Raw genomic sequence first — 72,089 nt, 5'->3', positions numbered from 1 at the left:
GATTCTCCACACCTCCGAGTTAGGGATTACACCAACCCTCGATCTCCAAGAGGTTAGGGTAGATCTCTGCTTTTCTTTATGTTTTAATGAGTTTTAAGTAAGTTTTATAGAGTTTGATGGTTGAGTTTGGGTAGAAATGCATGTTTAAGGTTTATGTGGGTTTTATACCCAATGTATGTTATGTGATGTTTGTGTTGAGGAGTTTATGTTAGTTTATGCTCCTTTATGCTTGTGGGAGTGAGTATGCATGATTGGGAGAGAGTATGTGAGGATTTGGGTATATTTGAGTTGGTTTTTGGCTTGGCAGAATCGGACCTGTCGTCCAGAGGGGACCAGGTTCGGCCGCCGAAAGGAGTTTCGGCCGCCGAACCTGCATGGGAGGCAGTCTTTAGGCTGCCGAACGTGCCCCCGAAGGAGGGACTTTCGTTTCTGTCCAAGGGATTCGGCCGCCGAACTTACCCGAGTTTCGTCTCTGGAAGGGACTTTCGGCCGCCGAAGGTGCCGCCGAAAGTGCCCTGTCCAGCCGTTTCTTGGGCGTTTTCCATGCATGTTTAAGTGATGTTTAGAGGGGTTTTTGGGGGTATGTTTATAAGTTGTTTAGAGTATGTTTGGCACCTCATTCGAGTCCACCTGTCTAGGATCGGACCCGAGGGATCGAGGAGGCCATCAGTGTTAGCAGTTTCAGAGTCGGTTCAGCGTCTGCCAGAGGTGAGTAGAACTAACTTAATCTTTTATTTTATAAAATCAAATGCCTAAAGCATGTTCATGCATCATGTTTATATATGTAATAGGATGATTGCACTAGTTTCACGAATGTGACGCATTGCATTATTTGATGTTGATTCAAGAGGTTCGGACCAAGGCGACTTCAATAGCCCATATCTGTCATTGAGTCTTGGGTGAGTCTTTTGAGAGCCGGACAAGTACATATAGGAAAGTCCTTGTGAGCTCTCTGTGGACTAGGCACCCTGTCATGTATGTGAAAGTCCTGTGTGAGCTCCTTTGGGGGAGCCGGGCACCGACAGAGGGATTTTTGAGGTCATGTCTGATCCTTGAGAGTAAAGGATGCTAGCAAAGGAAGAAACTCTCAAAAACAGTCCGTGGGGAATATTTATTTGCATGAACCCCGAGACGGACCCAGTTATGTGATTTCTCTGTGATATGACGCATTTCATGAAAGCATGTAATTAATGAACTGTTTTCTATGTTTCTACTCACTGGGCTTTTTAGCTCACCCCTCTCCCCTAACCCCAGTGTTTGCAGGTTTAAGTCAGAGTTCAGAGGCAGCAGGGTAAAGTCAAGTCGTATGTATATGTAATAGTTTATGTTGCAGTCTAGTAGTTCTAGAAGTGGACATGTAATATAAGTTGATGTAATGTAATTTGAGATAATGTATGTAACTGATAGTAGAGTTTATGTTTATGGATTAGAGTGTGCTTGGCCCTATAGACTGGTTAATCCCTGTTGATGCATGGTTATGTAATGTTTTTATGTTGAGTTGAGAACCAGGCTTGTTGTATGTAATGTTGACCCAGCTAGAGCATTTGATGAGGGCTCTAGCATGGGAAAGTTGATGTTCACAGTTATGTTGTAGCATACGGATCAAGCTTGGTGTATGTTCAGTTTTACAGGTTTTATGTTAAAATTTTTGATCATGTGTGGGATTTGACCAGGTGATAGTATGTATGTTTGGCTTGCTACGGGTCCCGGCGGCCTTAAGCCGATCTGGATCCTAGCGCCGAACAGTTTGGAGCCGTTACGGCAGGGTATCGGTTTCCGGGCTGTTACAAGAAGCCTGCTGGAATGCTTAACCCGCTACCTATTCCAGAGTGGAAATGGGAGAATATAGCTATGGACTTCGTGGTGGGGTTACCGGCGACGTCCAACAGATTGGACTCCATATGGGTGATTGTGGACAAACTCACCAAATCTGCTCACTTCATCCCTGTCAGGAGTGGCTATTCTGTGGACAAGTTGGCGCAGGTGTATGTTGATGAGATCGTCAGGCTGCATGGGGTTCCTGTTTCAATAATGTCCGATAGAGGACCCCAGTTCACCTCCAGGTTTTGGCGGAGTCTGCAGGATACCATGGGTACCAGGTTGGATTTTAGCACTGCTTTCCATCCACAGACGGACGGACAATCAGAGAGGACCATCCAGACAATAGAGGATATGCTCAAAATGTGTGTGCTGGATTTTGGCAGTTCTTGGAGGCAGCATCTACCCTTGGTGGAGTTTGCCTACAATAACAGCCATCATGCTAGCATCGGGATGGCTCCATATGAAGCTTTGTATGGAAGGAAGTGCAGATCACCTGTTTGCTGGGAAGAAGTTGGAGAAAAGGCCTTGGAAGGGCCTGATCTAGTAGAGATCACCAGCAGAGTGGTGCCCATAATCAGAGAAAGGATCAAGACTACTGCAAGCAGGCAGAAGAGTTATGCAGACATTCGCAGAAGGCAAGTAGAGTTTCAGGAGGGGGATTTGGTATTGCTCAAGGTGTCTCCAATGAAAGGGGTGATTCGGTTTGGGAAGAAAGGTAAACTAGCTCCACAGTACATCGGACCCTTTGAGATCTTGCAGAAGATTGGGAATGTATCGTACAAGCTGGACTTGCCTGCTTCAATGGAAAGGATCCATCCGGTTTTCCATGTTTCTATGTTGAGAAAGTTCGTGTCAGATCCGAGCAAGGTTCTTAGTGAGCCTAATGTGGAGATCCAAGAGGATCTCACCTATGTTGAGCAGCCAGTACGGATCCTAGACACTCAGATCAGAAAGCTAAGAAACAAGAAAATCCCAATGGTGAAAGTCCTTTGGAATCACCACAACATCGAAGAGTGTACCTGGGAGACACGGGAGTCCATGCTCCAGCAATATCCTCATCTCTTCTAAGGTGAGTTTTATGTGCTTGGTATGTATGTTATGTGTATGCCATGCTTGTGTTTGTTTAGTGAACATTCGGGGACGAATGTTCTTAAAGGGGGAAGAATGTAATACCCGGCTAGACTCCGGTATCAGAATTCTTACCGTCTGGTGGGATCTCGGATGTCGGAAACCTCTAGAAGGGGAAAACCATGTTTTTATAAAATGTTTTAATGTATTTTATGATTTTAAGTAAAAAGGAAGTTGAATTTTAAATGAAAATAGCCTTGGAGGAAGATGCAGGTTCGGCCGCCAAACCTCAAGTTTGACCGCCGAACATGCATGTGTTTCGGGTGTGCCTTAGGCCCCCGAAGGCATAAGTGAGGGAAACCAGGTTCGGCCGCCGAACATGGCATGCATGCGGAGGCACGTTCGGCTTCCGAATGTGGCCTGGCTAGCCATCTATAAAGGGGTCCCTTAGCCGAAATGGGCGAGCTTTTCTCCCCATTTTCGGCCAAGGTGAGCTCTCCGCCGTCCCTCACCAATTTTTAAGTTCTTCCTTCAGATCTTTCAAGATTTTCATGAGTTTTCACTTTGTTTTGAGCATTTGAGCAAGTTTTGAAGCTTGGAAGACATAGGAGCTCTTTTCCTTTGGTTTTCAAGTTTAGGTCGTCTTTCTCTCGATCTTCAAGAGGTAAGAGCCGATCTTGAGCTCATTGCATGTTTTAAACAAGTTTTAAGCTGATTCATGGGGTAGAAATGTATGTTTGAGTTAGTTGAGCTTTGTTAGGTTTTATGTGTTTTATGGACAATGTAGGTTGCTGAGATGCTTGTGATGTGTTGTAGTTGGGGTTTAGGATAGTTTGAAGCCCCTAGGAGCTTATGTATGTATCTATGCATGTTTTGGATGAGTTGTATGCTTGATTGAGTGGAATGGGAGGCTATTGTGCATGAAGAGCCGAGTTTCTGCCCTTTTGGCAGAAACCAGGTTCGGCAGCCGAAGGACTTTCGGCCGCCAAACCTGACTGGGAGGCAAGCCTTTCGGCTGCCGAACCCTACCCCCAAAAGAGGACTTTCGTCTCTGGAGGGCACTTTCAGCCGCCGAAGGTGCTGCCAAACCTGCCTGACTTTCGGCTCTGGAGGGACTTTCGGCTGCCGAACCTGCCGCCGGAAGTGCCCTGTTCAGCCTTCCTTTGCATGTTTTCTATGATTGTTTTAAGGTGTTTTAAGGGGTTTTTGGGGAGTATTTTAGAGTCTTGATCATAGATGTTTGGTCCCTCATTTGAGTCCACCTGTGTAGGTTCGGACCCGAGGAACCGAGGACCCCAGCAGTGAGTCGATCGCTTCAGAGTCAGTAGAGCTTCAGCCAGAGGTGAGTGGAATAAACTCTTTATGTTTTTAAGTAAATAAATTAATTCTTAGCATGATTCACGCATCATGAATGTCATGAGATATATTAGGTTGTTTGCATTAGAATTCACAAATATGTTGCATTGCATAATATGTTGATGATGCGGATGAATGTTGAATGATCCTTTAGTCCTCGTATGTTACGAAATGATGATGATACGGTACGGAAGACCAGTGAGGCCCATTCTACGCCCCTGGCACAGTCGAAATGTGTTATGTTATGTTATGTTATGTTATGTAAGAGAAAGACCAGTAAGGCCCATTCTACGCCCCTGGCATAGTTGGACTATGTAGAGGATTATTGGTGACAAATTCATCCTTGATGTGATACGATTGTGATGTGATGCATTCCATGTTATCATATGTTTTAAATGTTTTATTATTCTGCTCACTGGGCTTTATAGCTCACCCCTCTCCCTTAACCCCCAGGTTTGCAGGTACAGGGTAGACCAGGAGGTCAACAAGAGTAGTGAAGTCTTGGTTATGTAATAGATAGTGTGGACATGAATAATGTTGAGATGTTATGTTAAGTACAGTATAGAAATGTAATGTAATGATGTTCATGGATGTTAGAGGTGTGCTTGACCATAGAATGTTGTTATCCCTTTTAATACATGATCTTAGATGTTTTATGATGTTTATGTAAACCAACTCAACACATGTTATGTCACCTATTGGGGCATTGATGAGATCCCAAACAGGGGTCAATGTTTATGGTTGTGTTTATGTATAGTGCATGCACAGGTTGAGTTTGGTGTATGAGAGAATGAATGAATGAAAAGAAAAGTTTTAAATTTTTATGTTGGTGATCATGTATGGGATTAAACAGGTTCACAGGATGTATGTTTGGCTTGCTACGGGTCCCGGCAGTCTTAAGCCGATCTGGATCCTAGCGCCGGTAGCGGTCCGATTTCCGGGTCGTTACATTCATATTATGAATCATCTCAAAAGCCACCATAACTGTAACGACCCGAAAACCGGACCGCTACCGGCGCTAGGATTCAGATCGACTTAAGGTCACCAGAACCCGTAGCAACCCTAACATACATCCTGTATACCTGCTAAAATCCCATACATGATCAACATTTTCATAAAAACTTTAAACTTTTCATACACTAAGCTTGACCTATGCATGCACAAAAACTGTATACATAAAAAAAACCCCATACTAGAGCCCTCATCAAATGCTCTAGTTGGGTCAACATTTCATACATCAAGCTTGGTTCAACATATATCATCATTAAAAATATTTCATAAAGATCATGTATCAAAAGGGATTAACCATACATTAGGGCCAAGCACAATACTAATCCTCATTACATTACGGTACAATACCTTACATTATATTACATGTCATTTCATGTCCACTACTAATCTATTACGTATACAACGTCTTTACCCTTGCTGACTTCTTATGCTATCTCTGACCCTGCAACCTGGGGGTTGGGGGAAAGGGGTGAGCTACTAAAGCCCAGTGAGCAGAACAGTAAAAATAATTTAATAAAACACATGCTTTCATGAAATGCGTCACAACACAAACAATTCACATCACTGATGGACTTGTCACCAGCAACCCTCTACATAATCCAATGTGCCCGGCCCTCGACGGAGCTCCCCAGGACTTCCTTTTAAACATAACAAAATGTCAGGACGCGTGGAATGGGCAGCCCTGGACTTTCTTACATAGTTCCAGGACGCGTGGCATGGGCAGCCCTGGACTTGCTTATATTGTGCCAGGACGCGTGGCATGGGCAGCCTTGGACTTGCTTATCATACCATATCATATCATACCGAGGGCTAGTGGGTCATCCAATATCCATCCACATCAACCTCATATTATGCAATGCATCATATTCGTGAATTCTAATGCAAAAGGTGCTTCTGCAAGAGCCCAATGTTCGGCGGCCGAACCTGGCTTTTCCCTCCTTGGTCTTTTCTTTCAAAACTCAATTTCTTTCTTCATTAAAACCATAAAAACATATAAAAATATTTTAGAAAACCTTTATTTTACCCTTTAGAAGACTCCGACATCTGAGAATTCTGGATTCCAACGGAGATTCCGTCGGAAGGTAGGAATTCCGACGCTGGGGTCTAGCCGGGTATTACAATAACATTATTAGTAATCAACCTACTTGACACAAAACTAGATTGATTTTCAGAAATAATAGTAGGTAGGACTCTCTTAAATCTATTGGCCAAATCTTTAGCAACAACTTTATATAAAACATTACACAATGCAATAACATGATACTCCTTAACAGATTCTAGGTTCTCCACTTTAGGAATTAACACAATCAAAGTTTCAGTGAGAGAAAGAGGGAAAGTACCTTGTTGTAGCCAAAGTCAGCAACCATCCGAAATATCATTGCCAATTAAGTACCAAAACTTTTGATAGAAGGCAGGATTTAAGCCATCCGGACCCAGCACTTTATTGGGATGCATCTAAAAAAGAGTATTTCTGAACTCCTCATTTAAAAAAGGTGCACACAGTAAATCATTATCCTCCCTACTAATCCCATTTGGAATAAGATCTAGTACCTGATCATAACACACAGTACCACCAGCAAAAATGGATTGAAAATATTGAAGAATATGATCTTTCACCTCTTGTTCATCTTTGAACCACTCACCCATATCTTTTAATCTTGTAATACGGTTCATCCTTCTCCTAACCTTGATTTGCAAATTGAAAAACTTCATGTTGCAGTCTCCATCTCTAAACCAGAAACACTTAGCTTGTTGTTTTAATCTAGCATCTTCTTTTACAAGCAACTAATTCCACTCTTCCTTCAACATAACATGGGAAAAATTGTTGGGCCCATCATCTAACAAATCTGAATAGTCTTTTTCTTTTGCCAGAATTCTTTGTTCCTATATCTACCCCACTCAGAAACGTCTTTTATCAAATTGTCACGTTTTAACAGTAAATTATGTGGAGCAGCATGACACCACGAGCTCCTCATAACATCAACCAGTCCCTCATCGTAAAACCGTGCATTTTCAAATCTAAATCGTCTATTGCCACAATTTTCTTTAGGAGCCATATCAATAACCATTAACTTGTGATCCAATCTAGGAACGGGAACAACTGAATAAACTACCATTGAAAAATTCCTTTCCTAATCTTTTGTTGCTACGCTCTATCTAGTTTTCATGAAATAAATTATTTGACTCTGCCTCTTTCCTACGTAAAGAATGAACCCACAGTAGGAATTTGAGCTAAGTTACTATCTTCAAGAGCTTGCTTAAAACCCTGCATCAGGTATATAGGTTGCGATACACCTCCATCCTTCTCATCTCTATGACACAAATCATTAAAATTCCCAGAGCAAAGCTAGGGAAGGAAGCTTCTACAAGACAAAGCACAAATAAAATTCCAAGATTGTCGACGATGTTGTCTTTCCGAGAAGCCATAGTAACCAGTGAATCTCCACTGAAAACTACCTTCAATAATAGTACAATCAACAAAATTAAAAGAGTAACCATCCACAGTAACCAAAGCTTAATGTCGCCACATCAATGCAAGGCCACCTCGCAGTCCTTGTCTATTAACTGAGAAGCAACCATCAAACTGTAAAAACTATGAAAGAATTCCATGCTAGAACTAAGAGATTTTGTTTTCATCAAAAATAAAATGTCTGGCTTATAAGAAGTAACCAATTCCCTCAAAGCATTTACTGTCCAGGGATTACCGAGTCTCCAACAGTTCCAACATATGACAATCATTATTTTCAACTATCTCGTGACTTAATGGGATGAGTCGTTCCTTGGTGTCCAGGCAAAGTAGTATTTGCTAGGGTGTTGTTAGAGGCATCCTGTTTTGTTGAAGGAAAATCACTACCAATATTGTTTTTTATATTTCGGGGCCTTTTCTTACCCTCATCAGAAATGCAGGCTTCAGTCTCCTCATGAAGCCCAATTGAGCTATTTTAGCACACTGAATTCCTATCTGTTTTCATAAAGGCTGCTTCTAACTCTTTATTCACATGATGTTGACTTGTGCCAAAATAGGAAAATAACATATTATAAGTAGCTAAATTAGGAGCTTGATTCCTGTTCATCACGTTCATTCTCGCCATAGATCCAATGGAATCAAACTTTCCATAATCTCGCAACCAAAGACTCGTCGGTCTGTTATTTCGGCGAATAGTTGCTAGGAGAAAATCACCCATCCAAATTGAATGTCTTCCTTCTTCATTCTAATCTTAAGTCACAAAAAGCATCAACGTGCCCTAATTTTCCACACAAATAGCAAAAGATGGTCAATTTCTCGTACTGAAAACTCACCATAAAAGCATTATTGTCATCACCAACAAATTTCTATTGGTGTTTCAAAGGTAATATGATATCCAGACTAACTTTCACTCTCATAGGATAATTTTTCATAGCCGAAACAATCCTTGTATCATACTCTTTAAAAGCTCCAACAAAATTCCCAGCCAGTTTCGCCATTGATTCATTATAATAGCCAGGGGGAAGATCTTTAACCCATATTCAAAAATCAAAATGAGTTAGTGGAATATGGAGCGGATTTTCATTGCCTTGTATCTCCTTCCACACCAACAAGAATATGTTAAACAACCAAGGACCTCCACCTACAATCCGTTCAAAATCAACACTATTAAAGAAATAGAACAGATATCGTTTAGCCTCCAATTTCATAATAGCAACTCCCCCAATAGGGTGCCAAAGATCAGCCAAAGAAAATTTTATATTCTGAAAATTGATAGAATTGTATGTAAGGAACATCCCTACTATACAGAAATCGAAGGTGACCATGGGAACATCCCTAGAGTTTTTTACAGGGACAACCTCCTCTTCCTCATCATTAATAGAAAGGTGTTTGAGATTCTCTTCCATGGAGAAAAGAGAAGATGAAATCTAGGTTACGAAAGCATCGACTATAGAGGGACAATAGAGAGGAAAAAAACTATAGAGAGAGAGAACAAGTTAAATTCATACTTTTCTTCAATTTTTAATAACTAGTAATTTCACATTATTAACTTAGATAACCAGAATTTAAGAGATTACTTAAACACACTTAACTCATTTAAAACCCTTAATTTAACAATTATCTAATGAATCCTTGAATTTTGTTACAGGTTATAGAAAGTAAATATGTTAATATAGAAAGTAAATATTGACAGATAGGAAGTAAATATTGATAGATGTGTCAATTGTTTAATCTTAGGAGTTGTATGATCATAGACTTGATTTTCCTTCCTGTTTAGATACAGTCTCTCATGTATAAATAGGTTGTAATCTCTATTATAAAATGCAACAAAGATTATCTTTCTACATGGTATCAAAGCCTCACACATAGAGATTTAAAATTTTTTTTGGAGACTTAGGATTCTGTTCATTTGGATTACCCATATAGGGTAACATTTGGATCTCACCACCCCCCTAGGAAGGATGCTGGAGCGCCGGTAAAGCTTCCCTGAAGAGTCGACGGGTGTTCAGTCGGTGAGTGGGCCTCACGCGCCGCCACAATAACCTACCGCAGTTCCACGCGCCGGCACGTGAAGGCACATCCCTGCTCCGGTCACCATCGTCGGAGTCGCCGCACCGTCCCCTTGTCATATCTGAGGTTCATTTGACTGCCTTCAGGTATTAGGTGGAGGTGTTTTGGTACTATTCATATTCATTCACTGTTCACCGGATACTGTTTACTTCTGATTCTGTGTTTATTTTTATTGCTTTGGGTTGGTTGTTCTTATAGGTGAAGTTAAAACCACTATAACTGATATGATTCCTATGATGACTAAAATCACGGAACACAAATTAAATGGATCTAATTTCTTAGATTGGAGTAAGACTATCCGTATTTATTTACGAAGTATTGAAATGGATGATCATCTTACCAAGGATCCTCCAACTGATGAAACTCATAGAGATTGGATGAGAGATGATGCTCGATTGTTTCTGCAGATCCGAAATTCTATTCATAGTGAGGTGATTAGTCTTATTAATCACTGTGAATTTGTTAAATTGTTAATGGAGTATTTGAAATTTCTGTTTTCTGGCAAAGGTAATATTTTTCGTATTTATGATGTGTGTAAGGCGTTTTACCGAGCTGAGAAAAATTATAGAACTTTGACATTCTATTTTGTGGATTTTAAAAGAGTTTATAAAATCTTAATGTATTGATTCCTTTTAGTGCAGATGTGAAAACTCAACAAGCTCAACAAGAGAAAATGGTTGTTATGAGCTTTCTTGCAAGTCTCCCTCCAAAGTTTGAGACAACTAAATCTCATATTTTTTCTGACTCTGAAATATCATCCTTACATGATGTGTTCACTAGGGTATTGGGTACAGAGTCTCCAATTCTTTTACACCCCACTAGTGCCCTTGTTAGCCGCAATGACAATGGTAGACAGAATAACAAAGGTGGGCAAATGGGAGGTTTTAATGGTGGTAAAGGATCTCAACGTTCTGGGAAAATATATTCTACTTCTGACTCAGGAAGAATCATTTGTTATTACTGCTGCGAATCTAGACATACTAAGAAGACATGTCAGAAACTACAGAATAAGAATCAACGCACACAAATGGCACATATGGTAGTTGAGGCCTCTTCATATCAGAGAATTTTGATATTTTCATATGAATATGCACAATTCACCCAATTTCCAGCATCTCTGAAATCCTCTAACTCCTCTATTACTGCAATTGTCGAGTCAAGTAACTCTATTAGATATCTTGTGTCTTTATCCTCCAAATGGATTATTGATTCTAGTGCTACCGATCATATGTCAGGTAATTCTACCCTTTTGTCCAATCTTAAGTCTCATGCATCGTCTTCTTATGTTACTCTTGCTTATGGCACTAAATCTTCTGTCATGGATTATGGTCATGTCAACTTAACCCCTTCTCTTTCTGTATCCTCTGTGTTATGTCTCCCTAAGTTCACGTTTAATTTGCTTTCCGTTAATAAACTCACTCATGCATTAAATTGATGTGTCTCATTCTTTCCTAATCACTGTGTTTTTCAGGATCTTTCGACGAAGCAGATTATTAGTAGAAGGCGTGAGTCAGAGGGTCTTTACGTTTTGGATCAGCAACTATCTAGATCTCTTGCATGTTCCACGCGTTTAACACCTTTTGATGTTTATTGTCGTTTGGGGCATCCTCCTCTCTCGGCTTTGCAGAAGTTATACCCACAATTTCATTCTTTGTCTATTTTAGATTGTGAGTCTTGTCAATTTGCCAAATATCATCGTTTACCTACAGTGTCTAGAATCAATAAACGGGCTTCATCCCCCTTTGAGTTAGTACATTCAGATATTTAGGGTCCTTATCTTATTGTGTCTAAGTCTGGCTTTAAGTACTTTGTTACTTTTGTTGATGATTTCTCTCGTACTACTTGGTTATTTTTAATGAAGAGTCATTTATAATTATTTTCTATCTTTTGTGCATTTTATGCTGAAATCCAAACCCAATTTAATATTTCCATTTGTATATTGTAAAATGATAATGCTAAAGAGTATCTCTCTGGAGAATTTTAATCTTATTTGTTACAAAAAAGGATTCTTCATTAGTCCTCTTGTGTTGACACTCCTTCACGAAATGGAGTTGCCGAAATAAAAAATCGACATCTTCTTGAAGTAGCTAGAGCTCTCTTATTCCAAATGAAAGTACCTAAATATTTTTGGGCTGATGCTGTATCCACTGCTTGTTTTTTTATCAATCGCATGCCTTCATCCATCCTTCATGGTGACATCCCTTATAACATATTGTTTCCCATTAAATCTTTGTTTTCTATTGAGCCGCGTATCTTTGGTTGTACTTATTTTGTTCGTGATGTTCGTCCATAGGTTACTAAATTGAATTCCAAATCACTCAAGTGTGTCTTCCTTGGCTACTCTCGATGTCAGAAAGGGTATCATTATTTTTCTCCTTATCTGAATCGATATATTGTGTCTGTAGATGTAACATTCTTTGAGTTCACTCTGTTTTTTCTACCACTATCTGTTTATAACACCCAAGGGGAGGAAGATGACCTCTTTTTATACACTGTTCACTCTGTCTCCTCAAACTACTCCTACACCTTCTGCTCATGTGCCAGGTCCCTTTCCCATCTTTCATGTGTATTCTAGACGCTTAGAGGACTCTGACTCTGCTCTGGTACCCGCTTCTTTGTCGACAAATCCTGCTCCTATTGATCCTTCACTGTCTGATTTGGATTTGCCCATTGCTCTTTGCAAAGGTAAACGTGCTTGTACTTATCTTGTTTCATCTTGTGTCTCTTATGATTAATTATCCTCTTCTTTTCGTTGTTTTACCACTGCTTTAGATTTTATTTCAGTTTTCAAAACTGTTATTGAGATTTTGTCCCTTCCTAGTTTGCGTGCTGCAATGGAAGAGGAAATGATGGCCCTTGACATTAATGGTACTTGGAAAATTGATGTCCTTGCCCCCAGAAAAGTGGGATATTGGGTGCAAATGGATGTTTGTAGTGAAAGTAAACCTTGATGGATCTATTGCTTGCCTCAAGACTCGTTTAGTGACCAAAGATTATGCATAAACTTATGGAATTGACTATTATGATACATTCTCTCCAGTTGCCAAGCTCGCATCTGTTTAATTTTTTATTTCCTTGGCAACTACACATGATTAGCCTTTGCATTAACTGGATATTAAAAATTTTTTATTTCATGGTCACCTTCAGGAGGAGGTTTATATTAAGCAACCACCTGGTTTTTTTCGCTCAGGGGGAGTCAAGCAAGGTTTATAGACTTCAAAAATCCCTTTATGGCTTAAAACAGAGTCCTCGGGCATTGTTTGGCAGGTTTAGTGAGGTAGTCCAACAGTTTGAAATGAAGATGAGTAAGTGTGATCACTCAGTGTTTTATAGAAATTATGATAGTGGAGTAATTCTGCTTATAGTATATGTGGATGATATCATTATCACAGAAAGTAACATTGCTGGCATCACATCCCTAAAAGAATTTTTCTTAAAACACAGTTTCATACAAAAGATTTGGATTCCTTGAAATATTTCTTGGGAATCGAAGTTATGTAGTGTAAGAAAGACATCTTCTTATCTCAAAGAAAATATGTTCTTGATTTGTTGGAAGAAATAGGAAAATTGGGTGCTAAGCCATATAGTGCCCCAATGACCCCTAACCTTCAACTTACCACAAAAGACAGTGAGCCATTTGCAGATCCTGAAAGGTATAGAAGATTAGTTGGCAAGCTGAATTATTTGACGGTGACTCATCCTAATATTGCATATTCAGTGAGTGTGGTAAGTCAATTTATGTCCTCCCCTAATGTTGCCCAGTGGGATACTTTAGGATAGATTCTTTGTTACCTTAAAGGGGACCTAGGATGAGGCCTATTCTATGGTAACCATGGGCACTCAAATATTGAATATTTTTCTGATGCTGATTGGGCAGGCTCGAAGGTTGATAGGAGGTCAACTACTGGATATTGTGTTGTTGTGGGAGATAACCTGGTCTCATGGAAAAGTAAGAAGCAAAATATGGTCTCCTATTCTAGTGTCGAATCTGAATATCGAGCCATGACACAAGCCGTTTGTGAAGTCTTGTGGGTACGTCAACTATTGGAAGAAGTTGGGTTCACAAATTCGGTGCCTGCTAAGTTGTGGTGTGATAATCAAGCAGCTATCCACATTGCCTCCAATCCAGTATTTCATGAGAGGACTAAACACATCGAGATTGATTGTCATTTTGTTTGTGAAAAGGTCCAACAAAAGATAATATCAACAGGACATATCTGAACTGAAGAACAATTAGGAGATATTTTCACTAATCTCTAAATGAGACTCGAGTTGATTATATATGTAACAAGTTGGGCATGATTAACATCTATGCTCCAACTTGAAGATGAGTGTTATAGGTTATAAGAAGTAAATATGTTAATATATGAAGTAAATATTGATAGATGTGTCAATTATTTAATCTTAGGGATTATATGATCGTAAGCTTAATTTTCCTTCCTGTTTAGAAACAATCTCTCATGTATAAATAGGTTGTAATCTCTATTGTAAAATATAATAAATATTTTCTTTCTACAAATTTAAACAACGAAAACTCTAAACTAATAAATGGATTCAATAAATGGATTCAACAGGAAAAATGGATACTTTCCCGGCTAATTTTCCTCGGTGCTAGCCCATTCCATTATTGATGAATAGTTTTCCCTTACAAATGCAAATGACATCAAAATCAACGACGAAGATGACTCCTTATCATCTTCATCAAACTCCTCATCTTTCTCCATTCCATTCCATTCCACTCATTCTAAAACTATTGCATGGTTTTTGTTGATATGGAACTACACCATTTTTCCCATATTGGGCACTTTATAATTTTATGCTTTCAATTTCTCTTTCATGTTCCTTGTCCCCTTTGTCTTCAATGTTTGTATTCTCGAATCGGAAAGTGAACAGTGCATGGGTATTGTTTATATCCTTAAACAGCCAGTTGTAGATGTCCCATAGACCTGTGTAGTACTTCAACCTTCTCATCTCCTCTAAATTTTCACTTTAAACACTTTATTTGCAAAACCCTCTTGTTATCAATCCTAAAACACAATCTTTCATCATTACTCACTGTGCAATCTATTAAAATATTATTGTTTTTGCCTCTAAATATGGTCTTCGTGGAGTATGCCCTATTGCCATAAACAAGTTTTAATTATAGCTAGAACAAATATTTAAAAATATATTTTATTATTTAAAATTGAAAAGATAAGTTATAATCAAGAATAAATTATATAAAGTATTAAACTTTTATATTCAATAGGTCAAATATGATTTATGCACAAGAAGTTTAATAGTAACAATAAGAATTTTAAAAATTTTAGAAAATAAATTCAGATTTTGAAAATGGTAAGTTTTTTCATATTTTTCATTGACCCTAATGTCCAAGATACCAAAAGATATGAAAAATAAAAAAAAATCATTTTTTACACTTTAAAATTCTTATTGAGATATTTTTATATAAATTTATTGATATATTTTATTTTTTAAATTAAAATTAAACAGTAAAAAAAAATTATTTTAAAAATATTTTCCAAGCCTTAATTACACTTTATTATGTCTTCTTTAAAATATAAAGCATTCACTCCTCAAAATACAAAGACAATGGATGTCGTTAATTATTTTTAAATTAATTTCACATACTCAATGACCCTAAAACACCCTTTTTTCAATGAATAAGAATTATTCTTCCGTTAAATAAAGAAAAATAAAAAAAAGAGGTGCAACTTTGTGGGGTCATTAGAGCAACTATGACAAGGAAATTTATGGTCAATCTTGGTAGTTAAGTGTAAGAAGAAGTGTTATATGGGACTTGAGAGATGCAATGTCTACTCAATATAAGGGGAATGGTTTGGGAGACTTTTACCAATCAAATTATCAACTGAAGCACATCATTATATGAAAGGATTCATTAACCTTATCTTAGTCTTGGTTGATCAAACATCTTTTTGGTATGCTATATCTATGGTTATTTGACCCCATTACTAGCATATTCCCCACCAACCAAAAATATTCTTGCTAAATATTTGCTATAAAATAATTGTAATTATGATTTAAAGGAGAAGCAAATTATAAAATTTTTTATTTATTTAAAAATATATATATATATATATATATATATATATAATATTTTGTAATTTCACTCATTTTTACTTCAAAATCTATAATTCAATTTGTGTTACAATAGTACCTATAGTATCATGCTATTAGCAAATAGTGGCAATTTTCTAATACCATAAAAAAATGCTGATATGGCAATTAAATTATAATTATTAATTAAAAAATAAAAACATAAAAAATATATTATAATTTCACTCATTTTCATTTTAAAATCTGTGATTTAGTTTGTATTAAATTAGTGCCTCATGATATGATTTCCATATTAATATTTCTGATGCTATCTAAAGATTACCATTTTTTTGCTAGCGGCACGATACTATATATACTACTTTGACATAAATTGAACCATAAACCTTAAAATGAAAAATCGATAAAATCACAGCATACTTTTTTGCATTTTCTTCAAATAAAAGATTTTCTTTTCATTTTTTTCAAAATGTAAAGTAAATAAGCACTAAAAAAAAGCTTTAATTGTTATGGAAAACTTCTGTCTCTACTGATAAATATTTCGCCATTGAAAGTATCAGTGACAGATATGAAATAGTAAGAATCCTTCATTGATACCCTCATCGGTAATATATTTGATGTGGTCAAAATAGAGTTAATACTGCCATTGGTCAACCTACAAGAAAGAGAATGTGAGATAGTTGGCGCCTACGGATGCTACTCTGACACTCTAGTCAGTAAACTGAAGAGAATGGTGAATGTAATGTAATGCTTAGAATTTAAGAGTAGTGTAAGAATTGTGTATCTTTGTCTATGCAATCATCAGCTTTTATACTTGTAAGAGATGGAATTAACTATAGTATTTCCTGAAAATTCAGCTGGTATCGACTAATTGACAAGAGATCCCATGATTATAGGTGTAATAGGGATCTGCTAGATTATACCTGCTAACGGTAATTTTATATGAAGACTCAATCTCTTTAGGGGAGTGCGAGTGAAGAACCGGGTGCTACAACGTCAGATTCTTCTTTTCCATAAGTGGATTGCATATCAGTTTATTGGATTCTTGCCACATGGCCTTGTCTTATGATGATAACTCATGGCTTATTTTGGGTGATTCTTGTATTACATTAGGGGTCCCTCCGCTGGTCTTCAATTCTTTAGATTTGAAGGTGACATTTGTCTTCACGATCTGGGGCACGTGACTCACTTAGATTGGCCTTTTTTTGCTCACATTGCTTCGCCTACTCCTACCCCTAAATGATGACTATCTTGTTCTATGAGTCACATTTAAAACTTATCGTTGAAACCATCATATAAAAACCCTACTTCTCCTCTAGATACCACTTTTGCTTACAACTGACTTCTGTATTTTGGAAAAGATTCAACCATTCCTCTTTTTTGTTTATAGACTCCCCTACTCAAGGTAACTCCTATTCGCTTTTTCTCTCATATCAATGAATAGAAACACTTTTTCCTTTTCCTTTGGTGGAAGTTTTGCCTCAAGCTCTTCCTTCAATGGCCCTATTCATCCTCCGGCTCCCATCGTTCCGCTGAGGGCAGTCCATGAAAGTGAAAGCAGCCTAATCAGTGACATCCCTTCCATACTAAGTAAGAAAGATATAGAACGTCCTCACAACAAATACCGCATCACTTGAGAAATCTTCCGCGTCTTCACTTCATCTCCGAGCGTTCGCATAGATGACCAAATCCTTGTAGAGGATACCATTATGGTGTATGAAGAACACCTGAAGGTGGGTCTTCGGTTAACCATGGACCTATTTTTTACTAAAGTCCTCCGCTTTCACAAGCTATCGGTCATCCAATTGCATCCCAATAGCTAGAGGATTTTAGTGGCGTTCCAGTTTGTCTACTTTAACAACAATATTGAGCCTACCATAGCACTCTTTTCTCAACTGTACCAATTGGGTACGCGAAAGAATGAAGAATTCTGGTTGTTTAGTGGGAAGAAATACCAGACACTCTTTCACCGGATATTCTCATCCTTGAAGCGTTGGAAGAAAAGTTTTTTTCCTTCGTCACAGAGTGTCTAGGGGTTTGGTCCTTTCCATACTAACTAGAATGCATATGTGGAGCTGAGAAAAGATGGGTCCAGCCGCAAAGCGACGAGGAAGAGGCTTTGGAATTTCTCTAGAGGATTACTTCGACCCAGAGGGTGGACATCATTGTGGTGGTGAGGAATGCCATCTTATCTTGGACGAGCCATTCTCAAGTGGAATAGGCTCAAGCTCCTCACCCGCCTAGTCTTCATAGCCCCTCTGGAAAACACTTCCCATGCTTCAGAGCAAGGTACTTTTTCTTTTCAACTTTCTTTATTTTTAGAACTGCCTTACTTATCATGTTTTGTTCTATATAAATATGGCTAGAAAGAAGAACAAGTTTGCCTAGACAGCTCGCGCTGCGCACAAGGGCAAAGCTATTATTGGAGCATCTAGTCCACCTCCCAAATGAGCTCGTCGGGCAGAGGAGATAATCATACTTCCTCCTCCCTCTCCTCCACCTGCAACCAAGGAAACAGCCCCCTCTCAGCCCGAGTCTTCTTATAGGGATACTCTTACAGCAGTCCCTATTCATGATGCTGGTGTTAAAGCATCATGGCCTCGAGTCATTCAGCATCTAGCACTGGCTCTAACTCAGACTACCTCCCTTCTTCAAGAGCTCTACCTATCTGTCCTCATTGCAAAGAATGCCCTAAGGCTTAGAGACCGTCATTACCTAAATGTTGTAGAGACCGATGATCTCTACGAAAACATGATCCACTTCATGATGGAGAGTGCTCTCGATGCATACTGTAATACACGGCTAGATTCTGATATCGGAATCCCTATCTTCCAGCGGAATCTCCGTTGGAATCTGGAATTCTGAAGATGCCAAAGGCTTCTAGAAGGATAAAATGTGTTTTCCAAAATGTTTTTACTGATTTCATGGTTTTAAATGGAAAAAGAATTGAGTTTTGAAAAGAAAAGACCAAGGAGACATTTGCCAGGTTCGGCCGCCGAAAGCCAGGTTCGGCCGCCGAACATGGGAAGGTTTTGGGAGCGCTTTTAGCCTCCGAAAGCTTTGTTTGAACGAGCCAAGGTTCGGCCGCCGAACATGCATGAGTTTAGGGGGCACGTTAGGCTGCCGAAGGTCTTTGACCAGGCCACCTATAAAGAGCCCTCAGATCGGAAATGGGCGAGTTTTCTCCCCATTCTCGAGCTCAGGTGACTTTTTGTCCTCCCTTGGCCATTTTCATGTTTTTCTTCACTTCCTTCATGTCTTTATGAGTTTCTTGGTTGCTTTGAAGAGTTTTCAAGTTTAGATCTAAGTTTTGGGAGCTTGGAGACCCAAGGAGTAGTTTCCTCCCATCTCCAAGTTAGGGATCACACCAACTCTCGAGCTCCAAGAGGTAAGTGTAGATCTTTGCTTTCCTTTATGTTTTAATGAAGTTTTAAGAGGTTTTAATGGTTGAGTATGGATAGATATGCATGTTTAGGTTTAGGTGGGTTTTATGCCCAATGTATGCTTATGCTTGTTTATGTATATTTATGTGAAGTTATGTTGAAGGTTTAAGCTAGTCATTACATGTGGGAGTGAGTATGCATGATGGGGAGAGAGTATGTGAGGATTTGGATTGTTTTAGAACAAATGCATAAGGTTGAGGGTTTATGTTACCCTTTATGCAAATGTGTGTTTATGTATAATGAATGTGTTGTTGTTGGGGTTTAGGATAGTTTGAGGCCCCTATGTGCTTGGTTGCGTGTTGTAGAATAGTTAATGCATGTTTTTGAGAGGTTAGGTGCTTGTTTTGGGGTGTTTGGAAGGTTTGGGAGGCTTGTATGCATGAGAGGCTGAGTTCTGGATGAACTCAGGTTCGGCCGCCGAAGGTAGTTTCGGCCGCCGAACCTGCCTGTGGATGCATGGTTTGGCCGCCTAACCTTGCCCCCGAAAGTTGAGTTTTGGCTTGAAAGCAGACTTTCGGCCGCCGAAGGAAGGTTTGGCCGCCGAAAGTGCCTGACTTTCATCTCTGGAGTGGGACTTTCGGCCGTCGAAAGTGCCCGAGTTTCATCTCTGGAGAGAGGGTTCGGCCGCCAAAGGTGCCGCCGAAAGTGCCCTGTCCAGCCTTTTCATGGTTATTTTCTATGCATGTTTAAGTGATGTTTAGAGGGGGTTTTTGGGTAGTTGTTATGAGTTGTTTAGAGTGTGTTTGGCACCTCATTCGAGTCCACCTGTGTAGGATTGGACCTGAGGGACCGAGGAGGCCATCAGTGTTAGCAGTTGCAGAGTCAGTCCAGCGTTTGCCAGAGGTGAGTAGAACTAAACTAAATCTTTTACTTTAAGAAATCAAATGCCTAAAGCATGTTCATGCATCATGTTTATATGTAATAGGTTGATTGCACTAGTCACACGAATATGATGCATTGCATTATTTACTGTTGATGTGGATGGACCAAGGCGACCCCAATAGCCCTATTTATGATATGTTAATGAAGTCCTGAGGAGCCCCACCGAGGGCCGGGCATAATGAAGTCCTGAGGAGCCCGAAGGGCCGGGCATAATGAAGTCCTGAGGAGCCCGAAGGGCCGGGCACCATGATATGTTACAGACAGAGAGAGTTTTGGTGGTCATGTCCATCCGTTATGGAAATGATTGTACTGTGACGCATTTCATAAAAGCATGTAATTAATGAACTGTTTTTCTATTTCTACTCACTGGGCTTTTTAGCTCACCCCTCTCCCCTAACCCCAGTTTTTCAGGTCAGAGGTAGTCCAGGAAGACGTCAAGGGTAAAAGTCTTGTTAATGTAATAGATTAGTACTTTTAGTGTGGACATGTATTGTAAACTGATTTAATGTATTGTAAGATAATGTGATGTAATGCAAGTAAAGTAGAGATTGGTTTATGGATTAGCACTGTGCTTGGCCCTAAGACTTGGTTAGTCCCTTTTTGGTACATGATGTATGTTATGTCAGATGTTGAGTTGAGTTGAACCAAACTAGTGGCATGTATTGTTTACCACGCTAGAGTTTTTGATGAAGACCCTAGTGGAGGTCTTATATTTGTGGTTTGATGCATGCACAGGTTAGGTTCTAGTTCTTTGGATGTAATCCCAGCTTGATGTATGTTATGTTGACCCAGCTAGATTTTTTGAGGGCTCTAGTAGGGGGTTCTTTATGTTTCCAGTTATGTTGCATACAGGTCAAGCTCGGTATTTACATCAGATGTTTAAGTCTTTATGATTAAAGTTTGGATCATGTATGGGATTTGACCAGGTGATACGAGGCATGTTTGGCTTGCTATGGGTCCCGGCGGCCTTAAACCGATCTGGATCCTAGCGCCGGTAGCGGTTCGGGCCGTTACAGAGGGGTATCGATTTTCGGGTCGTTATAGAGTGGTATCAGAGCTTTGGGCCTCATCAGTACGGTGTGTTGAGCAAAGATGCTCAAGGATTAGGGATATCCCACATCGGAACGAGGTTGGTTTAGAGGTTATAGAAGGGCAAGCACAATAGGAAAAATCATGTCCACTAGGATAGGATGTAGAGTCTTGTCTTGTATGAATGATGATGTGAAATGCCATGAATGATATGCTCTGTATGTGATGAATGTATGTTGCAGGTTCATGTGTTTTCATATGAACCGTATGATGCTCATGATTGTTTGTTTGCTTGTGTGTTGTTCTTCAAAGGAGCCAGAATGCGAGGTGCTCGTCGATCTGTGGAATCGACTGGAGTTCCATCTGAGAGGGAAGGTTTGGACACCTTTCCCCCTGCTCTGCCAAGAGCGCAGTCGTGGGGAGTCAGCAGATGGGAAACATCAAGGGACCCTGGAAGGTCTTTTGATGCAAGCAGAGAAGGAATGGCTCCAAGAAGGATGTCAGCTAGTGTGAGGGAAGTAGAGATGGAGGTTCAGAGAAGGTGTAACGACCCGAAAATTTGGACCGCTACCGGCGCTAGGATCCAGGTCGGCATAAGGCCGCCGGGACCCGTAGCAAGCCTAACATTCATTCTGTGAACCTGTTTAATCCCATACATGATCAACAACATACATAAAAATTTTAAACTTTTCTTTCATTCCTTTACCAAACTCAACCTGTGCATGCACTATACATAAACATAACCATAAACATTGACCCCTCTTTGGGATCTCATCAATACCCCAATGGGTGACATAACATGTGTTGAGTTGGTTTACATAAACATCATAAAACATCTAAGATCATGTATTAAAAGGGATAACAACATTCTATGGTCAAGCACACCTTTAACATCCATGAACATCATTACATTACATTTCTATACTGTACTTATACATGACTGTACTAAACATAACATCTTAACATTATTCATGTCCACACTATCTATTACATAACCAAGACTTCATTACTCTTATTGACCTCCTGGTCTACCCTGTACCTGCAATCCTGGGGGTTAAGGGAGAGGGGTGAGCTATAAAGCCTAGTGAGCAGAATAATAAAACATTTAAAACATATGATAACATGGAATGCATCACACCACAATCATATCACATCAAGGATGAATTTGTCACCCATAGCCCTCAAATTGGTCCAACTGTGCCAGGGGCGTAGAATGGGCCTCACTGGTCTTTCTCTTACATAACATATCATAACATAACGTTCCAACTGTGCCAGGGGCGTAGAATGGGCCTCGCTGGTCTTTCTCTCACATAGTGCCAGGGGCGTAGAATGGGCCTCACTGATCTTCCGTACCGTATCATATCATACCATATCATATCATGGGAGGGCTAAAGGATCATTCAACATTCATCCACATCATCAACATATTATGCAATGCAACATATTCGTGAATTCTAATGCAAACAACCTAATATATCTCATGGTATTCATGATGCGTGAATCATGCCGAGAATTAATTTATTTACTTAAAAACATAAAGAGTTTATTCCACTCACCTCTGGCTGAAACTTTACTGACTCTGAGGCGACCGACTCACTGCTGGGGTCCTCGGTTCCTCGGGTCCGAACCTACACAGGTGGACTCAAATGAGGGACCAAACATCTGTGATAAAGACTCTGAAATACTCCCCAAATACCCCTTAAAACACTTTAAAACAATCATAGGAAACATGCAAAGGAAGGCTGAACAGGGCACTTTCGGCGGCAGGTTTGGCGGCCGAAAGTCCCTCCAGAGCCGAAAGTCAGGCAGGTTCGGCGGCACCTTCGGCGGCCGAAACTCCCAGACAGAGACGAAACTCATGCATGTTCGGCGGCCGAAACTGCCCTCCAGAGATGAAAGTCCTCTTTCGGGGGCAGGCTTCGGCAGCTGAAGGCTGCCTCCACAAGCGGGTTCGGCGGCCGAAAGTCCATTCGGCGGCCGAACCTGAGTTTCTCCAAAGTGGCAGAAACTCAACTCCAACATGCACAAACGCCTCCCAAACCTTTCAAACATGCATAAACCTGATCTACAACATGCATACTCAAGCATACAAGCTCCTAGGGGCTTCAAACTATCTTAAACCCCAACTACAACACATCAAGCAACCTCAAACATCATACATTGCTAAAAAACTTAACATAACCCATAAAACCAACCAAAACCTAAGCATGCATTTTTACCCCATAGATCAACTTAAAACTTGTTCAAAACATGTAGTGAGCTCAAGATCGGCCCTTACCTCTTGAAGATCGAGAGGAAAACGACCCTAGCTCGGAGATGGAAGAGATTGAGTTTCTTGAACCTCAAAGCTCCAAAACTTGCTTTATGCTCGAAAATCTTCAAAACAAAGTGAAAACTTGTGAAAATCGTGAAAGATTTGAAGGAAGAAACTCAAGATCGGTGAGGGACGGCGGAGAGCTCACCTTGGCCGAAAATGGGGAGAAAAGCTCGCCCGTTTTCGGCTAAGGGACCCCTTTATAGGTGGCTGGCCAGGCCACATTCGGGAGCCGAACGTGCCTCCGCATGCATGCCATGTTCGGCGGCCGAACACAAGGTTCGACGGCCGAACCTGGTTTCCCTCACTTATGCCTTCGGGGGCCTAAGGCACACCCGAAACGCATGCATGTTCAGCGGCCGAACCTGCATCTTCCTCCAAGGCTATTTTCATTCAAAACTCAATTTCCTTTTTACTTAAAATCATAAAACACATTAAAACATTTTATAAAAACATGGTTTTCCCCTTCTAGAGGTTTCCGACATCTGAGATCCCACCGAACGGCAGGGATTCCGATACCAGAGTCTAGCCGGGTATTACATTCTTCCCCCCTTAAGAACATTCGTCCCCGAATATTCACCAAACAACACATAGCATGGCATACACATAACATACATACAAAGCACATAAAACTTACTTTAGAAAAGATGGGGGTATTGCTGGAGCATGGACTCCCGTGTCTCCCAGGTACACTCCTCAATGTTGTGATGATTCCAAAGGACTTTCACCATCGGGATTTCCTTGTTTCTTAGCTTTCTGATCTGGGTGTCTAGGATCCGTACTGGCTGCTCAACATAGGTGAGATCCTCTTGGATCTCCACATCAGGCTCACTAAGAACCTTGCCCGGATCTGACACGAACTTTCTTAACATAGAAACATGGAAAACCGGATGGATTCTTTCCATTGAAGCAGGCAAGTCCAGCTTGTACGATACATTCCCAATCTTCTGCAAGATCTCAAAGGGTCCGATGTACCGTGGAGCTAGCTTACCTTTCTTCCCAAACCGAATCACCCCTTTCATTGGAGACACCTTGAGCAATACCAGATCCCCCTCCTGAAACTCTACTAGCCTTCTGCGGATGTCTGCATAACTCTTCTGCCTGCTTGCAGCAGTTTTGATCCTTTCTCTGATTATGGGCACCACTCTGCTGGTGATCTCTATTAGATCAGGCCCTGCCAAGGCCTTTTCTCCAACTTCTTCCCAGCAAACAGGTGATCTGCACCTCCTTCCATACAAAGCTTCATATGGAGCCATCCCGATGCTAGCATGATGGCTGTTATTGTAGGCAAACTCCACCAAAGGTAGATGCTGCCTCCAAGAACCGCCAAAGTCCAACACACACATTCTGAGCATATCCTCTATTGTCTGGATGGTCCTTTCTGATTGTCCGTCCGTCTGTGGATGGAAAGCAGTGCTAAAATCCAACCTGGTACCCATGGCATCCTGCAGACTCCGCCAAAACCTGGAGGTGAACTGAGGTCCTCTATCGGACACTATTGAAACAGGAATCCCATGCAGCCTGACGATCTCATCAACGTACACCTGCGCCAACTTGTCCACAGAATAGCCACTCCGAACAGGGATAAAGTGAGCAGATTTGGTGAGTCTGTCCACAATCACCCATATGGAGTCCAATCTGTTGGACGCTGCCGGTAACCCCACCACGAAGTCCATAGCTATATTCTCCCATTTCCACTCTGGAATAGGTAGCGGGTTAAGCATTCCAGCCGGCTTCTGATGTTCCAGCTTCACCCTCTGACACACTTCGCAGGCTGACACGAACTGTGCCACTTCTCTCTTCATAGCTGGCCACCAATAAACCTTTTTCAGATCTTGATACATCTTGGTGGCTCCGGGGTGAATGCTGTATCTTGCATTATGAGCCTCCCTCATAATGTCTCCCTTCAGCCCTATGTCATCTGGTACACACAATCTGCTTCCATAACGGAGGATCCCCTTGCTGTCGAATCTGAACTCACTATCCTTGCCTGACTGAACAGTCCTGGCAATCTTCACTAACTCTGGGTCCTCATGCTGTTTCTGAGCCACCTGCTCCAGAAACACGGGTGCCACTCTCATCTGGGCTACTAAAGCACCTGTACCAGACAACTCCAACTGTAGACCTTCATTCATGAGCTCGAGGAACTCTCTCACTACTGGCCTCCTCTCTGCTGAAATATGGGACAAACTGCCAAGTGATTTCCGGCTTAAAGCGTCTGCCACAACATTCGCCTTACCCGGATGGTACTGGATCTTGCAATCGTAGTCACTAAGCAGTTCTACCCATCTCCTCTGCCTCAGATTCAGATCCCTCTGACTCAAGATGTACTGTAGGCTCTTATGATCGGTGAAGATCTCATATTTAACCCCATAAAGGTAGTGCCTCCACATCTTGAGTGCAAAGATTACCGCTGCCATCTCTAGGTCATATGTAGGGTAATTCAACTCGTGCTTCTTCAGCTGCCTAGAAGCATAAGCAATCACCCTTTCATTCTGCATTAGCACACAACCCAGTCCCACACGGGACGCATCACAAAAGACTGAGAAGTCTTCATTACTAGATGGCAGAGCTAACACTGGTGCTGAAGTCAACCTCTTCTTTAGGTCCTCAAAGCTTTCCTGACACTGGTCGGTCCACGCAAACCTCTGGTTCTTCTTAGTCAGTCTGGTCATGGGAGCTGCAATCTTAGAGAAGTCCTGAACGAACCTCCTGTAGTAACCTGCCAAACCCAAGAAACTCTTGATCTCTGTCACTGTAGTGGGTCTAGGCCAGTTAGCTACAGCTTCCACTTTCTTGGGGTCTACCTCGATTCCATTTTCTGACACCACATGCCCCAAGAAAGAGATGCTCCTCAGCCAGAACTCACACTTGGAGAACTTGGCATACAAGCCATGTTCTCTCAAGGTCTGCAAAACCAACCTCAGATGATGGGCATGCTCCTCTGCATTCCTGGAATACACTAAGATATCATCTATGAAGACAATAACAAAGTGGTCCAGGTACTGGCTAAACACTCTGTTCATGAGATCCATGAATGCTGCAGGGGCATTGGTTAACCCGAACGGCATCACAAGGAACTCATAATGCCCATATCTGGTCCTGAAGGCTGTCTTCGGCACATCCTCTTCCCTTATCCTTAGTTGATGGTACCCCGATCTCAGATCTATTTTGGAGAAACAACCTGCTCATGTTAGCTGGTCGAATAGATCGTCGATCCTTGGCAACGGGTACTTATTCTTGGTAGTGACCTTGTTCAACTGCCTGTAGTCGATACAAAGTCTAAGGGATCCATCCTTCTTTTTCACGAATAGCACTGGAGCACCCCAAGGTGAGGTACTCGGTCGGATGAAACCCCTATCTACCAACTCTTGCAACTATTCAATTTCAAACTCTATCTCCCTAGCAGGTGGTAAACCTGGCAGCTCGTCTGGGAACACATCTAAAAACTCACTGACCACGGGCACTGAGGCGGGCACTCTGACATGACTATCCAGCTCTCTCACATGAGCTAGAAAACCCTGACAACCCCTCCTGAGCAGCCTACGAGCTTGTAGGGCTAATATCAAACCTCTAGGTGTACTCCCCTTGTCTCCTCTGAAGACAACCTCTGACCCATCCTGACATCTGAACCTGACTACCTTGCCTCTGCAATCCAAGGTAGCGCCATGGGTAGATAACCAATCCATCCCTAGAATGACGTCAAAATCTGTCAAATCTAGAACCACAAGGTCGGCGGAAAGGCATCTTCCCTCAACAAAAACTGGACTATACTGACAGACTGACTCTGCCACTGACGGGTCACACTTGGATCCACTGACCCATAGGGGACACTCTAACCCAGAGACCATCAATCCCAACCTCTCGACGGCTCTCGAAGCTATGAAAGAATGCGATGCACCAGGGTCCATTAAGGCATAAACATCTGAACACCCAATGATGAGATTACCTGACACCACGGTGTTGGATGTATTTGCCTCCTGCTGAGTCATGGTGAAGATCCGTGCTGGGTCTGATGGACCTTCGCCTCTGAAGCCTGCTGAAGAAGAGGCTGCCCCTCTCCCTCTGCCTCTGCCACTTGCCTGAGTCGCGGCTGGAGCTGCTGGCTGAGCCACACTACCAGAAGCTGTCTGCTGAGACTGTGCCCCAAAAGCTGCCCTAGGACACTCCCGAGCCATGTGTCCCTCCTGCCCACATCTGAAGCAGGCTGTCGTCCCAACCAGACATACTCCTTTGTGCGACCTCCCACACTTCTTGCATACTGCATTATCTGCACCAGAGCTTGAGCCATTCCCTAATCCCAGACCTGACTTGATCTTATTCCAGAACTTGTTCTTCTTTGGCTTCTTGGTGGTACTGCTCCACCTCTTACTTCCTGAACTCAGAGAAGAAGGGTCTATCCTTCCCCCACCCGGGGTCTTGGAACCAGAAGGTTGTGCCACTGATTGCTTGACTTTCCCTTCGATGATAGCACTAGCCTCCATCCTCCGAGCCATATCCACTATGGCATGGAAACTCTCCTTCTCTGCTGACTGAATCAAGGAGGAATACCTGGAATGGAGCCTCATGATATACCTCCTTGACTTCCTCTGATCTGTGTCCAGATTCTGCCCAGCAAACGGCAACAGCTCCAAGAATCTGTCTGTATACTCATCCACGCTCATCTCATCTGTCTGCCTCAACTGCTCAAATTCAATCATTTTCAGCTCCCTGAAACTGTCAGGGAAAGCCCATCCTGCAAACTCATTTGCAAACTCCTCCCATGATAGGCTGTCCAATCTCGGGTTCACATAGTTCTTAAACCACTCTCGGGCCTTCTTGCATTTTAGTGTGAACCCAGCCATCTGAATGGCTCTACTGTCATTAGCTCCTATCTCATCTGTAATTGTTTTGACCCTCTCAAGGTACACAAATGGGTCATCACCGGTTTCAAACTGGGGAGCACCCAGCTTCATGTAATCGGTCATCTTGACCTTGCTCCCTCCAGATGAGCTAGGTTTAGGCATTTGGGTTTCTGGGACAGTAGGTGCTGCTGGTGGTGGAGGAGGTGCAGCATCCCCTGGGGTAGGGTTTGTTGTACCTGGATAGAAAGATGGGGCTGGGTACATGGGGTACTGTGGGTAGAAAGGTGGGTACGGCATCTGAGAGTGATAAGGGTTAAAACTGGGGTAATCCGATGTACCTCCCATCGAATACCCAGGATTATGTGAAAAGGGTGGGTAGTAAGGTGGCTGAACAAAACCCGAGGCCTGAGTGCCTCCTTGGGACTCTCCCATTCCCTCTTCCGACATACTTACTCCTAGACTGCCATCCCTCCTCTGATCCATATCCATCTGATCTCCCACATCCTCTGACATTTCCCCTTGCACTGTTCCCCTCACTGATCTGCTTCTACCCAGATCCAGAGACATTCTAGGGTCTCTTACTGCTCTTTCTGTGCTAGACCTACTTGACATTGCCCTAGGCAATGCAGGAGGACGGGCATCAGTGCCCTCATCCTGGGGTGGTACTCCAGTCAATCGTGCAGATCGACGAGTTCCTCTCATCCTGTTTTCTGAAAAATAGCACACATCACATAAACATTAGCATCCAATGGTTCATGTGCAAACACATGAACCCGCATCGCATACATAGCATATCATTAATGCACATGCATATAATCATGGCATTTCACATCATCATTCAAGATAGGACTCCAAATCCTATCCTAGTGGACATGATCTTCCTATTGTGCTTGACCTTCTATAACCTCTATGAGCCCGACACTCTAGGTCCGACCATATGAACCTAGGGCTCTGATACCAATCTGTAACGACCTGAAAATCCGGACCGCTACCGGCACTAGGATCCAGGTCGACATAAGGCCGTCGGGACCCGTAGCAAGCCTAACATTCATCCTGTGAACCTGTTTAATCCCATACATGATCAACAATATACATAAAAATTTTGAACTTTTCTTTCATTCCTTTACCAAACTCAACCTGTGCATACACTATACATAAACATAACCATAAACATTGACCCCTCTTTGGGATCTCATCAATGCCCCAATGGGTGACATAACATGTGTTGAGTTGGTTTACATAAACATCATAAAACATCTAAGATCATGTATTAAAAGGGATAACAACATTCTATGGTCAAGCACACCTTTAACATCCATGAACATCATTACATTACATTTCTATATTGTACTTATACATGACTGTACTAAACATAACATCTTAACATTATTCATGTCCACACTATCTATTAAATAACCAAGACTTTATTACTCTTGCTGACCTCCTGGTCTACCCTGTACCTGCAATCCTGGGGGTTAAGGGAGAGGGGTGAGCTATAAAGCCCAGTGAGCAGAATAATAAAACATTTAAAACATATGATAATATGGAATGCATCACACCACAATCATATCACATCAAGGATGAATTTGTCACCCATAGCCCTCAAAGTGGTCCAACTGTGCCAGGGGCGTAGAATGGGCCTCTTTGGTCTTTCTCTTACATAACATATCATAACATAACGTTCCAACTGTGCCAGGGGCGTAGAATGGGCCTCGCTGGTCTTTCTCTCACATAGTGCCAGGGGCGTAGAATGGGCCTCACTGGTCTTCCGTACCGTATCATATCATACCATATCATATCATGGGAGGGCTAAAGGATCATTCAACATTCATCCACATCATCAACATATTATGCAATGCAACATATTCGTGAATTCTAATGCAAACAACCTAATATATCTCATGGTATTCATGATGTGTGAATCATGCCGAGAATTAATTTATTTACTTAAAAACATAAAGAGTTTATTCCACTCACCTCTGGTTGAAGCTCTACTGACTCTGAGGCGACCGACTCACTGCTGGGGTCCTCGGTTCCTCGGGTCCGAACCTACACAGGTGGACTCAAATGAGGGACCAAACATCTATGATCAAGACTCTGAAATACTCCCCAAAAACCCCTTAAAACACCTTAAAACAATCATAGGAAACATGCAAAGGAAGGCTGAACAGGGCACTTTCGGCGGCAGGTTCGGCGGCCGAAAGTCCCTCCAGAGCTGAAAGTCAGGCAGGTTCGGCGGCACCTTAGGCGGCCGAAACTCCCAGACAGAGACGAAACTCATGCATGTTCGGCGGCACTTTCGGCGGCCGAAACTGCCCTCCAGAGACGAAAGTCCTCTTTCGGGGGCAAGTTTCGGCAGCCGAAGGCTGCCTCCACAAGCGGGTTCGGCGGCCGAAAGTCCGTTCGGCGGCCGAAAGTCCATTCGGCGGCCGAACCTGAGTTTCTTCAAAGTGGCAGAAACTCAACTCCAACATGCACAAACGCCTCCCAAACCTTTCAAACATGCATAAACCTGATCTACAACATGCATACTCAAGCATACAAGCTCCTAGGGGCTTCAAACTATCTTAAACACCAACTACAACACATCAAGCAACCTCAAACATCATACATTGCTAAAAAATTTAACATAACCCATAAAACCAACCAAAACCTAAACATGCATTTCTACCCCATAGATCAACTTAAAACTTGTTCAAAACATGTAGTGAGCTCAAGATCGGCCCTTACCTCTTGAAGATCGAGAGGAAAATGACCCTAGCTCGGAGATGGAAGAGATTGAGTTTCTTGAACCTCAAAGCTCCAAAACTTGCTTTATGCTCGAAAATCTTCAAAACAAAGTGAAAACTTGTGAAAATCGTGAAAGATTTGAAGGAAGAAACTCAAGATCGGTGAGGGACGGCGGAGAGCTCACATTGGCCGAAAATGGGGAGAAAAGCTCGCCCGTTTTCGGCTAAGGGACCCCTTTATAGGTGGCTGGCCAGGCCACATTCGGGAGCCGAACGTGCCTCCGCATGCATGCCATGTTCGGCGGCCGAACACAAGGTTCGGCGGCCGAACCTGGTTTCCCTCACTTATGCCTTCGGGGGCCTAAGGCACACCCGAAACGCATGCATGTTCGGCGGCCGAACCTGCATCTTCCTCCAAGGCTATTTTCGTTCAAAACTCAATTTCCTTTTTACTTAAAATCATAAAACACATTAAAATATTTTATAAAAACATGGTTTTCCCCTTCTAGAGGTTTCCGACATCCGAGATCCCACCGAACGGTAGGGATTCCGATACCGGAGTCTAGCCGGGTATTACAGAAGGGATGTCAGTTTGGGAATCAGAGTGCCAGAGGAAGGCATAGGAGATTCTCAGGAGGATGCTCAGACTCAGGATTCCAGAATCTCAGGTTCATGAGGGATTGATCCCTCCACTTTGAGTATAGCTGCCTCAAGAGATAAAAGGTGGGGAAACACCACTAAGAAGTGTGGTAGAGGCCTCAGAAGGTCGAAGAAGAAGTTTTGGAAAAATTTAAAGGCTAGTCTGGGTTTTGGTGGCTCAAGCTCTGGCTCAGGTAGTTCGAAATGTTTGAGGTGCGAAAGGCCGCACAAGGGAGTCTGTCTGGCGGGGACTACGGCATGTTTCAGATGCGGTCAGGAAGGGCACATGATACGTGAGTGTCCCATTGCACCCTGATTGGCACAGTCTCAGCAGGCAGCTTCAGGTAGAGCAGCTCAGCCGGTAGCTCCAGCCATGGTTCAGGTTAGTGGTTGAGGCAAAGGAAGAGGGTCAGTCCCTCACTCCTCAGGTTCCCATGGAGAAGGTCCGTCAGTTGCAGCTCGGATCTTCACCCAAGCTCAGCAGGAGGCAGGCACATCGAACATGGTGGTGTCAGGTACGCTCACTTTTGAATGTTCTGATGTGTATGTTTTTGTGAACCTTGGTATTCTCTTTCTTTAGTTGCTCTAAGAGCCGTTGAGAGGTTGAGTTGATAGCTTTTGGGCTAGAGTGTTCTCTTTGGGTCAGTGGACCCGAGTGTGATCCATCTGTGGCAGAGTCAGTCTGCTGGTTCAGTTTTGTGACAGTTGAGGGTAGATGCCTTTCACCCAACTTTGAGGTCCTAGACTAGACTGTCTGGACATCAGTTTAGGATTGGATTGGTTTCTGCTCGTGGTGCTATCTTGGTCTGTAGAGACAAGGTAGTCAGGTTCAGAGGATAGGATGGGTCAGAGGTTTTCTTCTGAGGGGACACAGTAGGGATGCCTAGAGGTTTGATGTCAGCCTTTCAGACTCGTAGGGTACGTAGGAGGGGTTGTCAGAGGGTTCTAGCTCTTGTTTGAGAGTTTAGTAATCGAGTCCGGGAACCAGCCTCAGTGCCAATTGTAGAGAGAGAGTCTTAGATGTTTTCCCAGGCGGGCTGTCAGGTTTACCATCAGTTAGGGCGTTAGAGTTTGGAATGGAAGTGGTACTTGGTACCAGAACCATTTCTATCTTTCCCTACAGGATGGCACCTGCAGAGTTGTGAGAGTTGTAGGAGTGGTGGCGAGACTTGGTAGAACAAGGGGTTTTATCCGACCTAGTACCTCACCCTGGAGTGTTCTAGTGTTGTTGTGGGAAAAGAAGGATGGATCCTCGAGACTTTGTAACGACTGTAAGCAGTTGACCAAGGTCACTACCAAGGGCAGGTATTCCCTTGCAGGATGGATGATCTATTGGGACAGCTAGTAGGAGCTATTTGTTTTCCAAGATAGATCTGAAATCCGGGTACTACCTGTGAGAGGTAGAGTTAGTTTTGGGTTAGCAGTGAGAAGAAGTCAGTTAGTAAAGATGAAGAGAGAAGAGTAAGGATCAGAGAAGCGCTTTGGAAGCGTGTGGAGTTCAGGAGTAGGGTGGGTACTGCTAAGGTGTTTCTTTTGGTAAGGGTGATTTCCTATGGAGAAAGTCTATTCGGGTTTTCGGGTTCCTGTGTTATGAAAGCGCGTGTCAGATCCAAGTGGGGTTCTTAAAGAACCAGAGGTGGAGATCTTGGAGGTCTCACCTATGTTGAGCAGTTAGTGCGGATCATAGACACATAAGTCAAGAAGCAGAGGAACAAGGAATCCCGATGGTGTAAGGCTTATGGAATCACCACTGGATTCTAGTGAGTATTTGGGAGACCCGGGAGTTTATACTCCAGCAGTACCTGTGTCTCTCTTTAGAGAGAGATTTTAGGTTTTGCTTGCTTGTTTGCTTGCATGTTCATGTATGATTGATGTTATGATTTGTGAATGCCTGTTTGTTTGTGGAACATTCGGGGACGAATGTTCTTCAAGGGGGGAAGAATGTAATACCCGGCTAGATTCTGACATCGGAATCCCTATCTTCCGGCGGAATCTCCGTTGGAATCTGGAATTCTGAAGATGCTAGAGGCTTCTAGAAGGGTAAAATGTGTTTTCCAAAATGTTTTTATTGATTTCATGGTTTTAAATGGAAAAAGAATTGAGTTTTGAAAAGAAAAGACCAAGGAGACATTTGCCAGGTTCGGCCGCCGAAATCCAAGTTCGGCCGCCGAACATGGGAAGGTTTTGGGAGCGCTTTTGGCCTCCGAAAGCTTTGTTTGAACGAGCCAAGGTTCGGCCGCCGAACATGCATGAGTTTAGGGGGCACGTTAGGCTGCCGAAGGTCTTTGACCAGGCCACCTATAAAGAGCCCCCAGATCGGAAATGGGCGAGTTTTCTCCCCATTCTCGAGCTCAGGTGAGTTTTTGTCCTCCCTTGGCCATTTTCATGTTTTTCTTCACTTCCTTCATGTCTTTATGAGTTTCTTGGTTGCTTTGAAGAGTTTTCAAGCTTAGATCTAAGTTTTGGGAGCTTGGAGACCCAAGAAGTAGTTTCCTCCCATCTCCAAGTTAGGGATCACACCAACTCTCGAGCTCCAAGAGGTAAGTGTAGATCTTTGTTTTCCTTTATGTTTTAATGAAGCTTTAAGAGGTTTTAATGGTTGAGTATGGGTAGATATGCATGTTTAGGTTTAGGTGGGTTTTATGCCCAATGTATGCTTATGCTTGTTTATGTATGTTTATGTGAAGTTATGTTGAAGGTTTAAGCTAGTCATTACATGTGGGAGTGAGTATGCATGATGGGGAGAGAGTATGTGAGGATTTGGATTGTTTTAGAACAAATGCATAAGGTTGAGGGTTTATGTTACCCTTTATGCAAATGTGTGTTTATGTATAATGAATGTATTGTTGTTGGGGTTTAGGATAGTTTGAGGCCCCTATGTGCTTGGTTGCGTGTTGTAGAATAGTTAATGCATGTTTTTGAGAGGTTGGGTGCTTGTTTTTGGGTGTTTGGAAGGTTTGGGAGGCTTGTATGCATGAGAGGCTGAGTTCTGGATGAACTCAGGTTCGGCCGCCGAAGGTAGTTTCAGCCGCCGAACCTGCCTGTGGATGCATGGTTTGGCCGCCTAACCTTGCCCCCGAAAGTTGAGTTTTGGCTTGAAAGCAGACTTTCGTCCGCCGAAGGAAGGTTCGGCCGCCGAAAGTGCCTGACTTTCGTCTCTGGAGTGGGACTTTCAGCCGCCGAAGGTGCCGCCGAAAGTGCCCGAGTTTGGTCTCTGGAGAGAGGGTTCGGCCGCCGAAGGTGCCGCCGAAAGTGCCCTGTCCAGCCTTTTCATGGTTATTTTCTATGCATGTTTAAGTGATGTTTAGAGGGGGTTTTTGAGTAGTTGTTATGAGTTGTTTAGAGTGTGTTTGGCACCTCATTCGAGTCCACCTGTGTAGGATTGGACCCGAGGGACCGAGGAGGCCATCAGTGTTAGCAGTTGCAGAGTCAGTCCAGCGTCTGCCAGAGGTGAGTAGAACTAAACTAAATCTTTTACTTTAAGAAATCAAATGCCTAAAGCATGTTCATGCATCATGTTTATATGTAATAGGTTGATTGCACTAGTCACACGAATATGACGCATTACATTATTTACTATTGATGTGGATGGACCAAGGCGACCCCAATAGCCCTATTTATGATATGTTAATGAAGTCCTGAGGAGCCCCACCGAGGGCCGGGCATAATGAAGTCCTAAGGAGCCCGAAGGGCCGGGCACCATGATATGTTACAGACAGAGAGAGTTTTGGTGGTCATGTCCATCCGTTATGTGAAATGTTTGTGCTGTGACACATTTCATAAAAGCATGTAATTAATGAACTGTTTTTCTATTTCTACTCACTGGGCTTTTTAGCTCACCCCTCTCCCCTAACCCCAGTTTTGTAGGTCAGAGGTAGTCCAGGAAGACGTCAAGGGTAAAAGTCTTGTTAATGTAATAGATTAGTACTTTTAGTGTGGACATGTATTGTAAACTGATTTAATGTATTGTAAGATAATGTGATGTAATGCAAGTAAAGTAGAGATTGGTTTATGGATTAGCACTGTGCTTGGCCCTAAGACTTGGTTAGTCCCTTTTTGGTACATGATGTATGTTATGTCAGATGTTGAGTTGAGTTGAACCAAACTAGTGGCATGTATTGTTTACCACGCTAGAGTTTTTGATGAAGACCCTAGTGGAGGTCTTATATTTGTGGTTTGATGCATGCACAGGTTAGGTTCTAGTTCTTTGGATGTAATCCCAGCTTGATGTATGTTATGTTGACCCAGCTAGAGTTTTTGAGGGCTCTAGTAGGGGGTTCTTTATGTTTCCAGTTATGTTGCATACAGGTCAAGCTCGGTATTTACATCAGATGTTTAAGTCTTTATGATTAAAGTTTGGATCATGTATGGGATTTGACCAGGTGATACGAGGTATGTTTGGCTTGCTACGGGTCCCGGCGGCCTTAAGCCGATCTGGATCCTAGCGCCGGTAGCGGTTCGGACCGTTACAGAGGGGTATCGGTTTCCGAATTGTTACACATACATGGCCAAAGAGCGGAACAAGGCCCTGAGATGCAAGTTCGGGGCACAGGAGATGGATAAAGGTCTTCTACAAGAGGAGTGCTCAAGGCTGAAGGCTCGGTTTGATGAAGTGAGGGTACCATGAAAGAGACGCTGGAGTCTATGGACAAGCTCCAAGCGAATTTGAAACAGGCAAACACTTCAAATCAGTCCTTGAGAATCGAGCAAAGACGGTCGAGGATCAAGTGGCAATGCTTCAGCACCAAGTCCATGAACTGCAATCTCAGGTTGAGGAGAACCGAGTCGCCTCTACTAGGATTATTGAACTCGAAGCAGAACTTTAAGAGATGGTGGCCCGGGGAGGAAGATGTTCGTCGAGGGCCAAAACTCAGTCAAGAATGAGCTAGTGAAGCGGTTTTCTTCTGAGGACTTGGCTTGGATAGATGACATCTTCCTAGAGTGGGAGAGAGATAAGGATGAGCAAGAGGAGGAAGGAAAATCTAAGGATAATCCCATCGACCGAGTCTCTGTAGACAATGTAGTAAATGTAGAAAATACTGATGTAGTGGAGACTCGAGAGGAGGAACCTGAAGATCCTCCTCCTATGTAATCTTCCATGATTTTAATGAAAATATCTTGTCATTATTTCCACTAAATGTTTATATGCTCTGCACTCGTTCATAACCCTCATCCAACCATCGTCAAATAAGACTTAAATAATCTCTTTAAAAGATTGTTAAGGGGTTAACATCCGACCATAATGCCCGGACACTGGCCTAGCTTGTGGCCATAAAATAAATAATATGAAAAATTTTCAGAATGGGACCAACACCCTAACATGTGGCATGGCAGATACAGGCCATGAAATGCCTTAGTAACTTTTTATGAGGCGGAACTAACACTTGATCATATAGCCTGGCAGATACTTGCCTTGTGGCTTGGTATAAAATGCCTTAAGAACTTTTTATGAAGTGGACTAGCACCTAGTCATGTGGCTTGGCTAACACTCGCCTTATGGTCTGGGCATAAAATGCCTTAGAAAATGCTTATAAAGCGGGGCTAACACCTGGTCATGTGGCCTAGCTGATACTCGTCTTATGGGCTGGGCATAAAATGCCTTAGAAACTTCTTGTAAAGCGAGGCTAATACCTGGTCATGTGGCATGGCTGATACTCACCTTATGGTATAGGCATGAAATGCCTTGTTTAGCGGAACTAACACCCGGATTATGGCCTGATGGAACTCGCCTTGTGGCCTGGCATAAGATGCCTAGTTTAGCGAGACTAATACTCGGATAGTAGCCTAGTAGAACCCGCCTTATGGCCTAGTATAAGATGTCTTATTTAGCGGGACTAACATCCGGATTATGGCCTAACGAAACCTGCTTTGTGGCCTGACATAAGATGCCTTGTTTAGCGAGACTAACACCCGGATTATGGGTTGGTAGAACTCACCTTGTGGCCTTTCTTGTCTCCTTCCTATCCTCACCTCTCTGGCTTTCGATTTTGCTTTTCACTCGTCCTTTTGTCCTCTCTCAATGCTTGAGCTCCATCATCCAGCCTTATGTACTTCTAGGCTTTGCCCATTAGCTGTTAGTACATAGCGGCTGGGCTCTTGATCAGAGAACCCATGAACTTGATGTTGTACGTTCCTTTTTTCAATGCTTTACATGCTATCTCATGATTTAGTTCTTCTACCTGTATTGCTTCTGCATTGAACTATAAGATAAAACTCCTTAAAGACTCGCCCTCTTCTTAATGAATCTTCCGTAAGTTAGATGAGAGCTTTTTAGGAGGAATATAAGTAATAAAACTAGATTTAAATAACATAGCAAATTGTGTAAAGTTTTGAATTGAACCTGCACTTAGATGTTATTACCATTTCTAAGACAAACCTGTAAGTGTTCATGGAAACACTTAGCACAACACAAAATCTTTAACATCCTGAAACTGCATGGTTGTCCTAAAGATCGCTAGGTGACTTCTGGGATCTGATGTTCCATCGTATTTGTCCAAACTTAGAAGTTTGAACTTAGCGGGAAATGTCTCGACCAAGATCTCTTCTAAAAGAGGCGAGACATCGCCCAACCCATAATCCTTCTCTTGCTCCTTCTGATACCTTTGTATGGCTTGTATTAGCTTCTAGTCGACATCTTATGGAGTCTCGTCCTGTAACGACCCGAAAATCGGACCGCTACCGGCGCTAGGATCCAGATCGGCTTAAGGCCGCCGGGACCCGTAGCAAGCCTGACATATAACCTGTAAACCTGTATAATCCCATACATGATCAACAATCATACATAAAAATTTAAAACTTTTCTTTACATGAACATCAACCAAACTCAACCTGTGCATAAACATTAACATAACATTGATCCCTCTGTGGGATCTCATCAGTGCCCCCAAGGGGTGACATAACATACGTTGAGTTGGTTTACATAAACATTGTAAAATCTCTAAGATCATGTGTAAAAGGGATAGCACAATCTATGGTCAAGCACACACTAACATCCATAAACCTCATTACATAACTATACTGCACTTTTACATTACAATTTGATCATGTCCATTGCTAGCTATTACATAAGCATGACTTCTTTACTCTATCCGGACTCCCGCACTATACTGTACCTGCAAGCCTGGGGGTAAAGGGAGAGGGGTGAGCTAAAAGCCCAGTGAGTAGAGCTAGTAAAACACAGTAACACTATGCTCAAATGGAATGCATCATAACACAAACAATTCACATAAGGATTGGGTGAACTTGTCACCAATTAGTCCAAGCTAACATAGTGCCAGGCCGTAGCATGGGGTCCTGGTCTTCCTGTCATACATACATTACTTACCATTATTCCAGGGCCTCCTCTGGGCTCCTGGTCTTCGAGTCCACAATCGTGCCAGGCCGTAGAATGGGGTCCTGGTCTTTCATTTCCGTGCCAGGCCGTAGAATGGGGTCCTGGTCTTCCTGTCATGGACTAATTGGGTCATCCAACATTCACCCACATCAACAACACATGATGCAATGCGGCATATTCGTGAAACTAATGCAATCACCCTATTGCATGATCATGATGCATGAAACATGATAAAACATTTAATTTAAAAGATTAAGTTTAGTTCCACTCACCTCTGGCTAACTCTGACAACACCGAAGCAGCTGGACTCACTGCTGGGGTCCTCGGTTCCTCGGGTCCGAACCTACACAGGTGGACTCAAATGAGGGACCAAACATACTTGAACATAACTCTAAAATACTCCCCAAAAACCCCCCTAAAACATCATGAAAACATCACATAAAAACATGCAAGAAATGGCTGAACAGGGCACTTTCGGCGGCAGGTTCGGCGGCCGAAAGTCCCTCCAGAGCCGAAAGTCAGGCAGGTTCGGCGGCACCTTCGGCGGCCGAACCTCCCAGACAGATCCGAAAGTCTTCTTTCGGGGGCAAGCTTCGGCAGCCGAATGCTGCCTCCACAAGGGGGTTCGGCGGCCGAAACTCCCTTCGGCGGCCGAACCTGGTTTCTGCCAGAAGGGCAGAAACTTGGTTCACATGAACCCCTTGCCTCCCAAAACCTCAAATCATGCATAAACTAGTTCTAAAACATGCATACATATCATACATTACACCTAGGGGTCTCAAACTAGCATATACCCCAACTACAACACTTCAAACACACACAATCAACACACATTGTTCAAAACATCAATATTAACCCATAACTCAACATATAACCTAACATGCATTTCTACCCATAGATCTTGCATAAAACTTATTTAAAACACCTAAGGAGCTTAAGATCGGCTCTTACCTCTTGAAGATCGAGAGGGAGACGACCTAAACTTGGAGATTCACGAAAATGAGCTCCTGAGTTCCCAAAGCTCCAAAACTTGGTTTAAATGCTCAAAACTTGCAATGTGAGTTTAAAACTCAAGAAAAATGGAAGAGATTTGGAGGAAGAACACAAGAGTTGCAAAGGGAAGGTCGGAAGCTTGCTGTGGCCGAAAATGGGAGAAAACTCGCCCATTTCGGTTAAGTGCCCCTTTTATAGGTGGCTGGCCAGGCCACGTTCGGGGGCCGAAGGCGCTTCCGCATCCATGCAATGTTCGGCGGCCGAACTTGACTTTCGGCGGCCGAAACTGGACTTCCCTAACTCATGCTTTCGGGGGCCTAACGTGCCTCCAAAACGCATGCATGTTCGGCGGCCGAACTTGACTTTCGGCGGCCGAACCTGGGTTTTCCTCCAAGGACTTTTCATGCAAAAACTCATTTAATTTCATACTTAAAATCATAAAACACATTAAAACATTTTTATAATACATGATTCTACCCTTCTAGAGGTCTCCGGCATCCGAGATTCCACCGGACGGTAGGAATTCCGATACCGGAGTCTAGCCGGGTATTACACGTCCGATGACTCTTCTTCCTCCAGCTTTGCCTTCCCTTTGGACCGCGTTTGAATTATCTCTGTCCGAGTCCTTAGGGTATCAATGGAAGCATCCTCCCTTACCCTAAAAGCCATAAATGATGCCTTCCCTCGAGTTTTGTATTGCTCGAGAGTGACCTGCAATCTTTTGATGTATTGGAGCATTAGCTAGCATTCAGATTGTTAAGATCTACTTCATTTACCATAAAAGGTATATTTTATTCGTTGCCAAGAGCGAAAGAAATGATAGCATCTCATTAGTAATAACCTTAGCAGCAGCTCGTGAATTGTCGGGTATTTCGAGAGAAGGAAAAAAAGATTTCTTTTTAAGAGAAAAGGATAGAAAACCGATATTAATCTAAAAGAATATTGAGAATTCAATGGATCTCCTAGCAGCAAAACCAAATGATGTAGCCAAAATAGAGTTGTACTGCGATTGGTCAACTTGCAAGAGAGAAAACATATAAAAATTATGGTTTAATTGTCCAAAATTGAAAGGTTGAAATATAAATATGATTTCACTAAAAAATTTGAATTATTTTTTCAATAGGCCTATAAATTATTATTTGATTCTCAAATTTTACTAAAGTAATTAATTAATAAGTGTTTTACTTTTATATAGTGCAATAATGTTTTTGTATTTTCATAGAAAAATATATTTATTACTTAAATCGTTGAATATTTGCGATTTTAAATTTTATTTTTAATTTGAATTGCAAAAGAAAAAAATAAATTAATAATATTTGAATATTAATTTTAAGTTTTGTTTTTCTTATCATTGTCTATATCTTTATTAGGAAAGTATATAATTTTAAGCGTATTTATCATTTATGGGCAGCAGTCAGGAAATAAACTCTAACTAATTAAGATTTCAGCTTCCTAGCTACCATGGGACTAAACTTTTTATTCACTTCGTGAAAAGTAGAGGAAAGTAGAAGTCATCACCCTGAACAGGGACAAAGAGGGCGTGATTAAATGATTTACCCCTAATACACGTCCACTATCTTTCATAATAAATATTACAATAGTCTAGATTCGAAATAATGGGTACGAGAGAGAAGATGTTAGACACTCTTCTCATTTAGAATTGATTGCTCATAACCAACATCAGCCCTCTACATACATTTTTTATACTCTGTCTTCGTATATTTAATAGAAAATCTCTAATTAAGCAAATGCATTCTAATTTAAACATGTGTACTTCATCCAACAAATACCCAATTCATACGAATTCAATGAGTCTAAATATGTGAGGTTTTTACTTTTAATATAAGTGGGATGTTTATCAAGTTGTCCTATTATATGTTTTTATACTCAAATCATGTCGTGGTTCTTTTGCACAGAAATAGAGTTCCTAAATGTACATAGTTTCTAGGTTAATTTTCGGTATAATAAAAAAAGTTTCATTAGGTTTCTAAACATGTATTTAAAGTCTATTTTTATGGTTAAATTGGCCTAATTTACTACTTAGATATTTTTATGCCAAAGTGAGATATAATTCCTAATCATGCCAACTATGTTTCTAACATGCAAAATTCTTTTTAAGAATTACCAGTGAATTCATAAGTTTACTAATTCCAATTTATATGCATATTAAGGTAAGAAAAAAAAAAGCAAATAAAAGCATCCAAATAAAGAAAGAGAAAAGGAGAAAAGAATTAATTATAAGCCTTAAAAATAATTAAAATAATTAAAAAGACTAAAATCCTATTACAAGACCTACCGGGTCGAATACCCTTTGCAAAGAGCCTTTAAAGTTGAGCTTTTTGCCTCCAATAGAATTAGAGGCCTCCATGGGCTCATAGGATAGGTCTATTAACTCTCTAAAGATGAGGAAACTCCATATTCCATACCAACGGATTCAACCAAGGGAGGGAATTTTCCCTCTTTATTGCAATCTCATTCAAATTACTTATCAAAATAACAAAATCAAAAATAAAAGGCAAAAAAATAACAAAAATATTTAAATATCCAACAGCAAATAAAAAACAAAAAGAATTCGACAAAATAGGAATCCTAAAAGATAAAGGAAAGTAATCCCTTTTCTGCCAAATAAAAAGGGGAAAATCTAGGCTTTATCTACCTCATAAAAGCAAATATTAATATGTCCATACAAAGATCAAAATACATAAAATTAAAAGGACAAAAAAAAAATCTATTGCTTAGAGCATATCTAAATGGATAAATTCTAGTACAAAAAAATAATAGGAAAAATAGCAAACCTAGAAAAATTTAAAATTTTTCGAAAATAAACTAAAATTGTAGAACCAAAAAATAATAATAAAAAAAATAAACCAAAAAACATTTGTAAAACTTGAGTTATGCCTCGCATAAGATTGGTTGTTCCAAATATTAGCAAATTTTGCATATTAAATTTATATGTGATATGACATGTATTTAGAGGTGAGAACATAAAATTTCAAAAGATAAGAAATTTAGTTCACTTCTTAAAATTGACTTTAGAATCAAGAATCACATGATTTTGTGATCTTAAGATTAATTTAGGTCATAAAGGTCATGCTACTCACTAGTACTGATTAGAATAACACTAGTTTGCCTTTTAATTTTAAAATATCATAACTAATTGAAAAAAAAAATAGATTAAAGCAATAGTATATGAAAATTATATAGAATTTAATGAAGAACACAATAAAAATATTTTAGAAGATAAATTCTCTGTCAATCGATATGGAAAACTCGAATAGAAAATTCTCGAATAAAAAATTCTCAAATATCATATCAAGATTGATGGAGGAGGTTATCAACCCATCCAAATAAATAAGAAAGTATGCTATATTATGTTAATATGCCATGTTTTATTCCTAGAGAGAATTACCTCAGATAAAATAAAAGAAGGAAAAAGATAAGAGAAGAGAGCAATGGAGTGTGGTGGTGGCTACCCAGGAGAAAGCGCTTGCCATATGTTTCTTTTATTTTTCTTTTTGAAAAAGTTGAGAGAATTTTTTGAGCGTAAAAGAGAAGGAAGATTAACTGCTATATTTTGTGTGTGCTTATTATTGGTTGATTAGGATCAAGAGAAAAAAAAGTACGAATATATAGGATGGAAGAAAATCCTAATCCTATAAGGAAATAAATTTCTCTATTGTGCTAGTCGGCCATCCTAGAGTTTTTTAGACCGACTTGGCTTTTAATTTTATTTTTACTATTTATCACAAGATCTCCATAATTTTATAAAAATCAAAATTGAGATTTTATGTACCTTGGTTGGCCAAATGGGCTAAAGAATAATGCCCATTCAGTCAACCTTCTATGTTTCAACTCAAATGGATATTATATCTCATGAAAAAAGGTTTAGAAAAATAAAAGAGGCCCATGAAAATGCCCTTGACTAGATGGCCTAGGGTTGAAGTCCAATTCTCATTATTTTTAAATTTCTCACCTCATTTTTCAATTTTTTTATTTTTATGTTTTTTATTTATGTATTTTTTTATGGCATAAAATATTATTTAGGAGCTCTTCACATCAATTCACATATGTTGGGACTTGGTGCGATTCTCATCACCGGGTCCTAACTATTTCAAATGTATATATATATAAATGGTACAAAATCTAGGAGTTTACATCATTTGATTAACAAATAAGTTTTAAATAATTTGAAAAATAAGTCCTTAAATATTATAACCGTTTCTAGTCTTTTTGCCCTTAAAACTCTCTTTTTGTATTTTAAAATTTTTAATATTTAAGGTCTAAGATTTTATTTCTTTATGCACTTAAAAAATATTTGGTTTTTTTATTTGATAAATTTTATTAAAAAAGGCTCAAAAGTTAGGAGTATAAATTACATAACATATCATGAAAAGTCTAAGTAATAATAATAATAAAAAGCTCACAATCACAAAAAAAAAAAAGAGAAAAGTTTTAGCCCAAGAAACAAACAACCTAAGGGAAACAGAGAAGCTCAAGAAACTAGTCCAAGCGTACAATATAATATAGCCTAGCTAAAAGGAGAAATCCTAACTTGTTAAGGGAGAAATACTCTCCTAGGTCCGCCACTGCAAGGACACAATCGTCGGAACCTAGAGAGGGAAAAAATCATTAATAAAATAAATCATCAAATCTAAGAGAATCTATACAACAAGAAATTATCGTACTCAATATTCGCCTAAGTCATAAAGAGAATGCATGAAGGGTTTGTAGGCGTTAGTAGCTCTTAGGATCAATCAATAAGAAACCAAATAGGGACGGTGAGAGATTTCTAAGATTAATTTTATAAAATAGATGTTCTCTTAAAAAGCTAAAAATAGGTAAAAAAAAATACCAAGTAAGTCCAAAATAGATGAAGAAGGACTTCGATCCAAAAAAGCAGAGACTCCAAAGTGCAAATCACCCATGTTTTCTCAAATCTACTCTCCCCATATATTTAGAAAAGTAATCTCAACAAATTGGTAAATCTCCACTTGTATGCATGGAGAAACCAACAAAAAACTATGCAAAAGAATTAGAAAACAAACATATCTAAAAAAACCCTCACTAAGATGCCTAAATTTATAGAAGAAATAAAAAAAATATATTTACAACGTCACCTAAAGGTGAGGAGAAAAAAAACTCACTTTTGAGACGGTGAAGATGGATGGCCATCCCTTTACCCAAAAGAAACAGTAAAAAAACAAACAAACTAAGCCGCATAAAATAGTAAGAAAAAAAAGAGTTTCTCTTTCTCTTTATACTGGCCAAAGAAAGAAAAGATTATGATTATAAAAGATGAACCCAAATATTTTTGGGTTTGTGTATGAAAATAAATATTAATATTAATATTGATGATGCAATACTAACTTGCACTTAAACGACAACCATCCCTATTAAGTACTATTAACTTGCACTATTGAGTTTTTCTTTCTCTTTATACTGCCCAAAGAAATTTATACTGCCCAAAGAAAGAAAAGATTATGCTAATAAAAGATGAACCCAAATATTTTTGAGTTTGTGTATGAAAATAAACATTAATATTAATATTGATGATGCAATATTAACTTGCACTTAAATGATAACCATCACTATTAAGTACTATTTACAAAAGTCAAAATTTTTAGATATTCAATTCGACCGAATTTTAATAAAATGATTTGGAATAGTTATAATTACATTTATAATGAATTTGAATTTAAAAATTAACACAGATTCAAAACCGACTTTATATATTGAATATTTATTATTGGATTCGATTTATTTAAATAATTAATTTAATATAATATATAAGTTTTATAATAATACTTATAAATTTTTTTATACGTTTTCATTTAAAATTAAAAATTAAATATTAAATATTTTTTCAAAAATATTAAATTTTCTAAATGAAAATCATTGAAAAAAATATTTTATATAAATTATTAATTAAAATATATACAATTAAATAAATTTAAATTTTATTTAATAATAAAATTTAAAACGAATTCGAATAGATTAAAATAATTTTTCAATCACGGGTTGTGCAATTTTGATGATGCCGTACTCATTTACATTACTAATTAAGTCGCGTCATATGAGTGCATGTCTACCGTGTTGATGCATATTGCCTTAATACCATTGCCTCTTTTCCCCTCCAGCTAGTGGCTTACACCATAAGTATGAAAATTAACAGCTCATATCCATAATACCTAAGTTTACTTTGTTAAATGTTAAAATAAAAGAAAAAAATCCTTGTCCGATTAACACATACGAAACCAGAGGCGAGAGTAGATGGTGAGTTGAGATGGTACGGACAGCAGGGAAGCAGAAATCCGTTAGATTGGTGTTAGTGTGTGTGGGACTGTTAGGGTTTGGTGTTATCGCTAATTATCTTTGGGCTTCTTCTCCCCGTCTCTCCAATTGGTCTGTTGATAATTCTTTAACCAATTTAATCATCCCCAGAACGGAAGATCCATTCTCAGATGCTACATTTCCAGCCCCTAAGGTATTATTTCCTTTCTTTTTTCAGTTGCTGCTGCTTCAGTTGCTTGCTACCAATTCTGATTTGATGTTAGGATTTGTATGGTTGCATTCGTTCTTTTGATTCGACTTCTGGTAAGTGACAAGGAGTAGCAAGCAATGTTAACAATGGATAAAACCCAGAATTTAGTTTCTTCAGATATTTCGTAGTTTGCTGATCTGAATGAGGTTAACCAAGTTAACTAAGTTAGTAATCTGGTCATTTCGCCTGATTGGATTAGCTTTGTCACCTTGTACAACGAAATATTTGCGCATGGGTATTTTCTTTTCTCATTCCAGACATATCTTATTTCTTTGTGAGAATGGGATGATCTGATAAAGAAATGAAATTTAATTATGATATTGGATTTTGTGATCATTGTTGCAATAGAGTTGTAAGGGGGCGTTTACGGCAGCCAATGCAGTTTATTGCAGTTGCTGTAGCCTTCTGTCATATCTTAGGAAGTTATTGCAGTGCTCATTTTTGTTTATATTGATTTGTACCTTATATTTCAGAGTATGATAATCTTAGCAGGTCTGAAATTATTAAGTAATTCTTGTTTATGTTAGAACTTAGAATAACCCAGAAGTCTTGTTATAATAGGGAGAAGCTGACAAAGGAAAGAAGAAGAAGAAGGGCAAAGATAAGGACATTCCTGATAGATTCCTATCAGCAACATTTGCTGATTTGCCTGCACCAGAATTAAAATGGGATAAAATGGCTCCTGCACCTGTGCCTCGTCTAGATGGGGCAGCAATACAGATTAAGAATCTCCTGTACGTGTTTGCTGGATATGGAACAATCGATTATGTGAGAAAATTTCTGTCTTGTTGATTATTACTCTTCTCTGTGGCTGAGTTAATGACAAGATTGTTTTGCTGAATGCTTTTCAATTCCAAGCAAACAAATTGTTCATTACTTTTGTAAATGAGTTTTATAGAGGAAATCATTAATATATGAATTCTTTTCATATGCTATATGTTAATGCTGAAACTTCAGTTGGATATTATGATTGAAAATAATAAAAAATGAAATTTATAATTCCTTCTCCTAAAATGTTCTTATCACATATGTTAATTCATTGAAAGAGTGAGAGAAATAGAAAAGGATTATGATTAAATATTGAAGAGAAGTTTTTATTAATTTGTGGTTTAGATTGGTTAGAATTAGTTTGCATGTTCTATTAGTAAAGACTAGAAAACTTCTTGAGGCTATCAGTCTATTAGCTTGTTTTCTCTTAATGCTTGTCTAACTTCAATTGTGTGTTCCAAAATGAGTCGGAGCTATTTGAAAACCCTATGCACACATTATTTAAATAATATACTTATTGAAGTAGTAGATTATATATATACTGTGGTATTTCTAGTCTTAACTAGTTGAGCCAATAAATTTACACTCCTATTATTTCCTGTTTCTTTTCCATGTTTATATTTAACAGGTGCATTCACATGTTGATATTTACAATTTTACGGATAACACATGGGGAGGGAGATTTGATATGCCCAAAGAAATGGCACATTCACACTTGGGAATGGTGACAGATGGTAGATACATTTATATTGTCACAGGACAATATGGTCCACAATGTAGAGGGCCAACGGCCCGGACATTTGTGTTGGATACTGAGACAAAGCAGTGGCGGGATATGCTACCTCTACCAGTACCTAGGTATGTGATTGTCTAAACTTAGATGGAAATGACCTATATTTTGCTAATGAAACTCACATGTTAAAGATTTTGTTTTGATAACACATTAGCTCTCAGCAGTGTGTTCTTATTTTTTTAATGTGAAAGATGTTGAATTCTGAACTTTCTTGGATAGACATTTCTTAATTATTACTGCCAAATTGGTTATAAACCACAATTCAAACATCATACAAAAAGCAGCACAAGCACTGCATTTATTGAATGTTATATGCAACTCAACTGAACTAATTTGCAATCCTAAATTAGTTGTGATCTGTTATATACATCCAGTTTTTTCTGTTCCACTTGAAGGCCATATATCTGTAGAAAGATATAATGCTAAATCCTTTCTAACTACTTCTTCCCATGTCATTCAAGGCCTGCCTCTGACTTCTTATATCCTACAACTTCAATATTCTTCACTTTCTAAACTGGTGTATCTACTGTTCTACAATGGATGTGTCAAAAATCTCAATTTTTTTTTCTTCCAACTTTCTTTCAGTCAGTGGCGCCACCACCTTCCTATGATTTGTTCTGGTGCCTGTATTTACACGCTTTCGTAGCTCCAGTTCTTTGTTAATACCAAATTGAGTTTGCTCTGCTAAGACTGTCATTCGTGAATGTGATGCAGATGAGGAATATCAAGAAAATTGACATTCAGATACTCAAGAGGCTGAGGATTATGGTTCAGTTTTCATAGAGCTTATTAGGGAAATCATAGTGTGTTTTCGAGTTCTTTTAGATTTTTAGTTAATGTTTTAAAATATTAGCTGCTGGTCCTTTATTTGCTATAAAGATATTTTGCAGTTACTAAATTGTTGGAATTTTATCCTGATTTCTGGAGTCTTTAATTTAGAGTCCTTGTTGGTTGAGGGTTGCTTTTTGGGAGTCCAAATTCTTTAAAATCTAGGTCTACTTTTTGGAATCTACAAATACCTATGTTTTGTAATGTTGTTTCACAGTTTCTGATCAATGACAAATTTTAGCAATAATGTGTTCCAGTGTTTGAATTTGTGATGCTTATGAAACCTTGGATGTGAATCCTATACCTTTTATTTGACTGTTCACAACCCATAATCCTTTTTGTTATTCACTTCATAATTCCATTCTTCAATATGGTATACACCCTAATTCCCCACCTAAATTCTTGCTTGTCCTCGCCTTTTGTTAAACTGGTAGAGATTAGGAACTTGCATCAAATCAATAGAAAAATAAGACTGAAATGAAGAATTCAATGGAATAGTTTTTCTTCATTCAGATTACTCGATGAGTCATCAAATGACGTTATAGCAACTAAATGGTTAAGCTTTGCCTCAAGGAGGTTCTACTTGGCCTAGCTGTGTCTAATCCTATGAAGAGGGCAATGGGCAATATAGAATCTAGAGAAGCACGCAGACCAGCCTTTTTGAAGAGACCCAGAATTCCAGAGAATCACATGATGTACTCATGTGATTCCACACGCAAGTGTAATTCAGCCTCTGCCTGTTGCTCCATTGGACTACATGGCCTAGCTGTTTTGTCGAACACAGGCCGTGTTGATTTTGCACTTCAGATTTGGATTTTTATTGATTTTCATTTGTTGTTCAAGTTTCCTATTTTGCTTAGAATACCTTCTTGAACCAATAGATAGAGATGTATTCCTATTTAATTTAGGATTTGTAATTTTATTCCCATTAAAACCATATAAAACCCATGTATTTTATAGTTTATGGAATTTTATCTTTCAGCTTTCATTCAATAAGGTTATGTTATACAACATGCTTGACCTTGCTTATCCTTCTTAGAGCTTCCTTGATTTATGATGTATTATTCTTCAAGTGTAATTAAAGATTCAGCTTCCTTTGATATATTGTTTACATGGTTAGATTAAATTCAAAGGAGATATATTCCTGTGCACCCAGTAATGGGCATAATAGTCATTATGAGAATAATTTTTCCTTTGCCTTTAAATAACGGGTGCCATTGTAATGGAAGGCCCAAAAACCTATAACTAATGGCTGTTATTTTATCTAAAACCATGATTTAAAGTTCTAAAAGATATTATTGAACATACTAGAGACAAAAAATATATTTGTTCTTTTTTCCTTGATCAGATTGTCCTTGGCATATTATTCTTTGAACAAATCACTCGCTACGTCAAGCTGTAAAAAATCACTTTGAAGAATTTGTCATAGTTATTTTAGGGGAATTCTCTGATATACTCTTTAGGAAACAAGATGAAATTCTAACTATTGTTTGTTGCAAAAAATATAGATAGGCATTACCATTGTGATATATTATTAGTTGAGTACTTCCTATCCCAACCATGGTTACACTATGCTTCTAGGGACTGGTAGTTTTTCATCTTTTAATGTTCTAGATGTGGCATAATTGGTGCTTGTTGCTGATGATGAGTTGAAATAAAATTTACTAACTTGCTTCCTCCGTGGTGAAGTTTGAGGGAATTTGCATTTTAGGAGTTTATTTCTTTTCTTATTGTGGTACAAATCCCTCAACTTGAGGTCGCTTTCTCTTCACTTTACTAGATTCTGTTTTGTAAAGTAATTCTTTTGTCATATCATGTCATTGTCGAAATGAGCAGCATTTATCAACCACTTTGTGGAAGGAAAATGGAGAGCAATTTCCTTGATGTATTGTTACTGTTGTGTCTTGGCCACTGTCATAAGTTGTTGCTACCCTGTTTATGAATGAAGCTTTTGTTGGTTTATTTCTTAAACGATTAAATTTGCCTTTATGGAGAGTTGATAAAAAGGCATGGAAGGGAAGTTTCCTAATAGTGGTTGCTTATTTTACACTGAACTTACTTAATGTTATTGGACTTCCATTGCCCTCCCTAAATATCTTAACTAAATTAGTTCTTGCCTCCTGATTTCACCAATTGTTGTTCATGAAGTTCTTAATATGATTATTTTCAGGTATGCACCTGCTACTCAGCTTTGGAGAGGTAGACTCCACGTGATGGGTGGCAGCAAGGAAAATCGGCACACTCCAGCATTTGAGCATTGGAGTCTTGCTGTAAAAGATGGCAAAGCATTAGAAAATGAGTGGAGGACAGAGATACCAATACCTCGTGGAGGTCCTCATAGGTTTGTGGAACATCCTACATGAAAAGAATCCAAGTATTTCTTTTTGTTGCATTAATAAATGTTAGTAGTTATGCATGTTGAAATTGATAGGGATTTCCCTTAATTCAAGGGATATATATCATTGTGGAAATCATGTTTTGATTAGCAAAATCATTAGCTTGATTAATGCTGCGTGTATTAAGGAGTGATTAATAGGATTTCATAGATTTCTTGTATATATCATTATAAATATTGACTCTTGACTCTTGTGTATTATGTAAATGAAACAAGTGAATGAAATGTAATCTTTTGGGCTTTTTTTTTTGTGTGTGTGTGGATGTAGGCTCTCCATAGCTAAACCACACAATTCCTCCTTTTATTATTTTCTCCATTTATATTATTCTAAATTTCAACAGCGCCTTATGATTTGAAGCAACTGTTCACTAAGCAAGTATTTTCAAAACCTACAATTCATTATTGCCATTGTTTTGTCAAAGTCATCATTTTGAACCTTGCCAATGAAGCAAGGAGATAATTTAAGGTTTGCTTTTAGCTTTTTGTGGAAAATTTTTTTGCCAAACTTCAAAACTACACCTTTTTTTAATGCACAAAGGCTAAGGGCAAGTTGCTGTGAATTTCCTAACTCCTTGTTCCAACCATATACACTTGATTAACGGGTTACTGACGTGCTAAAGAACATTTAATTTCAAATTCTCTATGCATGTGAATGTGTCTCTCAACCTTAAGCATTTAGTTGTCATGTGAAATAGTTGCATTATTGGTGACTTAGAACTTTGGATAATTGCGTACTTAAATCTAATAAGTTCAAATGTCTCTGGTTGAAATATATTTGGGACATGTTGTAGTATTTCAATCTATATTCTCTTTCTCATGCCTTGTGTTCCTTTTACTTCTCTTTAGCAACGAGTGGCTTAATTGGATATCTTCAAGGTTGCTTTACTTTCAAAAGTTGCTGTAATAGATTATATCTTTCTTTTTGCTGCAACCCATGAGCTAAGGGTGCTGTCCATTCTTCTGACATCAAATATTACCTTTTTATTGGTTGTCAAATATTACTTTTTCTTTTTTAGTGTAATGAATATCAATGGTAAGCTATTAATTATATATCTGATTCAGAAGAAAACAATTTGTATCTATACTTATCTGTTAGCGTTTGTTATATGACCTTCTCTCTCTTTACTTCATGTGTTCTTTATTTATGTCTCCATAGATCAACAATATTTTCTTTGGTGATTGAAAGAGCACTAAAGGTATTAAAAAATAAATATATGTGTAATGTCAACAATGTTCTCAAGAAGTGAGTCTACTCCTAGTAATATGCATATCTTCCATGATAATCTACCACTTTGTTTTCATGTGAATGTTTCCTTTCCTGTTTGGCAAATGATATCCAAATTTTAATTCTTTTGTGCAATAATATTTTTATGTAGGGCTTGTGTTGTGTTTGATGATCGGCTTTATATCATTGGTGGTCAAGAAGGAGATTTTATGGCAAAACCTGGATCACCTATTTTCAAGTGCTCCCGAAGGAATGAGGTAAATTGACTAGTTCTTTTGGCTAGGTTGTGTACATCTACAAAACTAGTTCTCTTTTGCCTTACAATTTGTCCAGACTGTAATTGGCTTCTTTGTAGGCAAGCTATTTCAGGATTTTCTTGGTTTATCTATAAGGGTATGTGTAATATCCCTCGCTTTGCAAGAGACCAAAGAAAAAGTGTGAGAAATGTTGTTTAAAATTAACACATCATAGTAGAAATTTCTCGCGGTTCAGCAGTGTTCCTAAATCCATAAGCTACCTGGTTTTTACTATATCAAATTAACGAATTTGGATACTGTTTTTCTGAAGTCCTCTCAATTCATTGCTTCCTAATTTAGTCACAAAATGGTGTTGCATTTTTATCAACTCTGTAATTTGTTACCCTTGCTCCCTTTTTAATATATCTGAAAATTTATGCCCACGATTCATATGATTTCAGGTAGTATTTGACAATGTTTACATGCTGGATGATGACATGAAGTGGAAAGCCTTACCTCCTATGCCAAAGCCTGATTCTCACATTGAATTTGCTTGGGTGATTGTTAATAATTCACTTGTTATTGTTGGAGGCACCACAGATAAGCACCCCATAACGAAAAGGATGGTCCTAGTTGGTGAAGTCTTCCAGTTTAACCTAGTTACACTGGTAAGAAATTCCTTCCTTCATCCGCTCATAGTGGTGATGTATGATGCCCGCAGAATTATAATTCATTTCAGATTCCAAATTTGTGTTTGGAACCAAAAAGAAAAAACAATAACAACAACAATACAATTCAATTATGCAGAACTCAAAATTAGTAAACCAAATTCGGTCAGAATAGATGGAATTCCACAGAACTTTTGGATAAAAATACCCAGACCCCTCTCATTTCCTCACTTATCCTCCTCATCTCCCTCTGCCGTTATTTTACTAGTTGCCACTCATATTGTCTGTTGTAATAAGAATAAATAAAATCAAATAAACCCATTACTGATTACTTCATTGCAGAAACAGTATATTATGGAATCTAATCAAATATCCAAGTTGGCTAGTTTCCTACTAGAGCTTTTGGTCTTTCAATCGGCTATCTAAATGCATAGTTATGCATGAACTCGCACTTTTGCTCCTTTGTTTTTTAACACATAATTTGGCCATGCCACATTTGTTTCTGTTTCTTCTTAGATTGGTATTAGAATTTTGGACGCATGGATGATAAATTAATGTTTGCAGAAATGGTCAGTCATCGGAAAACTTCCGTATCGTGTGAAAACCACACTGGTTGGACTGTGGAACGGATGGTTGTATTTTACATCTGGGCAACGAGACAGAGGTCCGGATGATCCAACACCTAAGAAGGTCATTGGAGAGATGTGGAGAACCAAATTGAAACTAAACTCATGATATTAGTATTATTATTTTTTGGTAGGATTTTCAATTCTGCGAAAATCTTTTGATTTGTAAGATGAAATATTCGTTGGATTTTTGCCAATTTTGTCATCTTCTCCAAGTAAAAGAAACTATGGGAGAGTAAAATTTCTCCCTGCTGGCTTGTATAAACTTCAGAATATCTACATTCTCAGTGAAATTGAAATTTATTTTTTTAATATTGGACTCCATAATTTGATCCTTGAATTTGTAACATAATAACAATTTTAATGTAATATATTAGCTTATTGACTTAATGGGTCATCAAATTTTAATTTTTTAGCTATTGCATTTTAAGTTTTTTTTTTTTCAAAAAAAAGTCTGTTGAATTAAGGACAATTATATTTGAAAAAAAGGACCTTCATAACATTCATTTTTTGGCCAAAAAAAAAAATTCTTCTCTGAGAACGATTAGAATAATTACAAGATTAAATCTTTGGTCAATATGCATATGCTGCTACTTAGGCCATCACTGGAACATACAAGCTTAGAAGATATTGTCATTTCAGAATTTTCTTTTCCATTATTGATTAGATCTAGCTCATTTGCATCTAAAGTAGAAAACTGAAGAATCAAAATTCCAACTAAAGTCCTAAAGTTTGAATTTCCAAACTCCTATGGCCAAACAATATTCTTCTTTTTGGAGCAAGTAATTTACAAAATAAAAATCTAATGAAATTTTACCCAATTATTTATATTGACATTTTACCTACATCCATCTCCTAGTTATTTTAATATTTAAGTGCAAGTTAATAATATAAACTTAAATATTAAAATATAAAAAAAATAGAAGCAAATAGCTAAAAACACAAAAACATAAAAATTAGACTTATTAAAAATTCTCTTAATTTTGATAAATCTAGCATCAAAAGTTAAAATTCAATGAAAAATAGCAAATATACTTAAAAAATAATGAAAATTTATGGAGATATTATAAACACATAGAATGCAAGAAAAAAAAAAGTAAAAATAGCAAAAACTTGTATTTTTTGAAATATTTCCATTGCACTGGTGCTATCTATATATTAATTTTATTTATAATATAGTATTAATTTAAAGTAAAAAATGTAAAAAACTCAAGACATAAAAGTTATTGTAAACATTTTAAAATTAATTTTAGACTCAAAAATCACCTAATTTGATAATCAAGAGTCCAAATTATAGGTTCTTGAAATTTGAGGTACTACACTATAATTGATAAAAATTTTAAATTTACCTTTATAATTTTAAAAATTCATAACTAATTCAATATAAAAAAATATAAATTATATATGTAAGTCGAAGAGAATTCCATGAAAAATATAATAAAAATACTTAAAAAGGCACAACTTTGCTCAATTAAAATGAAAATATCGAATATATTTAATTACTCACGTACTTTATGTATAGAATTTGTGTTGTTCTTAAATTTCATATTAAAATTAATGTGATGATATCCAACACTCAAATCAATTCAAAATCATACAAATAAAATATTTTTATACCATGAAATAATTTATTTCAATAGATTACCTTTAAAAAATAATTTAAAAAGAATTAATGAGGGTCAGCGGCTTGGAGGAGAAGAAGGGAGGCTTCTTAATTTTTCTGGGAGCAACTAAGAGAATTTTAAGAGCTTTTAGGGAGTAGGGAGCCAACAACTATAAAGAGTTGAAGGAGAAAAATACTTGTTAGAGTTTTTGGAGAAAAAAAAAAAAAAGACTTAAATAGATGAGAGTACAAAAGAGAAATTAAAATCCACGCTTAATTCAAGCTTAGCCGGCGCCTATTTGAAGAATATAGGCTGATTTTTTCGCTTGATTTTTAATCCAACTACTTCCTAATCAAACCCCCTTAAATCTTTCTAATTGTCATTTTAATTTTAACGGGTGGCCAAACCCATTCGGCCTCCTCTCTTTCCCATGACAAGCCCATCGATTTCTAATACCCAATTTTGATCCTTTTATCCCTTTGAGAAGGTTTAGAAAGAAGGGAAAAGTCCCAATTATCTATATCTTTATTTTTAATTTTTTAATTTTTATTTTTATTTAATTTTGTGATTAAAAATAAGTTAATTTTATTGCTTAATTTATTTTTTATTTTTAACATAAAATATCTCTCTAAATTTCTAAAAGTTAATTTTAAGCATGACAGAACTCTGATATAATTAATTCTCATTATCAGACCATCACTACTTCATATATGTATATACATGCTGTTCAACTTTCCTCCACTTTGGTAAAAGTTAGATGATGTTCAAGCTTCGTGAAAATATCAAAATGCAACATGAGCTTTAATCTTGCCATCTTCTATGACTTGCTCAGTTTGCTTAAATCAAGTCAGAACTTATGCAACTGACTCAATTATGAATATAATTATGCCTAAAGAGGTTTTCATTTAGGTTCTCCAAGTCTTCCTACATGTCTTTCATTATGGAAGAATCAAACTCTCATACAGTTCGAAAAAACCTAGACTACCTATCCCGAATCTGGGAGAGAAGTTCTAAGGCGTGCTCAGTACCTTAGAATTCTCGAAAAAAAAAATATAATTATGTGATTTGTGATTTTGAGGATTCACATGTAGGTTCTCCTAGATTTTCTTTATATCTCCTATGAAGAAAAATCAAACTCTCATATAGTTTTTTGATAAATCTTAGACTACCTATTCTGAGTCTAATGAAGAAACTTTGAGACGTGCTTTATACCTTAGAACTCTTGAGAAAATGCAATATTTATATAATTTGTAACTTTGAAGATTTGCACCTAGATTCTCTCAGGTTCTTATGCATCTTCCATGAAGGAGACTCAGATCCTCACGTAGTTCGATAAAACCTAGACTATCTATCCTGAGTCTAATGGAGAAACATTAAGGTGTGTTTTGTACCTTAGAACCCTAAAAAAAATGCAATATAAATGTATAATTTATGATTTTGAGAATTTACACCTAGGTTCTCCTAGGTTTCATATGTATCTCCCATGAAGGAGAATCAGACACTCATACAATTCAACAACAAATTAGACTATTTATCTTGAGTCTAGATGCTATCGATATATATCATCTATGTCTTATAGGTATAGCTAAAGTCCTATAGTGATGCATACATTCTATACCTTAGACATTTATAAGTGATATACTAATGCATATATGTGATGCCTTGCACAACATATCTCGTGCTTCAGGCCATACCTGTGGTCTTACATGAAAACATGATTATGATTTTTTGGAAATTCTGATTTGTTTTGAAAACCTCCATTTTCTATTTTATGGATTCTTCTCTCTAATTTCTCTTCTAATTTTCTAAGTTTTTTTATATCCTACGCTAAGGAATTTTTTATTTTTCTATAAATCGTAATGCAAAAAAATTAATTCGAACCAATAGCACTCTTTTTTATGTTTTTTTGCCATTCCTTGCTCACTAGGGATATTTCTTTTGGGAGATACTCGTCCAAAACTTTCGATCAAGTCATGGAAGAGATCTCAAATAATAAATTATCAGAGCATGATGAATCTTTAGCCCATACTTCTCTTTTTTTTCTTTGCACTATGAATTTTGACTTTCTTTGAGCTGCCCTTTCGAGTTTTCAACTCAACAAGATTTTTCTTTATCTTTCTTTTCTTTTCTTTTCTTTTCTTTTCTTTTCTTTTCTTTTCTTTTCTTCTTTTATCGGAAAACTTTTCTCTTTTTTTTTTTTGAATAATTTCTTCTAGGCTAATTAGATACTTTCAATATACTGAATATACTTTTACTTTTTGTCTGCTTACCTTATTGTTGATCCTTTCTGGAAAATAAAATACTTATAAAAAAAGATCACCAAAATAAATATTATGAATACATATACAAATTTTATTAAATAGGATACATCCAACTTTTCTTAGATCCCATAACATATTGAATGCCCCTTTCAGGTTTTATATTTATATCTTCTCTCGCTCTCATTATATCTAAACTACCCTTTGTGAGTTTCAGCCTAGCTATTTTCATTTTCTTTCATCTTTTTTCTTTCTTTTGCTTTTTCTTTCTTTTACCCTAAAATTTGCATGGATCGTCCTTTGAATCAAGCATCCCCATACAAAAAACATTTTCAACTTGTCTAGGTTGATAGGCTCTTGAAATTCGCCATCATCCAAATCAGACAACCTAACTACATCATCAAGCAAGATTTGCTTGACTAAATAAGGACCATCCCAATTTGAGTTGAACTTTCCGTAGGGATCTAATTACACCGACCTTGCTTTCTTAAGCATCAAATCTCCTACTTTGATCGACTTTTACTTTACCTTCCTATTAAAGGCTTATGTTATCTTCTTCTGATAGGCCTGCATGTGGTGTAGAGCTCGAAGTCTTTTCTCATCTAGAAGAGACACATTCATTCTCCAGGATCTTAGCCTCTAGGAAAACTCTCAGAGATTTCACTTTTGGTTCGATTAGAAATACATTTTTAGTCCCATAAACTAGAGAGAAAGGCATCGTGCCAATGGATGTCCTAGCTGTTGTTTTGTACTCTCAAAGAGTATAAGACAAATTTTTTGGATAATCTTTATATCTTTCCATAGTCTTTCTAAGGATGGTCTTAATGTCTTTATTGACTGCTTCAATTGTCCTATTAGTTTGTAACTTGTGGGAAGAAGACTTGTAGAGCTGGATGTGATATTCCCTGACTAGATCCTAAAATTTAGCTTTGAACTGTGTACTATTATCAAAGATAATCTCATGAGGTAACATATACTAGCATATTATATTCTTTGTTGCGAAATTGGACATCTATTTTACCCTCACTGTCTTGTAAGATTCGACCTCTATGCACTTGAAAAAGTAATCGAAAGCCATTATAATGAACTTATGATCATTAGGTGTAGTTAGAGTACTTTTCCTGATGATATATATTCCTTATATAGAAAAAAAGGCTAAGGTGAAGACATACTATGTGGCTCACTAGGAGGTACATGATTTAAATTCCCATGGATCTAGTATTCATGACATCTTCTAATGAACTTGGCACAATCCGTATTCATGACATCTTCTCAAGATTTTCTCTACAAGTACCCTTTCACTCATGTAAGGACCACAACTTCTAACGTGTACCTCTTCTATAATCTGCTCAGCTTGCTTGTCATTAATGGACAACAGTAACATTCCTTCATAGTATCTCTTATATAATTGCTCCTCAATTAGGGTAAACTGTCTAGCTCATCGTCTTATGGTAGTTCTATCTCTTTCATCAACACCATCAAGGTAAGTAGAAACCTGATGCTTAACTATGTCTCTATCAATCCTAGGCATTTTTTTAGGACCAAGTAAAGGCATTTGGGTACTTAGTTAATAATGTTGTGAGTCTTTCTCTTTCTTACACAGTGAGATCATTTGCCAGATTTATTCTTTTGGATTATCAAGTGTATATATATTAATATTGATTTAATCTAATCTATCAATAGAAGATATTTTAAAATGATCATGAATCTTATACACATGCCCATCAGAATCAAACATCAAATAAGCAAGCAAAAGAAGAGTTTCATCTTATTAATAATAGCCAAGTACATTAGAAACAATATTATTAAAAAGAGAAACAAAAGCAAGGGTGAAGTTCCAAGTGCTTTCCAGCTTGTAGTTTTATTCAAATCCATAGTGCAGATCCCCTTTTAAACCTATCAGTCTAGGCCAAGTAGTGGTGGGATACTGTGGTTAGGCATTGGGTTAGTTTGAGTGTTTGGCCTTCTACCTAAGTCCAGCTATCTTTTTCTAATCAATGAGGTTTTGGATCTCATGCCTTAATCGGAAATAGTTGTTGGTATCATGACCAACAATTTAGTAGAACTGGCAATAGAGATTAGGGTTGAGGTTTGCAGGCAGGGGTTAGGTAAAGGTTTAGGGGCTAGTGACTTATAGTAGCCCCTTTGCCCTTAGTTCTTAAACACTTTAGATAAGGGCTTGACAAACCAAGAGAATGTCCTTTAGCTCCCACTCCCTTGGTTGGAAGCAGGTTGGTATCTAGACCCCTTGAATTAGTAATTGTCAAGCTTAATAGCCATCCATCCTCCAATTAAACCCTCACATCATAAAGATGCTTGAATATGGCAATAGGTAAGTAGTATAGCTTCTCATAATATACAGACAATAGGTTTTTTTACTATCAATTTAACTAGGTCTTTTTCAGTTGGACAGTTAGCCATCTTCATGACTTTCTTCCTCCACCTTAGAAGGAAGAAAATATCTCATTGGATTTCTATTTAGTCATCTCTAGATCCCTCAAAGTAAATATTTGAATTATTTTCATAATGGTAGCTTATAGTAATTATAATATTAAAATAATAATAAGATTTAACAAAATGCAATATTAAAATTAAAATTAAATATTAACAAAATGCAATATTAACTTAATATATGATATTGCTCTGTTTGAAAATCATTATGATCGCTTGAAAAATTTTATCAGGGGTGTCAAATTATTTATTTATTTTTCTGAAAATGAAATTAATAAGCTTTATGTATTTTACAAATTGCCGTTGATTGATGCCTTTTACCTAGAATTACAAAGCAGACTTCATGTAAAATCCACTTGACACCACCAATGGCCGATTTTATGTTGTTTTCTTCTTGTCTTTTCTCTCTATTTTCTTTCTAAGTAGGGACAAACCAATAATTTCAACTATTAATAAGAGAGTGAATTATTATTGTATTTCATAAAATATTAACTATTTAATTTTTATTTCTTAATCACAAATATTTTGTGAAATTAAAATTTTTATCATTTTGAAAGAAAAAAAAGCTAGTAAACTTATTCTAAACTAAATATTTATATCATTTTGTTTAATTTTATGTATTATTACTCTCTATAATTTTAACTATTAATTAAATTTAGTCTCTCAAGTTAATATTAAAATAAATTGATTAATATTTTATTCAGGATTAAAAATAGGGATGATTTAGTTTGAGTGACTAAGAAAAAAGGACTAAGTAGTGAATTTTGATATAATATAGAAATGTTATAGTAATTTATCAATAAAAATCATTACAAGAGGTTGGATATATTCTTTCAAATTTCTAATGTCATCCTTGAAATTTGTGATCTACCCTTCAAGATAGATAGAGAAATCATGACAACCCATCTTCCAAATTCAATAGAAACCTCTGAAAATGATGAAGTCACAGCAGCCAATTCCTCCAAAGAACTTGATGCTGGAGCCTTGTTTGTGTTGAAATCAAGAGGTAATACGAAAACCCATTAACAAAAAACAACACCATCTCATCCAAATTTATAAAAAAAACAAAACCCTAAAGTGGTGCCTGTTTCATGATTGCATAGGTTCATGGCTGCACTGTGGCTACCACTTGACTACTTCAATAGTGGCTCCAGCACTTCTGAGTCTGCCCTATGCTCTCTCCATGCTGGGCTGGCTTGCTGGTGTTGCATGTCTCACAATTGGAGCTCTTGTGACATTCTATTCATACAATCTTCTGTCACTGGTTCTTGAGCACCATGCACAGCTAGGGCATAGGCAACTGAGGTTCAGAGATATGGCTAAAGATATATTAGGTGAGCAAGTAAATCATGCTGTATATGGTTGAGCTTGTGATCTTGATCTTGACGATGGTGTGTTTTGTTATAGGACCAGGATGGGGCAAATACTTTGTGGGTCCAATCCAGTTTGGTGTATGCTATGGTGCTGTTATTGCTTGTATTCTTCTTGGTGGGCAGAGCCTCAAGGTTGGTTTTCTGTGATTTTGCCAATAGTTTAATTTCTCCTAAAACCTGAACCCTTTCTTTGAAAGAAAGAAGTTTGCAAGAATTTAATTAATTAATTTATTTTTATTTTTATTTTTTGTTTTCATTAATTAATTAATTTATTTATTTTTGGTTGGCAGTTCATATACTTGCTCTCTACTTCTAAGGGAAACATGGAGCTATACCAATTTGTGACAATTTTTGGGATCCTGATGATAGTGGTAGCTCAAATTCCATCATTTCACTCCCTCAGGCACATCAACCTTGTTTCTTTACTCCTTTCTCTTGCTTATAGTGCTCTTGCTCTTGCTGCTTCTCTTTACATCGGTATAAAAGAAAACTAAAAACTTAGCTTGGTTTGATTTTAAAGAGCACTAATAAATTTTTAATTCAAGTATTTTATTTTCCATGTCCTTTAATCTCTGGCAGGGTATGCAAAGAATGCACAAGCAAAGGACTACTCTATCAATGGAAGAGGATGGAATCGTCTCTTTGGATCTTTGAATGCAATTTCAATTATTGCTACCACATATGGGAATGGGATTATCCCTGAAATACAGGTTTTCTTTTTAGTATATTCATTATTAAGTTTATTTTTTAAACAATTATATTTTTAATTCTTATATTATATTTCTATTTTTAAAAATAAAACAAATAAAGTATATATATATACCCTTGCTAATTATTTTACATAATAACAGAAACATCTACCAATGATCTGTAACAGTTAAATCAAACAAACTCATATTTGTTCATGCTAATCAAAACAATTGTATCTGAAAATAATTTGCTAATGTACTTTAAGCCCCACTTTGTAGGCAACAATAGCACCTCCAGTGAAGGGGAAAATGTTCAAAGGCCTGCTAGTCTGTTATGCTGTTGTGGTGACCACATTTTTCAGTGTAGCAATTTCTGGATATTGGGCATTTGGGAATCAGGCCAAGGGAACAGTTATAATGAATTTTATGCCCGATGACAAGCCTCTATTACCCACTTGGATTCTCCTGATGACCAATGTTTTTACCCTCCTACAAGTAGCAGCTGTAACTGTGGTAAGACCAAAAATCAACTTAGAGGCTGTAGATTATAATGGTAAAGTATATAAACTTCATTTTTGTAATATAAAATCCCTTCAATTTTTTTTTTTTGGTAAAAACGTGAAATTTATATATCAAGCAAGTCAAAAGAAAGAACATCCAACAAGAATAATGGAAGATAGCTCTAACATAGAAACAACAGCCTTAGGTAGCACATAGGCACATTGAAAATATATATATTTTTAATTTAACAAGTGTCACAGTTAAAAAATTAACTTAGAATTCTGTCATTGCAGGTGAAATGGACTTTTATATTACTTAGATAAAAGTTGGAGGGGTTTTATGTTACAAAATAAATTCAAACATTTTACTGTAACCCCTAAGTTGGTGTACCATCTATACAAATTACCCCTCCTCAAAATTCTAGGCATTTTTATTTGTTATAGCAGCAACAAATCCAGAGCATATAAATTGACATGTACTCTGAAGAGTTCAAACACCAGCAACAACCTATAAAGATAAAATTCATATATGCCTCGGGCTGTGTACTTAACTATTGAGGATAACTTGTTGCAGGTTTACTTGCAACCAACAAATGAAGTGCTTGAACAAAAGTTTGCAGATGCAAAGAGGGATCAGTTCTCAATCCGGAATGTGGTTCCAAGGGTAATATTCCGATCATTATCAGTAGTCATAGCCACAACTATTGCTGCCATGTTTCCTTTCTTTGGAGATATCAATGCAGTGATTGGAGCATTTGGATTCATACCGTTAGACTTCATTTTACCTGTGGTCTTCTACAATGTGACTTTCAAGCCATCAAAGCAGGGACTAATGTTTTGGGGAAACACATTGATAGCCATAGTCTTTTCAGTACTAGGAGTTATGGGTACAATTTCTTCAATTAGACAAATAGTTGTTGATGCCAATGAATACAGTTTCTTTGCTAATGTGTAAAGCTAGCAACTATTCATCACAATTTATTGATCAGGATTCCATTAAGCAATCAAGTCTAGTAGACTAGTACAAATGATCAATGGAGTAGGGTGGTATTCAGATGATGCTAAAAATTGAAATTTGAAATTGTAAAATATATTCTATAGATATGAAGGTAAATTAAATTTATATGATTAGCATTGAATTAATTATTATATTGTTTAAAATTATTTAAAAAATCATTAAATAAATATAATTTATAATAGAATTTTATCGTATCACCAAAGTTATCTAATTATAAAAGTAGATAAATTTAAATAATCATCTAATATTATTTAAATTTTGATAAATTATTCATTTTTTTTTACACCTTGCATTATTCAGGTTTGTGCCTAGGCTCATTATTATTATTATTATTTTGTTGTTGTCCCCAACAATAAATGCCTTGAGTTGACAATAAACTTTTTTTTCTTTTGCGCCTCTTTTTGTTAACCAAAATTTGATCTTTGGCTTCAATGCAGATACTGATTTAAAACTCTCTCTCTCGTTAATGAGTCTGAGGTGGTAAGAGCTGTCTCTTATAAGTGTTAATAGCTCTCTGATGAGCTCCTTTTCTATCAATAATCCCATGGACCATAACAAAGATCCTTCTTCTGGAATTTGTCATCGAGAGGGGAGGGGAGGAAGATAGCCAGCCCCTTCCTTTTCTCGTGATCCGCTGAGAAGCAAGGCTGGTGGATAACCGCTCAACTGAACACAGTGTTTTTCACATTGTTTCCTTTTTTTTCTGTTGAAAACAAAGTGCTGAAATAACTAAAGTAACAAAAAAAATAACATAAATTATACTTTAATTTATAAACAAATTTATTTAGACATTTGACAAGAAAATAATAACTCAGTATACATAAAAGGTTTCTAATGAGAGAAAGCAATGCGTACTCAGTTATGTGGTCTCTAAAAATGAATCTGGTATACCAACTGCGCAAAAAAATGCCTAAGGTCCTGGCCAATTAATAGGCCAACATCATCAGGAATGAAGCCTTTTCAATCGTCTTCAAAATCCTACATGGAGCAACAATAATTCAAATGAAATTAAGCAGTGATAAAAAGCTCTCTTTCTATATATATGATTTTTGGAGAGTTAGTAAATAAACAAATACAACGTAGTTCCAGAAATATTCACCCATTTCCCACAAGGTCAGCAAGTCAGATGGTAATGGCATTTACCCATACCACAAAAATCATGATAAGGCAACTGACAGGAGATATCAAACCAAAAATCTGGATTTTTTTTTTTTTTTAACCTTTTGGTTCAAAGGGAGGAGCAGAGGGAAGTAGGATTTGACTCTGCTCAAATGTTAAATGCCTGCATCATAATCGATGGCACCAAAATTTCAGTCACTTTCAGACTCTGTTTCTTCATTTCTTGATCTCCAATGGACCTTACTGCCTCTCATAGCATTTGCCAACTCCTGTATTGAACAAGAAGTACTTCGCTCCATTTTACCTGCAAGTATCTCAATATTATCCAACAATCCTAACCCCATTAGCCTGTTCCTCAACATCTCAACAGTAGAAGAATATGGCGGTATTCCTTCATCTATCATCATCTCAAAATACTTACATGCCTCCTCTAGTTTATTTTTTTTCTTGGACAAACCATGAACCATAACAGAATAAGTTGAGACTGAAGGATAAAAACCCCTCTCCCGCATGCTCTCCCAAACTTCAGTTGCTCTATCAAATCTTCCAACTCTTATCAGCAGTTTGAGCAACATGTTATAACTATGTCGATCTGGCAAGCAATTATCTTTCACCATTCTAGAAATCAGCCTAGTGGCTCTATTAACTTCAGAATGCTCACAGTGATAAGCTAAGATTGCATTGTAACTCCAGGTATCAGGGTTACCTCCCCTCTCAATCACCTCATTCAAAAGTTGATAAGCCTCTTCTACCTTGTCATTCTTGCAAAGTTTCTTGATGATGCAATTAAAAGTGAACACATTAGGCATAAGATCACATCGCCGCATTTCATCAAGCAGTCTGAAAGCTGAACGAATATCATTTGCCTCACAGTACGCACGAATGAAAATCGAATAACTACAAGCATCTGGCTCAATTCCATTTGAACTCATTTCTTTAAACATCCTATAGGCTTCACTAACTCTTCTTCCCTCGCACAAAGCCTCTAACAAGCAATTATAAGCAAGCACATCCACCGTAGATTGTTTTTCACGCATTTCATCAAACACCTTCCATGCTGATTCTAACTCACCAATATCACCCCATCCCCTGACCAAAATGCTATAAGTTTTCGCTTTAGGATCAAATTCACGCTTAACTCTGTCAAAAAGTTGTTGGGCGGGCTTAACATGCTTCCTTTTGCATAACACATACAACAACTGATCAAGGTCATTAACGGTAGGCTTTAAACCAAACTCAACCATTCTATCAAAAGAACGAATCGCATCACCTGGTAAATTAGCTCTACTATAAGCTCTAAAAACAAGCCAAAACATTTGTGGGCTTATGTTACAATCTCGAGATTCTCTCATTTCTATCAAGAAATCCCATAAAATAGCAAACTGCTTACTAGCACCCAATATATCCACCAAAATGTGATAGCTTTCTGCACTATGCTCAAAACCTGGAATTCTTTTAGCCCAAAGGAAAAATCTGTGCGCTGGAAATCCAAGATTCTTGCAGCGTTTCAAGACTTGCTCTACCAAGTCAGCGGATATCTTCGAAGAGTAAGTAGTAAGAGAAAGCTCCAAATCGTGGTGGGGGTTTCTGTGGTCACTAAGAATGCGAGAGATCTCATTGACAAGGTCTGGTAAAGGCTGGTTCGCATTGAGTGGAGTGAGAAGAGAGAAAGAACAAGGACGAAGAAGAGAGCAGGGGCTGTGGAGAGAATGGAAGAGAGAGCACAAGACTCTGGCTCTAGAGGTGAGCAATCTTAGAGCCATCTTGGACGCTCATAGTAACTGCTGCCAGGGGCCAGATTTATTCGAATTAGAAGCTGGAATTTATACAAGCCCTACTGCCTAAGAAAACCTCAATTTCAAGACCTCAATTTTTTAAGTTTATATCTAAGTTTTTTAAACCAATAAATTATTGCATATTTATTGCATTTATCAATTTTTTAAATATATTTAAATAAATTTGAGGAATTTTATATTTTATTTTAATTTTTAATAAAAAAAATTTAATAACTATTAAATTAAGGGACAAATAAATTTGGTCCGATCATACGTGCATCAATTTAAACAGCAATTTTGTGCCATTTTAAAATTTAAAGTATACAATCCTTAAATCAGAAAATTCATAAGTTTATCCTATTTTAATTCATTTAATTAAGAGTTCCTTTGTAGATTTTTTATTTTTATTTTTTCAAAATTAAAATAAATTATTTAACTTTTATTATTTTCTTTTTAAAAATTGTTTCCTTAAAATTGTTTGTATAAAAATAAATTTATAAATCTTTATATAAAAATAAATAATAAAATATTTTTTAAAAATATAATATTTAATAATAAAATAAGAATATAAATAATTTTATAAATGGTTACATATAAAAATAAATAATAAATTATTTTTATAAGCATATAATATTATAATAATAAAAAAATTACTATTTAATCCTCTCTCAATTTTTAAAAGTACATTAATATATATTTAAAATTTTAAAAAGTCAACTGATCAATATTTTTATTAATTTTAATCGTTAAGTATTATAAAAATAAAAAAAATTATTATTTACTTTTTATATTATCGCTAATTAATCAATTGATTTTAAAAAATATATTAAAATATTTTTAAGATTTAAAAAATATAATAATTAATTTTTTTATTAATTTTAGCTATTAAATATTATAAAATTATTTAAAATGTTCTTAATATAAAAAGAATAATTAGTAGATATTTTTATAAAATTGTGAAACTAATTAATAATTTTTTCATAGAAATTAAATAATAAAATGCTTAATAATTAAGCTAATGGAATGATTAATTAATATATTATTTAATATTTTAAAAATATTTTAATGTATTTTTCAAAATCAAGATATAATAATGAGTTTTTTAATATTACACGGACTAAATAATAAATTTTAATGAGTTTTTTTATGTTATAAGGATTAAATAGTAAAAAATTTAATAAAAATGATTAATTAATAGATTTTTTAAAATTTTAATAATATTTTAATTTATTTTTTAAAATTAAAAAAATTAATTAATGAGTTTTTATATGAAATTAAATAATAAAATTTTTTTCAACAATAAAATAAAATTATATTTTATAATTTAATTGAATGTGTATTTTAAAAAAATGAATTTGATTAATGAATATAAAATATTGAAATTAATAATAATAATGGGATAAAAATTATAAAAAAATAAGAGTTTAATAGAATATGTAACAAAAAAAAATATTTATAGTTCTCAATTTTTTATTTTTTATTTTAAAACGTTTTATAACAAATAGTAAAAGTAAAAATACAACATTTTTAATTTTTTTATTAAATAAAATAAAAAAACTACAATAAAAATGAGCGCACCCTAATATATCTGTATATTTTGTTAAATTAAAATTTTTCATTCCTTTTATTAAATCATCTTAAATATTTATATTATTTAATCTTTATAATTTAATTATATATATTATTTAATTTTTATAATTATAAAAATTCATATTATTTAGTTTTATTAAAATAAATTAAATAACAATTGCTTTGATAGAAAAATTAAAAAGTTTAATTTTATAAAATATAATAACATTTTAATTGAGTGATTCTAAAATAATGATATATTAGTGATGATATCCTAGATCCAGAATAAAATGAGGTTTACAATAATTGGGAAAAATTTAACTTTTAGGAGGGTCTCCCCTCCCTTTTATCCTTTTTCTCTTGACTTGCCAGTAACGCCTTACGGCTTTTCTGATACAGTGACGTCTGTCTCTATCATTCAGTTCTGTACATACAATGGTGTCAGTTCCCCTTACTCATGTTAGGTGGCTATTTAATTCTCCCCAGAACGCATGCAACAATGGCTGCGAAAAGACCGGACCTACTACCCATCCTTGGGTCCTTACAAGGCTAGCTTTCAATATAGCTGGGCTCGAAGGCAGCTCAGATCGACTGAGACCTTCAGGTCCGGTCTATTATTGCGGGCAGGCTTTCCTTGTGATGCCCCGAACTCTGAGCCGACCTTCACTATCATGGGTCATGGCCCGGCCTGAGAGAGGAAGAGATCCGGCGAGTATCAAGTGAATTTTTTTAAAAAACTAAGAAATTTAATAGTAATTTTTTTTAACTTGATTAATGGATGTGTCCAGTAGATGTTAGCAATCTGGTGATTTATTTTATTATATTTATATAATATATAAATAAAAAATATTAATATAAAAATTTTAAAATTTTATTATTTTATAATTTAATTTAAATTTTCAAAAATTAATACAATTTAATTAAAAATCTCTAAATTTATCATCATTTACTACTAAATATTATTCTTCATTTCCATCTATTCTATTGTAAAGGATGACAACAAGACTTCATCCTCTTCTATTGGAGTGTTTCATTTTTCTTCAATGCAGCGTTATTGATTTTTTGATATTTTGACTCCATTATAGAAATATTTCTCATCTATTTTATATATTTTTTATTTTCAAAAAAAGAAAATATTTTCTTTAAAATAATTTATTTTTTTAATAAAAAATATTTTTTTATATATGATTACTATCATTATAATTAAAAAAAAATGATATGCTAGATTTGCATGTTATTATTGCATTATTATGTTTATAGTTAATGAAAATATTTTTTTCCTTTTCTAAAAGAAATTTAAATGTTTAATTAAATGATACTTCCAATAAATTAAGAAAATCAATAAAAACATTAAATGTAACCGCTTTCCATGTGGTTATTAATTGTTCCAATTATTTTAAAAAATAAAATCCAATATTTATTGTTTAATTTTATTTTTATTATTAATAATTAATAAATTATTATTTAATTTTTATAATATAATAAAATTAATTAATTAATTTTTATATTTAAAAATACATTAAATAGCTCATATATTTTTATAAACTCAATTAAAAGATTATATTCTTGCACTCATAGGCATAACTGGGTGGTAAGTGCATCTCAATAAATTTAAAATGTCTCAGATTCTACTCTCTTAATCTCCAATCCCATAAATGTCTCAGGTTCTACTCTCTTAATCTTCGATCCCATTTCAAAATAAAAAAGATTGTATCGTTAAATTTTAACACTATTGTCATTAACTTCTTTCTCACTTTTTACTATATAAACTAATGGTGCTAAAATAATAGAAGGATTTTTTTTAGTTGAGTCTTCAAAAAAGTATGAACTCGTTGATATATTTTTAAAAATATAAGAATTAATTAATTAATTTTGTATTTTTTAGAGAGTTGTAAGGTATAGAGTATGCATTAAGACTTCTTCCTTAAATTCAAGATAGGTAGTTTTGTTTTTAAATTACACAATTATATCACATTTTCTCGAGAGTTCTAATGTACATAGCACACCTTAAGCCCTCTTCCCTAAATTTAGAATAGGTAGCCTAAGTTTTTAATTGCATAATCATATTATATTTTTCTAGAGAGTTCTAAGATACAAAGTAGGCTTTAGAGTTTCTCCAATAGACTCGGACATAGATAGTCTCATTGTTTTTTTTTTAGGATTCTAAGATACAAAACACACCTTAAAACTTCTACTAGACTCATGATAGGTAGTCTAGTTGTATTTTTTTTTTTTTTAGAATTCTAAAATACAAAGCATACTTTAGAGCCGATAGATAGTCTAGGTTGTTAATTACCCAATTATGTTTCATTTTCTTGAAGGTTCTTAGGTACAAAACATACCTTAGAGCCTCTCAACTAGATTAAGGATGGATAATCTAGATCTTATCAAACTACGTGAGAGTTTAATTATTTTAAAATAAAAGATACGTAGGAAGTTTAGGAGAATCTAAGTGCATACCTCAAAAAATAGAGTCAGTTAAGTTAGTTGCATATGTTTTAATTTAGTTCAGGCAAGCCAAGCGAGTCATGGAAGGTGGCAAACTCAAACTTCATATTGCATTAAGACTCGAATCTTGGACATCTTTCAGACTTCACCAAAGTGGGAGTCCCGTTTTATACACTGATATACATGCACATTTGAATCAGTGAGGATCCGATAATGAGAATCATATTATAGTTTCAGTACACTTAAAATAATTTTTAAAGATGCAAAGAGATATTTTATGCTATAAAAAATATTTTAAAAAATAAAATAAAAATAAAAAGTGATAGATCCAAATAAAATAATTTATTTAAGTAATAAGATTAATTAATTAAATTGAAAAAATAAAAGAAAAAATTGAATTTAAAAAAAATAATAAAAGAAAATGAAAAGAAAATTGAAAAAATATAAAAAAGAAAAAAGGGAAAAAAATAGGAGCAACCTCCTCCTCATCGACCATCCCTCACTCCTAAATCTCCAAAATTCTCTCAATTTTTGTTTTAAGAACAGTAAAAAAAAAAAATCATTCTCACGTCTTCAAATCACCCCTTAGATTTCTCTTGTTCTTTCTTTCTTATTTGATTTATTTTCAAGGTAATTTACAGAAATAAATGTTGTTATGAAATAAAAATATTCATTTTATATATCCTTGAATTGATTTGAGTGTGTTGGGCCACCTCTCACATCAATTTAGATGTGAATTTTGAAGACAACATAAAATTTTGTACATGAAACCATATGAGCAATTAGGAGTATTCGGATTCTTTATGTCAATCGGGAAAGATTATGACTCTTTAAATAGTTTTATTAAATTCTTTATAAAATTTTCTTTAATTTTCATATGTTATTAATATTTTTTTATTTATGAATTTTTAAAATTATAAAGGCAAATATAGATATGAACAAGTCCTCTTCTTTTTCTTCATTCGGGGATAATTCCTTCACAAGCTCCTTCTCTAACGGCTCCATCCGTACTCTAGCACCTATAGTCCCTTTAAAAATCACATCTCTCGAGACACTTTCTAGTTTACACTCTTAGACCCAACATTCGTACTGATGACTCTATTCCTACCAAGATACAATCATCGTATACGAGGA

General features: G+C 37.2%; 3 protein-coding genes across 7 annotated transcripts; 2 read left to right on the top strand and 1 right to left on the bottom strand.

Annotated features, from left to right (window-relative positions):
- Positions 1-46,175: 46,175 nt before the first annotated feature.
- LOC110625352 (kelch repeat-containing protein At3g27220) lies at positions 46,176-54,463 on the top strand. 2 transcript variants are annotated; one of them, XM_043961245.1, is made up of 7 exons: positions 46,176-46,555; positions 47,174-47,380; positions 48,009-48,238; positions 51,172-51,342; positions 52,773-52,878; positions 53,319-53,525; positions 54,042-54,154. In XM_043961245.1, exons 1-7 carry the CDS (start codon positions 46,355-46,357, stop codon positions 54,078-54,080), a joined length of 1,161 nt encoding a protein of 386 aa, XP_043817180.1. In that variant the 5' UTR covers positions 46,176-46,354; the 3' UTR covers positions 54,081-54,154. The 2 variants fall into 2 exon arrangements, with proteins under 2 accessions (XP_043817180.1, XP_021626665.1); XM_021770973.1 differs by having other exon boundaries at positions 46,178-46,555; positions 54,090-54,463.
- A 6,788-nt stretch (positions 54,464-61,251) lies between these two features.
- On the top strand, positions 61,252-64,023 carry LOC110625152 (GABA transporter 1). Its single transcript, XM_021770703.2, has 7 exons — positions 61,252-61,470; positions 61,568-61,798; positions 61,872-61,969; positions 62,128-62,314; positions 62,417-62,547; positions 62,806-63,039; positions 63,601-64,023. Exons 1-7 carry the CDS (start codon positions 61,359-61,361, stop codon positions 63,979-63,981), a joined length of 1,374 nt encoding a protein of 457 aa, XP_021626395.1. The 5' UTR covers positions 61,252-61,358; the 3' UTR covers positions 63,982-64,023.
- Positions 62,634-66,979, bottom strand: LOC110625151 (pentatricopeptide repeat-containing protein At1g52640, mitochondrial). 4 transcript variants are annotated; one of them, XM_043961255.1, is made up of 4 exons: positions 65,144-66,979; positions 64,900-65,022; positions 63,579-64,773; positions 62,634-63,034 (listed from the first exon to the last, which is right to left on the bottom strand). In XM_043961255.1, exon 1 carries the CDS (start codon positions 66,924-66,926, stop codon positions 65,355-65,357), a length of 1,572 nt encoding a protein of 523 aa, XP_043817190.1. In that variant the 5' UTR covers positions 66,927-66,979; the 3' UTR covers positions 62,634-63,034; positions 63,579-64,773; positions 64,900-65,022; positions 65,144-65,354. The 4 variants fall into 4 exon arrangements, with proteins under 4 accessions (XP_043817190.1, XP_021626392.1, XP_021626393.1 ...); XM_021770700.2 differs by having other exon boundaries at positions 62,634-64,773; XM_021770701.2 differs by lacking the exon at positions 63,579-64,773.
- Positions 66,980-72,089: the final 5,110 nt, after the last annotated feature.

Source organism: Manihot esculenta, chromosome 10, assembly GCF_001659605.2.
Source record: "Manihot esculenta cultivar AM560-2 chromosome 10, M.esculenta_v8, whole genome shotgun sequence".
Lineage (NCBI taxonomy): Eukaryota > Viridiplantae > Streptophyta > Magnoliopsida > Malpighiales > Euphorbiaceae > Manihot > Manihot esculenta.
Note: the sequence above shows the minus strand (reverse complement) of the source record. Positions and strands in the feature narration are given on the sequence as shown.

Excerpts from the sequence above, each read along its gene's own strand:
- LOC110625352 (XM_021770973.1), top strand. The coding sequence starts at position 46,355 with ATGGTACGGACAGCAGGGAAGCAGAAATCCGTTAGATTGGTGTTAGTG. Across the intron at positions 47,381-48,008 it reads GATATGGAACAATCGATTAT|GTGCATTCACATGTTGATAT; the intron begins GTGAGAAAATTT and ends TATATTTAACAG. Across the intron at positions 52,879-53,318 it reads AGTGCTCCCGAAGGAATGAG|GTAGTATTTGACAATGTTTA; the intron begins GTAAATTGACTA and ends ATATGATTTCAG.
- LOC110625152 (XM_021770703.2), top strand. The coding sequence starts at position 61,359 with ATGACAACCCATCTTCCAAATTCAATAGAAACCTCTGAAAATGATGAA. Across the intron at positions 61,799-61,871 it reads TATGGCTAAAGATATATTAG|GACCAGGATGGGGCAAATAC; the intron begins GTGAGCAAGTAA and ends GTTTTGTTATAG. Across the intron at positions 61,970-62,127 it reads TTGGTGGGCAGAGCCTCAAG|TTCATATACTTGCTCTCTAC; the intron begins GTTGGTTTTCTG and ends TTTGGTTGGCAG.
- LOC110625151 (XM_021770700.2), bottom strand. The coding sequence starts at position 66,926 with ATGGCTCTAAGATTGCTCACCTCTAGAGCCAGAGTCTTGTGCTCTCTC.